This window comes from Hibiscus syriacus, unplaced genomic scaffold, assembly GCF_006381635.1.
Source record: "Hibiscus syriacus cultivar Baekdansim isolate YM2019G1 unplaced genomic scaffold, ASM638163v2 tig00112231_pilon, whole genome shotgun sequence".
In the NCBI taxonomy this organism is placed as follows: domain Eukaryota; kingdom Viridiplantae; phylum Streptophyta; class Magnoliopsida; order Malvales; family Malvaceae; genus Hibiscus; species Hibiscus syriacus.
Genome location: NW_024063276.1, coordinates 1,331,955 through 1,404,043, shown reverse-complemented (window position 1 = coordinate 1,404,043; position 72,089 = coordinate 1,331,955). Strand labels below are relative to the sequence as shown.

Genomic DNA, 72,089 nt, shown 5'->3' with positions numbered 1-72,089 from the left:
CGTTGAGGCCATATTGATAAGCACGCTTGATTAGGAGGACAATATGGAAATTGACATCATTGAGTTAATTATATCTAGGATAGACACGAGTCGGGTTGGATCGAGTTTTCGGTCAATTCGATCTCATTCGATTGAAATAATATATACTATCCATTTGAAATTTGATCCAATCCGAATTTAAGGTAATTTCACCCAATTTGAACTCAACCTGTTTTTTTGAGATGAAAGTCGAAGCCGAAACAACTTAACTTGAAACAAATATATTTATAAAAAAATATTAATTTTATTCTATAAAAATAAAGATTTAATTAAAAAATAATATAAAGAGGGATAATATTACAATTACCCCTAAATATATATTATTTCTTGGGTTGGACCAAATCAAAAATTTGTCACCCTAAATTCGAACTTAATCAACCCGAACCCTAATTCTTTTAAAAACTCGACCTTGTAAAATCCAATCGGAATTCATTAGATATGAGTACCTAATGATATCTACATTGCCAAAGTGGGATATCATCGATTCAATATTCTATTGCGACCAACGTCGCAAGTAGATTGTCTAATCGAACGGGGTTGAGTATTTATCGAGTGAGTCGATCATGTGTTAAAAAATATTTGATTTGTGCTAGCTAAAAATTGTTTGACTTAACTTGTTATTCCTTAAGCTCAATAAAATTTTATTCGGTTTGTGCTCGTTAAAAAGTTTGTTGTTTGACTCAACTTGTTGCTCATTACACGACTTGACTCGTTGCTCGTCAAACTATTAATTAGTAATTTAATATTTTTTATTATCTATTAATAAATTAATAATTATAAATTATATTTTTTAATGGAATAATTTTTAAACTAACTACTAAAAGTTAATAAAAAAATGAAGTGCTCGCAAATTTATCAAATCAAATTGAATTTTATTCGATTCAACTCATTAAATTTTTTAATCGAATTCAAATTCGAGTCAAGTCAACTCAAATTGACCGTTAGTTAAATTTTAATCAAATTAAATTCCAATAACATATAAACTACTCAACTCATTAAGCACTAGTGTTCCCAATGCTCGATCCTTTATATGGAAAACTTGTCATAATTCCATTGCCTCCACTTTCCACTATTTCCTTTAACTTATGGGTGTTGGTTTCTTTACAGATTGGTGGCTTGTGATCTATAACACAACTCCTAAGATTTGGTTCGTTCAAGGCATGGATGAAGCCAAGATAGCAGTTTAAGGAAACAAAATATGATTAATAAATTAAAATTAGAAAGTTTAATTATATATTTGTAAATATAAATTAATAAAATGTTGTGGAAAGCAGAGGCTTGAAGCTGCAGTAATGGCGATAGAGTAACGGCTTTGTTCATCATACAGTAACCTTGGCATTCCCTACAATAGTAAACACTAACTACATGTAGGAGTAAGCAAAATTTGACTCGACTCAGAAAAATTTGAGTCATAGTTTTATAAGTCGAATAATAAAATAGAATTTGAATAATTCAAAAATTTTAATAATTAATTCATCGATTTTTAAGTTTGAATCGAGTTTTTCAATGATATATGTATATCATGAGAAAAAATATAAAGAAATATATATATATATATATTGTCTATGATTGCAGAAAAAAATTATTTGCTTTTATTTTTATTTTTTTAAAGGAAGGAGATCATTTTATTACTTGAAAACAAGATACATTTTTCGGGACCTCATTAAAAAATCTCCACAACCTTAAGTGAAAGAAAAAGAATGCACCCAAATAATCACACGAACAGGAGCTGACTACAACTCACGGGACAATCTAGAATCCACCTAGGTAGAGCCAAAAACAGAAACAAACTAACGATCTAGCAAGAACCAGAATAGATCAGCAACAAAACCAAACCAAAAACCCGATATCAATCCTTAGCCGGAATAAGAACCTGAGGCCAATTTAGCCAGTGGTCTGCCACCGAATTACGACCCCTTGGGATATGTCTCATAATAAAATTTTCTCTAATAGACGGCGCAACAATCTGCCGAAGGACCAACGCCCATTCCTGGGTATTAACTCCGAGTTTCTCAACCAATTCACCTCCGCTTCGCAATCAAATTTTTCGAAACTGTCCTTAAGCTTTTTTCGGGCTATGGCGAGGAGTGATCCAACTTAAATTTGGAAAAGATGGTTTTTTAAATAAATACATAAATAAATAAATTTGGAGTCGTCATCGACCTTTGGGTAAAATAGGTTGAATACCTAAAAATATCTTTTAAAGTAATTTTAAAAGATAAAAAGTGATCTGCGTTTAACCAGAAACTCATTTTTGAAAAGGGTTCGGGAGTCAATTACACGTGTGGAAGGATTAGCAGCCCCACAGCGGCCAAAACTAGTACCTAAGCGATTATACGTCATCTAAATATTGGAATTGGCAAATTTGAATATTCACTTAAATTAAGATCCCTTTTTACATATATAAATTAAAAGGGGTGTTATCTTGTACGAATAATCCTTGAAAATACCTTACTTTTCAGTTAAGGGGCATTTTCATGGATTCTCCATACGAGACATTATTGCCCTAATTTTTAATGAATTACATACATTAAATAAATATATTAAAAAAATTAAAATGTGAAAAATATATGTATTGTTTTGTACAAAAAATTCTTGGAAACGAACACCTTGTTAGTTAAAGTACGCTTTCATAAATTCCCCGTACAACATGTTATCCCAATACAACATGCATTTACAGTAAATAGAAACCAACAAAGACTTAAACAAAATACCATGAATACAGGAAACTTAAATGCAAGTAATATGAAATTAATCGAATATGTGAATGAATACCGGAGTGAAAAGATAGGAACTTTGAGGATTAAATTGCAAAACCAAAAGAAATCATGGCCATAAACAAAAATATCACAAAAACTAGGTACTGGAATCGTAATAAAACCAACATTATCATTAAGGACTAAAATGGAAGTTATTAAAATAAGGTACTCAAATTAAAACAAGAATAAAAATAAAATAGCAAGTAGAAAGGGACTAAAACAGAATAAGGGTAACATAAAATGCTCGAAGTGAAAAGAAGTGCAACTTCATTTAGTGACTAAATCAGAAGGCTACAAATCTAAAAGGACCCGGGAAGAGGTTTGCCCACACGTCCAAAACGCAGAAATCTCCACCCCAAAATGAAGTCGTCTAGGACACGATATATATACCCAACAAACGACCAAAATGGCCAAAACCCCTCATTTGTTTCACTTTCACTCTCTCTCTAAAAGGAGAAAAAATTATCTTCCTTCTCTCTTCCTTTCCTCGTCGGGGGGAAAGCTGAAAGCCTCTGACCTTCGCTCGCAGGAGCACTTCGTCGCTGTCCACGACGGTCGGAGTAAACATAACCTACCCCAAAATAACCCTTAGCCTTCCCTAAACTAAAAAATAAACCCCTTTCGACCTAAAAACACCCCCACCATCCTGGATCTACAAAAAATTGAAGGGGTTACCTTCGAAAAATCGGTGGTGCCTCCTTTCTTCGGTGGTTGGAAGCTCGGCTTCGAGTAAGTATCTCTTTCTTCTCTTTCTCCTTTTGAAAAGTCCCAATTTTTCGTGTTGTTATGTTGTTCGAAAATACCCCCTCTTTTGTTGTTGTCTTGCTATATATCACTAAACAATTGGGGTTTTTCTCTCTCCTACCTTTTTCTTTTCAGTGTTGCATATTTCTGGTAAGGATTTGACCATCTGTCCTTTTTGTTATTTTTGTGCTAGGGATGCTGATCGAGGACGATGGTTCAACGGGGACAACACTCTATCCCGAACGGCGGTGATGCAAGAAAAGGACGGGATAAATGTTTTACCCCAAGGCCTTTTCATCATTCTCTATGGTGACCGACGGATTTCTCAGCAGCAGCTACAGTCCTTGGGAGTCACAAAATCACGGGTGAACACTTTGGTCGGGTGCGTGGTGGCGATCAGCGCGTGGAGGCAGAAGCACATTAAGGTAAAACCCTAGCTTGGGTTATTCTGGGCCGTTGGATTATATCTGATCCAACGGCTGATGTGGCTTGGTGGCATAAAGGGGAAAGGGTAAAACCCTAGTTTTCATTGAGTGTTGAGTGTGGGCTTACCTTGGACCTGCTGATTGGGTTATAATGTTGGGCCTATGATTGGACCCGATTTTGAGCCTATAACCAAAACCTGTAACAATAAATAAATAATAAATAGTAATAGTAATGATAATAATAATAATATATTAAATGATAACCTGGACAAAATAGGTATATTTAAATGCCCTTTTTTGCCCATGCTTGTGTTAACAAGAACAGGGCAAAGATAAAAGACTACACGTTTTTTGTCTGGTTCCATCTCGATAATGCCTCAAATGAGACTGACAGATAACCCGAAGGATTTAATCGTCATGCTCGAAAGACTTACTGATGGCCTGAAAGATTTATCTTGGAAATAGTTTACTAGGTAAGAAACTTTGGAAATCACTTTCTTACTTTTCAAAACATTCATTTTCTGAAAATATTAAATGAGAAACTTTGGGAATCACTTTCTCATTTTTCAAAAATCATGTGAAAACATCCTGCCCGAAGGTCTTATAGATGACATGAAGGAATTATCATCTTGCTCGAAATACTGACAGATGACTCAAATGATTTAATCATCATGCTCGAAAGACTTACTGATGGTCCGAATGACTTACTAATTTTGGAAATAGTTTACTGGGTAAGAAACTTTGGATGTTTTTTTACTTTTCAAAGATTTCATTTTCTGAAAATATTAAATGATAAACTTTGGAATTATTTTCTTATTTTTCAAAAATCATGTGAAAACATGCTGCCCGAAGGTCTTATAGATAGCCCCAAGGACTTATCATCTTGCTTGAAAGACTGACAGATGACCAGAAGGATTTAATCATCATGATTGAAAGACTTACTGATGGCCCAAAGGACTTACCAATTTTAGAAATAGTTTACTAGGTAAGAAACTTTGGAAATCGCTTTCTTACTTCTCAAAAATTTCATTTTCAGAAAAGATGAAAATGAGAAACTTTGGAAATCGCTTTCTCATTTTCAAAAACCTTAATGGTCGGATAACATGCCCCACTTCAAAGTAACGCTTCTTCTATGGACTGGGCCCCATGTTGTTCAGGTTCTACCTTTTTAAACATGATTCCCTGCATTTGAGGTTTGAATTCTAGCTTTCACTTGTTGGGATTTTGACATCATGATTCTTCTATTTTCATTGGAAGATCTATAAAAATTGTGTGTTTATGTGTGAAACATGAATGAAATTAAATGTATCAATGTAATGCATTTTATTTTATGCAAATGATGTTCTCATGAATGCATAAATGTTGATTCAATTTTCTTTTGACTCCAAAGTGGAGAACTCAGTCTTCTTCCACTTGATCACTCTTCTCTAGGGTTTACTCAGATATTAGTGTAACAACTTATAATTTCAAGCTTGCATTTTTGAAGAGCCATCTAATCATCTTAAGTCTTTCTGTCTTCTTTGCCTCTTATCTACATTAATGTCTTAGAAGAAATGTTTTGCTCTTGAATTCTTGATGCGGTCAGAAATATGACCTTGATGCCCCTTTCTGACCCTGACTTAATTGCACTATCAGAGTTGTTTTTTTAAGACTCTGCATTTAATTGATGCTCGACTGGTTTGCTCCATAAGCTCTTCTCAAATTCATGGTCTGCCTTTGACACTTTGAGTTGTGAGGCTCTTTCTCAATGTCTTTTCGGTCTGAACCTTATTATCTCAACATGATCTGGGATTTTGGTCGTGCCCCAATATGGGTATTTTCATGACTCATCCTTATTTGGGTGCCAAAATTTCATCTTTGTATGGTCTCACCTTTTCCATCATTTATCAAAAATCACAAGCCCTTTTTATTAAGGCAATTGTCTGCTTCATGATCTATTACTGATGTTGATGATGTCACAACAAAGTATAAGAAATTTTGTTCTTGAGTCTTTTGATCTTTCAAACTTTATTACTTCAAAAGAAAATGAAAAATGTCTTCATTTCTCCTATGATGTTTATTCTTTTTGCCTTGGCCCGTATTCTTTCCTCTCACTTCTTCACTTGAGGTAGAACAAATCTCATATTCTTCAAGGATCTCCTTTATTCTCGAGATATTATCCTTCTTGAGAATGTTTTTCTTCCTCTTTCAATTTTTCAAAATATGAAAACATTTGATGAAGAATTTTTGAAAACTGGTGCCCCATGCAACAACTCGCAATTGAAACGAATTATAAAACAAGAGTTCATTGAATATCAAATATTCTTTTGATTCTTCAAGCATTATAACTCTTTGACAAGTGTCAATATTAGTGATAAATTTGAGGTATGGGTTGATTCTGGAAAGGTAAGGTCTCTCATATTGGCCTTTTTATTATAGCACATTTGGTTCTTTGGTGACCACTGACTTAAGGAAGTGGTTGTTATGTTCATCTTTTAGAGATACTTATAGGTTCCAAACTCTCGGGAGCACATTTTGGATGTGGGGCGCTTCATCAAGAGATTCGTAAGACTGCCACTTATATAGTTGTTGCTCAATTTAATATTCGAGTCGCCCTTTCAGGTTTTCAACTCGAATCCTCATTTGGCTTCAAGACGTCTTTCAAAATTTTATGTCTTGAACCCCATTTTTTCATTTTCCTATCATACATTAAAGATTTTAGAAAACCTTTTTGCAAATAAAAATTAATCCTGAGAGGTTGTTGAGTTAATCGATCGATGGAATAGGGCAAGAGGGGGGTGAATTGGCAATAAAAATTTTAGTGGAAGATTTTGCAGAAAATTGAAAATATTTGCACAGCAATTTAGAGTGGTTCGACTTTCTCAACCAAAGTCTATGTACACTACATTAGCTATCCACACTAAGGATTTTCCACAAATTCACTAATTTTTCTTTCTTTTGAGGACAAAGAGTAACCTTACAACTCCCTCAAGAATTATACCCCAAATTCTTGAGAACTCTCTCTCCCAAAGAGAAATACACAAATTTGCAAACTTACAAGAAAAACCTCACAAGGTAGATTGTTTGCAATGTTCTAGAACAAAGAAAGAACACTCAAGAATGAATACAATTGAGTACAAGTAGTGTTCTTGAAAGCAAAATGAATATTGAATGAAAAATAGGCTTGAAGTACTCAAACAATGAGTTTGATTCTTTCTCTTTGATTCTCTCTTAATTCTTGATAATTGTTGTTTCTTGTTGTTGATCAATGGATCCAAAGCTTGTTTAAATACTCCTTCAATTGATTCTAAATGTTGGGGATGATTAGTGGAGTCAATAGAGTCGTTTAAGTGTGAAAACAATTAATAAAACTGCTTGGAGCGTGGGGGGAATCGATACCCCCTCATAGGGGATCGGTTCCTGCAGTGTACAATTCAAATATTTCGACCGTTATGAGATGGGGGGAATAGGTACCCATTGGGGGAATCGGTACCCTCCAAGTAATCTATTATTTCTCGGAGCCAAAACCATTCAAGGGGAATCAGTTCCCTTCTTAGGGGGAATCGGTACCCTCTGAGTAAACTGTAGGTTTCAGTTTAAGGTTTATTATAAAAACATTTTTTACTCGATTAAGGCTCGAAATACTTTGCAAAATTGTTTTAAGATTAAAACACATTTTTACACTTAAGTAAGGATTGAAATTGACATTTGAAAAACTTGGAGTAATAATTTTGATATTCGAATAATTTAATCGAATATATAATTAAAATTCAATATAAAATCTTAAAATTCATTAACACTTAATTTGTTATATCGAAACATCAAAATGTTTTCAACAATCTCCCCCTTTTTGATATAACAAAACATTTTAATAATTTTAAGATTTTATAATTGAAATTAAGTTTTGAAAAATTACTCCCTCTTACTCTAACACTTCCTTACTCTAACACTTCCTTACTCTAACACTTCTCCCCCTTTTTGTTAAATCAAAAAGACTCTAAAAACGGTTTTAAAACAAAGTTTTTGAAATTTAAGCCAATTGATATAAATAAATAAAGCGTAAGCTGCTAATATCACAATCAAGAGAAGACGTTACCCATTAGTTTCATTAACAATATTCATAATCAAATGTGAAATAGTAAAATTGGTCATATTCAACTAATTGTAAATGATGCAATAATGAATAAAATTTAATCAAACCAAATATATATAAGTTCAAACATCCATAAAACATCAAACAAATTCAAACATCCAACAACCAAAGTAAAACAATCCAAAAGCATTCAAAATGTTGAAAACAATAAGTTCTAAGTCCCATCTAAGAGAACTAAAGCACGACAAGAATCAAGCATCCGTAGGTAGATCGGGAGGAGGAAAATGAGCTCGCATTGCGGCCATCTCATGTGTGAGCGCATTAATACGTTCATTCATTGTTGCGTTGTTCACGCGCATCTCCCGGAGAATTTCTAATTGTTGAGCTCCCATAGTGGATAAATGGGATTCTATGGAAGTAAATCGTGAATCCATGAATGCATACTGGAAATCGAATGTCTCCATAAAAGATTGAAAATATGGAGGCATTTGATCTTCTTGTTGTTCTTGTTCCTCATGTTGATTCGGCTCATCGTCGGCTTCGTCATCTCCCGGAGTCTGCTCACTGGTACGAACCCATTGATCAGTTTCTTCACTTATCTTCCATCCCGGTTTTGTTAAGGAAAATGGATTGATTTAATCTTTTAGTGGAAAAAAGGTATCAAGGCCAACCCTAAGCTCGACTTTAGAAAACAGATTACTCATAATACAACCATAAACTAGAGATGAACAGAGTTTCTTATTAGGAACTAGGTTTACAGTTTCAACAATTTCGGCAAAGATAACCTGAGGTAGGTTTATTTTAAGATTATTTTGGATACAATGTAGCCACCAAATATCCAAGGCTCGAAGAGTGGATTATCTGCCTCCGGATGGTCGAAACCACCAAGAGATCATTAGATGAAGAAAACGATCATGGAGATCTAATACACTCGCACTATCCCTTCTTTTATAAAGACAACCTATCGTTTGTTTTTCATTTTCTAAGCCGTCATTATCTAATCCTAATGCATTGGTTATGTATTTCAGGTCAATATAAAAGAAATTTCCTAGAAGATAGGATCGAATTCCTATGGTTGCGATTTTAGCCCGATTTTGAATGCAACCGGCATTAGAATAGAAAATTCGAACGAGTTGATGATAAACTATTAGTTCGAGTTCAAAGAGTTTATCGAATTTCCACTCTCGTAGGGTAGGAAGATATCTAAAATTTATGTCTAACATAGTTTGAAGAGATGGGATTCTTTCTTCCCAAATTTTGTAGGATTCAAAATATTGAGAATACCTAAAGAATAGATTTTGTCTACGACCTGGATCATTAAAGCACGAATTACGAATGGTCATATTTGGATCATCGGGATTAGGATTAGGAATTTGTTGGATATGAGGTGGATTAGGAGGCGGGTTTGGTGTTTGGTTTGATCGACTAGAGGATGACCTAGGGCGTTTGTGAGACATGACTTAAGGGAATCAGAATAGAAAGAGTCACATCCAATTTTAAACACGTGTATGCAATATAATCAATCTCAAAACTCAATTGATTCTACAATATTTCAAGGTTCTTTAAACTGAATCCTAATGGGCAAAGTTTTGAAAACTATTTGAAACATTATGTTTGAAAGTCTTAATACGTATAGTTTTCATGAAAAAACAACATAATTGAATCAAAAACATCAATTAAACCATTGATTTTTGATTTTTTTTATTTCGAAATTCAAAAATATTCTTGAAAATTGAGTGTTTTTGATGAAATTGGTTGTAAAATTTAGTTTATAAATACTAAACAATCAATGCCCGATATAATGTTCATCCTAGAACTAATCAAAACTAATCCTAAGTTTAAAAATTAATAAAATAGGGGTTTTAGATATATTACCTTGGGAAATTCGGATTTTGTGAGAATGTGATGATTTTTGCACTAGTTTGATGATTCCAACAGGTTTAGGAAATGAAAAATGATTAAAATCCGATTTGTTTTTGATGATTTTGGCAAAAGTGTAGATTTAGGAGATAAGAGGAGTGAAATGGTGAGAGAGAGTAAGAGAGGGTTTTGAGAAAATAGGGTGCTTTGGGCATTTAATATCCAGACCCCGTGGGGGGTATCGATTCCCTAAAGGGGAATTTGTTCCCATTCAAAGGGGAATCGGTTCCCCTACAAGGGGTATTAATTCCTCCTGCACTAAAAATTCAAAAATATGTGTATAAACACTCAAAATGCTAAATTAATTAGCTTTAGTAGTATTGGCAACTCATTTATTGAAAGTTAATCATGTTCAATCAATCAAATCTATCTTTAAGCATTATTTGAACATATAATTAATTTTCACTAATAATCATAAACTCCCCCTAACTAATAGCAAACAATGCAATCAAAATAGTTATTATTAAAAGAATTTTTTATTTATCCTTAAAAGTGAAAAAATTAATTTAAACACTAAGTGAAGATATATCAGTTAAACCTAATTATCTCGTAAGTGTCCAAAATCTTTCTTTGTCTAAAGGTTTTGTAAAAATATCTGCTAATTGATGCAAAGTATCAACAAATTCTAGAACTACATTTTCCTTAGCGACATGGTCTCTAATGAAGTGATGTCTAATTTCAATGTGTTTAGTTCTAGAGTGTTAGATGGGATTTTTAGTGAGACAAATAGCACTAGTATTGTCACACTTGATAGGTACGCTATCTGCTTCAATTCCATAATCAAAAAGTTGTTGTTTCATCCATAAAACTTGTGCACAATAACTACCCTTTAAAATGTATTCCGCTTCAGTGTTAGATAATGCAACACAATTTTGTTTCTTTGAAAACCAAGAAATCAACATATTTCCTAGGAATTGGCAAGTACTGGAGGTGTTTTTCCTATCTATTTTGCATCCTCCATAATCTGCATCAGAGAAAGCATGCAAGCTAAAAGTAGAGTCTCTAGGATACAAAAGTCCTAAACTAGGAGTGTCCTTATGGTATCTAAAAATCCTCTTAACAGCTAGTAAATGTGATTCCTTATGGCATGATTGAAATCTAGCACATAAGCAAACACTAAACATAATGTTCGATCTACCTGCGGTTAGATAAAGCAAAGAACCAATCATTGACCTATATAATTTAATATCCACACATTTACCTCCTTCATCTATGTCAAGCTTTGTAGAAGTGCTCATTGGAGTGGCATGTGGTTTCCCATTTTCCAGTGCAAACTTCTTAAGCATATCCTTGACATATTTAGCTTGATTGATGAAGATGCCATCTTTTCTTTGCTTGATTTGGAGTCCCAAGAAATATGAGAGCTCCCCTATTATGCTCATCTCGAATTCACTCTACATTAGCTTAGAAAAATCTTGGCAAAGAACATCATTAGTAGAACCAAATATTATATCATCAACATAAATTTGTACTACTAAAAAATCTTTACCTTTATACTTTAAAAACAATGTAGTGTCAACCTTCCCTTTTGAAAAACCTTTTTCAATTAAAAAATTTGACAATATTTCATACCAAGCTCTAGGAGCTTGTTTTAAACCATAAAGAGTTTTTGTTAATTTAAAAACATGATCCAGAAATTTGAATCTTCAAAACCTGGAGGTTGTTCCACATACACTTCTTCTTTTATGAAACCATTTAAAAATGCACTTTTAACATCCATTTGATATAATTTAAATTCATTGAAACATACAAATGCTAATAGCATTCTAATTGCTTCCATCATAGCTACGGGAGCGTATGTTTCATCATAGTCTATGCCTTCTTCTTGAGTATACCCTTGACCAACAAGTCTAGCCTTGTTTCTCACTATATTACCACTTTCATCAAACTTATTCCTAAATACCCATCTAATACCTACAGTAGATTTATTACTAGGCCTTTCAACTAATGGCCATACTCTACTTCTCTCAAATTGATTTAACTCTTCTTGTATAGCCATAATCCAATTTTCATCATTTAATGCTTCTTTAATATTCTTAGGCTCTATGCATGAAATAAATGCAACATAATTACATATATTTCTAAGAGAAGATCGAGTTGTTACCCCTTTTGATGGATCACCTATAATTTCACCATCCTTAACATAGTTGTATTCCCTTGGATAAGAGACTTCCCTTTCTTCAATGGTTGGATTCTCGAAAGGATCTTGAGTTTCCTCATCTTTCGTTTCTTCCTTTGATGATGGTTCTCCAATGTCATGTCCAACGTCATTTATGTTTATAATACCTACATCATCATTCACACAAGAATCCTTCCTCGGGAGGGGATTATCATCGAAAACAACATGTATAGACTCTTCTACAACTAAAGTTCTTTTATTAAATATTCGATAAGCTTTAGAATTTAAGGAATAACCCAGAAAAATTCATTCATCACTTTTAGCATCAAATTTTCCAAGATTGTCTTTATCGTTGTTTAAAACAAAACAATGACATCCAAAAGGATGAAAATAGCTAATGTTAGGCTTTTTATTTTTAAAAAGTTCATAATGAGTTTTCTTTAAAATAGGCCTAATCATTACTCGATTAAAAACATAACAAGCAGTATTTGTGGCTTCCGCCCAAAAATATTTTAGGCAAATTGTTTTCACAAAGCATGGTTCTAGCCATTTCTTCTAAAGTTCGATTTTTCCTCTCAACAACTCTATTTTTTAGGGGTTCTAGGTGCTGAAAAATTATGGCTAATACCATTAGAATTACAAAATTCAATAAATCCAAGATTTTTCAAATTCAGTTCCATGATCACTCCTAACACTAGTAATAGAGTAACCTTTTTCATTTTGGATTACTTTTGAAAATGTGATGAATTTTTCTAATGTTTCATCTTTAGTACTTAAGAATAGAACCCAAGTATATCTAGAATAGTCATCTACCAATACAAATGCATATTGTTTTCCACCCAAGCTAGTAGTCCTAGATGGCCCAAAAAGATCTAAATGGATCAATTGTAACACTCAACTAGTGGATACGCCATTAATGGATTTAAAAGAAATTCGCTTTTGTTTTCCTTTAGCACAAGCATCACAGATTTTATCATTATCAAATTTTAGCTTTGAAAACCCTCTAACTAAGTCTCCTTGAATTAGTCATTGCAAAACACTCATACTAGCATGTCCTAGTCTCCTATGCCATAATCAACTATCATGATAATCCTTAGCAACTAGGCATAAATTAGTCATATCTATAGAATCTAAATGCACCATGTATATGTTTCATATTCTATGACCAACAAGCATAATCCGATTAGATGCAATGTCTATGACTTTACAACCATTAGTTTCAAACATGACATTGAATCCCTTATCGCATAATTGACTAATACTCAAAAGATTATGCTTTAATCCATTCAAATATAAAACATTTTTAATTTGTATGGAAGAGGTATTACCTATTGTACCTATACCTTCAATGTGACATTTTGAATTATCACCAAAAGTCACCTCTCCTCCATTTTTTGGCATTAAGCTCTATGAACCGGCTCTTGTCTCCGGTCATGTATCTTGAGCATCCGCTATCAAGGTACCATGAATTTGAATTTGTTTCTCTTGCCTTGTAGCAATGCTCTTTTTCCTACAAACATAGATTAATTTTTGATTTTTGGTACCCAAATCCTTTTGGGTCCATATTCATTAGTTTCCAAAATCCTAGTCCCCTCAGGTATCTATTTGTGTAGGATATCCTTATCTTTAGTAGTAATGACTTCTTTAGGAACCCATATACTTCTAACGATTTTTCCATTTAAAGTTTGCTGAGGACTTCTATGATTGTAGTTTCTAAAACTTTTTCTAACAAAGTTGGATTTTGAATTTTCTCCTTTTTCAAAACGTTTTGATCCAACTTTATCAAAAGAAGCTTTAAGATCATTAATTTTCTTTTGATGATCATCATTGACTCTTGAAAGTAAATTATGCAAATCAATATTTTTCTTTTCAAATTCATTTAATTTGATTTGCAATTCTTTGATCTTACTTTCAAGCTCATTGTTGGTCTTGGACATAAGACTATTTTCGTTTTTCAATTTTGAAATATCATTTTTGTATTTTGAAAATAAAGTCTTATAATCTGAAGCCAAACCATTATAATACTCTCTAATAACTCATCATAAGATAAATCATCTGAATTAAATCAGTTAGAGGTTACCTTAGAGCTATCCCCGATAGCCATCAAGCACAAGTTTGTAACTTCTTTTCCTCTTCATCGGAACCTTCCTCATCGCTCCATGTAGCCATATGAGCCTTGTGCTTCTTCTTAGATTGACCTTTTTTATTCAATTGAGGATAATCATATTTGTCATTACCCGGCTTTTTGCATTCATAGCAAATGATGGGGTCCTTCTCCTTTGGTTCAGTTTTGAAGCCTTCACTTCGTTTAAATTTTCTTCCTCGGTTGGGCCTCATTAATTTTCTAAACCGTTTGGCAAATAATTTCATTTCCTCATCATCGTCATCTTCATCCGAATCACACTCATCTTTTGTGGATTTGAGAGCAACTCCAACATTCTTCTTCTTCTCTTTCTCCTTTGGTGTCTCATCAATCTTATCGAGGTCTATCTCATCTTGAAGCATCATTTCATGAACGAGGAGTGAACCGATTAGTTCTTCAAGAGTTAAGGACTTTAAGTTCTTAGCCTCGATGATTGTCGTCTTCTTTGATTGCCACGATTTTAGAAGTGAGTAAACCAACTTCCTCACAAGCTTTTCATTTGGAATGATCTCTCCATATGATTTGAGACCATTGACAATCGTGGAAAATCTATCCGTCATAGCTTTGATATCTTCATCCGGTTTCATCCTGAAATTTTTATAGCTATGAGTTAGAAGACTAATTTTAGATTATTTTACCTCATCGGTGCCTTCATGAGTGACTTGTAGTTTGTCCCATTATTCTTTGGTGGTTGTACAAGATGAAACTCTTCCATATTCATCTGGTCCAAGAGCACAAAAAATAATATGGATGGCTTTGGAGTTGAGCTGGAACATTATTGTCTTTCCTTCACTCCATAATCTTGGGTGAGTGGAAGGTTTGATGTATCCATCTTCTATGACATTCCATGCTCACATGTCACTTGCTTGAATGAAGTACATCATTCTATTCTTCCAATAAGCATAGTTAGCTCCATTGAAGAAATGAGGCTTGTTGACGGGCATTGAATCGAGAACAAAGTCAGAGTTTGAAGCGTCGACCATTGATGACTTGAATATCGATGTAACTCTTCCCGAATCGACTCAAGAAGCGATTAAACCTTCAAATTAGTGAGGCTCTGATACTAATTGTTGAGTTAATCGATCAACAGAATAGGCTAAGAGGGGGTGAATTGGAAAAAAAATATTTGGTGGTAGTTTTTATAGAAAATTGAAAATATTTGCACAGCGATTTAGAGTTGTTCGACTTTCTCAACCAAAGTCTACGTCCACTACCTTAGCTATCCACACTAAGGATTTTCCACAAATTCACTAATTTATCTTTCTTTTGAGGACAAAGAGTAACCTTACAACTCCCTCAAGAATTATACCCCAAATTCTTGATAACACTCTCTCCCAAAGAAAATACACAAATTTGCAAACTTACAAGAAAAACCTCACAAGGTAGATTGTTTACACAGTTCTAGAACAAAGAAAGAACACTCAAGAATGAATACAATTGAGTACAAGTAGTGTTCTTGAAAGCAAAATGAATATTAAATGAAAAATAGGCTTGAAATGCTCAAACAATGAGTTTGATGCTTTCTCTTTGATTCTCTCTTGATTCTTAATAATTTTTGTTTCTTGTTGTTGATCAATGGATCCAAAGCTTATTTAAATACTCCTTCAGTTGATTCTAAACGTTAGGGGTGATTAGTGGAGTCAATAGAGCCGTTTAAGTGTGAAAACAATTAATAAAACTACTTGGAGCTTGGGGGGAATCGGTACCCCCTCATAGGGGATCGGTTCCTACAGTGTACAATTTAAATATTTCGACCGTTATGAGATGGGGGGAATCGATACCCCCTGGTGGGGAATCGGTACCCTCCAAGTAATCTGTTATTTCTCGGAGCCAAAACCATTCAGGGGGAATCGGTTCCCTCCTTGGGGGGGAATCGGTACCCTCTGAGTAAACTGTAATTTCAGTTTAAGCTTTATTATAAAAAAAAATTGGCTCGATTAATGCTCGAAATACTTTTCAAAATTGTTTAAAGATTAAAACACATTTTTACACTTAAGTAAGGATTGAAATTGACATTTGAAAAACTTGGAGTAATAATTTTGATATTCGAATAATTTAATCAAATATATAATTAAAATTCAATATAAAATCTTAAAATTCATTAATACTTAATTTGTTATATCGAAACATCGAAATGTTTTCAACAGAGGCAGAATGAAATCTGAATATAGTCTCTTTTTCTTAGAACTCCTTGTATGATTATAAGAGAATTTTTAGGCACGTAATGTAGGCTACAATTCACAGTTATGAAAGAAAGGGATAATGGGCCCAAATAAGTGTTTAAAGGCGATCAAATCAAGAATCAATCCACTCTGATGCCTTCAATCTTGTCTTATCATATTTGGATATATCTGTCATTTGTCTTTTATTTCCATTCTTTTTCTAGATCCCTATAGACTGCCCATTTTTGGGTTTTCACCCTAGAGTTCATCTCCATTGTCCTATATCTTCGGCATTTCTCGCCCTTCTTGTTGAATCTGGATCTTTGAACCATTTTTACTTGATCAACTTTGTGGCTTGAGGCTCAATGAGTCAATCTTCTTGAAGTACTTGATTTATTCTATTTCTTCTTTTCTTTTATTTTTTCTTCTCTTATTTTTATTTTTCTTTTTGTTGTTTTCTCTATTTTTTTTCTTCTATTTTTTTATTTTTATCTCTTTTTTTCTTCTCTTTTATCTTTTTTTATGAATATGAATTCGTTGGATGAGTTTAGGACTTCAATTACTTTAAGCACTTTCTTGTCCCCTTTATTTGAATAATACACTTCTATCTGAGTATAAATAGTTTTTTGTATTTGGACATCTTTTGTTGTTCTTGACCCGATTTGATCTTAACACTTTGCATTTGCTATATTGGTTGCTTGTTATTTCTCACTGGACATGAATTGATGGTCTTCATTCTTACGATCAGATTTCCTTCACCTTTGTCCCCCAGTATGGAGGGTGATCCTTGGTTATGGTTGAATAAGAAAAAAATAATTTAGGCTCAAATGGGGACAAAAATGGATATTTTTTCTCATTTTGTGAATGGGTATTGAAAGAAAGTCATTTATCATTTCATACATAGAAGTCCTTGTAAAAGATGTATCTTCAGGGGATGAATATTTGGGATTAACTTTTATTTACATGAAAACAATGTAATTAATACATGATAGAATTATTTCAATCATTTCTTTTATTACTTCTTCTTCTTGCTTTGAGTATGGTATGTTCTAATTATTTGAGTTTATCTTCAAAAAGTTTATCTATGATGCCCCTTCTCGTCTCTTCTTGCGGGAAGATTTACGGAAAAATGAAAGTTTTGCACTTAAGGCCTTCAGGTTTAGTGGCACAAAAAATGAGGGTTTTATGTCTGAGAAGACGATGATGTGACTTTATTGGCTCAAAGAGAGGTAAGGGTATGACTTTGGTGACTCAGATAAATGTAGTGTCAAAATTGGTTTTGGTAGTGACCATGAATTATTTTAAGATATAAGAAATCAAATAATTGTGTTTTTGGCTTTGAACAGGATATGAAAGGTTAATTTTACCACTTGCCAAAGATTTATAATTCTTGAAAAATTAAAAGAATATTTAATTCACTTGATACTCAAAGAACTTCAAGATTAAAACTTCTTTTATTGCTTATAACCTTAAAAGGTAGCATAAGTTCAATCGCCAAACATTTTCACAAAATATTTAGGTAAAGAAAGAAAGAAAGGAAGAAAATAAGCTCAAATAAGACAATGCAAGTGAAATTTGAAGCTTCATGATGGATGAAATGATCTCTTCATAATTAGGATGCCCTGTATTATTCAACTAATGTGGTGGCATTTGACTCATCGGATGCTACTTATCATGCTTTGATGCCCCACTTGAGTTTATCATCCATTTCTCCACCAATTCTTGTGTCAACGTTCCTTTTTCAACAAGCATTTCTATCTCTTTTAACATTGGCCTAAAATTCCATGTAGAATGCCTAGATGCCCCCAAGTGGAAATCACAAGCACTGTCTTTATCATTTACTAGTTGCATTTCCAATTAACTCCCCATTTTTCACAAGATCCTTGAAGTCATCTATTGAATTTTCCAACATTAACTCAAAAAAGGGATCTAGAAGAGAATTATGAAACATACATGATATTTATTCTTCTAACATGAGAGGTTGAACTTGTGATGCCACCCCTCTTCATCTCAGGGCATATTCTTTAAAGCTTTCAGTAGCTTTTATCCTTATTTTTTGATGATCTTGTTGTTTTGGGGCTAAGCCTTTAACATAACGATATTGCCCCACAAAGGCATCAGCTAGATCGACCCACGTTTTGATCTGCTCTCTATTTAAACGATTGTACCATACTACAGCTGGCCCAGTAAGACTATTATAGAAGTAATGAATTATCAGATTATCATCGTTTAAATACCCTTTCATATTTCTACAAAACATTTTTAGATGTATTAGGGGAAAATTTCTGTCATCATATTTCTCAAAATTAGGCATCCAAAATTCATGTAGGATGACCAAATCAAGGACCATGCTAAGTTCTCTCGCTTCTAGTTCTTTGAGGGAGGCATTAACACCTTTCATAGCTCTAATTGCTTTCTTTAACTGTTTGAATCCATCCTAAAAATTGCTTATGATTAATGAGGATATTCTTTAGCTTTGAGTGGGATGCCCCAAGGTAGGTTATCCTTCTCGATGCATTAGTCTGATAACACTGATATTCTTTAGCAACTATTTTTTCTCTATCAATAGCCTTGGTTGCCAATACCTGGATCGTTCGATTGTATTCGTCTTGAATAGAATTTGATGTTTGATTCCTCATATCTTATGGTAACCCGATCAACTGATCTTGCAACCAATCTTGTGATTCCTCATGAGATTGCTCCATCGTTTCCATTTGTTTGTGCATGATGATGAGAAAGTAGTATGAATGAATGATCTTGGTATTACTATTACATAACCCTCCATAAGTCATTTCCACATTTTCATAACTAATGCATATAAAAATGCTTAAATAAATAAATGTGATGCACATACATGTATACAAAAAGTTTCATTCCTGAGTGACCATCTTAAAACAACTTTCATTGAACAAAAAGGTTTTAGTACATCAAACAAACTTTATATATAAGGGATAATTTTCGCTCCTAACTTCTCTATCTCTCTCAAAAGCAAAGTTAACTTCCACTCATACTTAGGTGTTAAGTTGTCAATCTGCTTCAATTCTCTTGCAAAGCCAACTAAATCAACCAATTTGTGGGCCATATTGCTTGCTTGGGTAACAGTTTCTGTCATGACGTCGTCTTTTTCCTTTATCTTTTGTGTCAATTCTCGGAGCCGTAGACACTGTTGTTCATTTTTCCTTGTAAGAAAGTCTTTATTGTTACAAAGTTCTTGTACAATGTCTCCATAACCATCTATAATCTTCGACAATGTCTTGTTCTTGGCTCTTTTGGCTTCTAGCTCAACATTATTCTCACGCTTGTGGTGCTAATATGAAGCTTTCATATAGGCTATAGACATATTCAACATCTGATTTTCGGCTTGACATCTTCCCAAATCATTAGTGGTTGCATTGTGTCTTTCTTCTGCAATTTGTAAATCATAAGAGAATTTATTAGCTCAACTTTCATGCGCCTTGTAATTCATTCTCCATTGTACAACAACGTTTTTTTTAGTTTAGTGACCCCATTTGCCCACTCTTATGGGGAATTTCCTATACTAGCATTTTTAAAGGCTTGACTGATCCTTTGAAAACCATCACGCATGGCTTCCATCTCTCTATTCAATTTATCATTTTCAATCTTCAGATGATACACTTGAGCTTCATATTTTAGAAAACATTCTTCCACCTAGATGTCCCCATTGATACCTTTACCTTTAAACACTTTTGGCCCCACCTTAACAGGATAATCAACTACCAAACTAGGTCGACCTTTCATCTCAAACTCTAATATTCCATTATCAAATGGTGTTGAACTCGATGCTTAAAGGTGGTCCAATTCTCAATGGAATGTCCTTGAGCTCCAACATGATATTCACAACGAACATTGACGTCATACCAACTTGGATATGGAGTTTTCCAAGGTTTCACATAATGTGGGGCCATCTTTTGAGCTTTTAAAAGCTTATCATACAACTCTTTATATGGTATAGGGATATAATCAAAATGAGAGCCACCTTCCAGCTTGGATTGAACTGGAGTCTTCAGGTTTATTCCCCCTAACGTTGGAAGTAGACCCTCAAACACCAACGAGTTCTAATTGCATTGCTTCTTTTCAACTTTATGAACTTCTACAGTTGTCACCATTTCCTTAGTGTCTTCAAATAACTTGTTGATACGAATGATGATTGTGCATGATTTTTCAAATTGACTAGGATCAACTTGCTCTAAAGTAACCCCTTTGTATTTGACATCACATGATTATTTTCATCGAGCTCTTTCTTTTCTTTTTCAGAAGTCTCTTTTCCTTTGGCCAAAGCAGTTATTCTATCCATCATCTTGGACATTTGCTCTTTCATGTCTCTCTTATCTCATTTTGTTCTTCGTCGGACATACGATCTTTCGGTGCATAGCTCTTCACTATTCTCGGAGCTTCCTCAAGATGCCACTCCCTAGCTGTGTTATAGTCTACTTGATCATGAAATCCTTTGTCTATCATGAAAACCTTTTACTTTGATGACCACTCACAAATCAACACATATGAAAAATGTTATGATCATGTGATGCAAGCCGAAAGGAAAGCGACATAAAAACAAGTTAGTACAAATAAAATAAAAAAGTGACAAGAATTATTATAAAAGCAATAATAACAAAATAAATAAATTATTGAGCTAATGCAAAATAAGAATGCAAATGCATATGCACAAGATGTTAATTCCAAAAGTGACCACCATAGAACATTCTTCATCAGACCATGATTTCCTTACACTAGACAGACGAACTTTATTTTCTTCATTTACTGCGATTGTTGGATCTCTATACCTCCATTTTCGTGAGATTCTCCAAGAGGAAAATGACCTTGACATCTCGTGAAGGATCTTATCATTCTTGACTCAACTAGAATATGATTATTTGGTACCATCTCAATCTTCATTCATTTAATAGGAGTCGTTGAATCGACTTGGAACTCTTCTTTCATCAATCAACTTTGTTTGCAAGTAGTCGCCCTTATGGATTTGACTACCTAGTTATGAAACTCTTATGTCAATGTGAAAACCTTCTAATTTGGTCAATCACTTGTGAATTAACACCTTGTTTGGTTATGATGTGAAAATGCAAATGCAAACAAAAGACAGAGAGAAATAAGATAAAACAAAAGAAATTATTAGTTCCATTCAACCAAAAAAGTAGAAAAATATTTACGAAAAGAAAAGTTCCTACCTAACATGGAATCTACCTTGACATGCTTTTGTAACAGTTCTACCCAGACATGTTTTCTACTCTCATGCTTTGTTCAACGTATAAATCCTAACCTCATTTTTCTAATTCACAGGCTTCGTACAGAAATATAAAACCTAATCACGCACTCTTCTAGTTCTCATGCTTTTTGCAAAATACGTAAATAAATAGATAGATAGATCTAAGGAAAGATTATAATGAGTTTCCTCTTTTTGACTTTTAAAGAACCACGAACAAAATTTTGGTACAAAATAAGCAGAATTTTCGTACTACTAAAATGGTCCTCGAATTGTCCTTTGCTAGTGCCCCTTGGGCCTGTCATACCTTCGATCCTCACCCATTATAGGCTTAAACGAATCAAGTTCAATTTGAGAGGATGCATTTCCCTATGTCTATGTGAGGAAACTCAATGTTTCACTCGTAAACGCAAGGTATATGTACCCTAGAGGTTACTTGCTAAAGCCCATGCAGAGAAAAATAATTTTTCTCATGTAAGCGTTGCGTTCATCCCTACCTAACAGGACAAAGCACAGTTAGAAGGCTCTAACTATTCAAATGGTTATAGCGTGTGTGAGGGGGAACTCACAATCCTTTTCCTCGATCCAAAAACAAAAAAACTTATAAATGTCAGAAATCTGAAACGATGGAAATCACACATTAGCATAAATAATAAATAATAGTAAAAATGATGTATGACATGATGTGATGCGAACAAAATATAAATATCATTCAAATTTACCATTTTTAAATAAAAAAATGACGTATAATCGATTACAGCCTGACTCTCTAATGTCCCCAGCAAACTCGCCAAGTTGTCGGAACGATTCTTAAGCTTTTTAGGGCTATAGCGGGGAGCGATCCAACTTAAATTTGGAAAAGATTGGTTTCTTTAAATAAATACATAAATAAAAAAATTTGGAGTCGACATCAACCTTTGAATTTGGTAGGTCGAATACCTAAAAAATATATTTTAAAAGATAAAAAGTGATTTGTGTTTAACCAGAAACTCATTTTGAAAAGGGTTCGAGAGTCGATTACGCGTGGGGAAGGATTAGCACCCCCACAGCGCCCAAAATCAATTATACGTCATCTAAATATTGAAATTAACAAATTTGAATATACACTTAAATTAAGATCCCTTTTTATATATATATAAATTAAAAGGGGTATTATCTTGTACTAATAATTCTCGAAAATATCTTACTTGTCAGTTAAGGGGCATTTCAATGGATTCTCCATACAAGATAGTATTGCCCTAATTTTTAATGAATTGCATACATTAAATAAAATATTAAGAAAACATTTAAATGTAAAAAATACATGTATTGTTTTGTACGAATAATTCTTGGAAACGAACACCTTGTTAGTTAAAGTACGCTTCCATAAATTCTCCGTACAACATGTTATCACAATACAACATGCATTTACAGTAAAGAGAAGTCAACGAGGACTTAAACAAAATACCATGAATGCAGGAAACTTAAATGCAAGTAATAGGAAATTAATCGAATATGTGAATGAATACCGGAGTGAAAAGATAGTAACTTTGAGGATTAAATTGTAAAACCAACAAAAATCATGGCCATAAACAAAAATACCACGCAAACTAGATATTGGAATCGTAATAAAACCAACATTAGCATTAAGGACTAAAATGGAAGTTATTAAAATAATGTACTCAAATTAAAACAAGCATAAAAATAAAATAGCAAGTAGAAAGGGTAAAACAGAATACGAGTAACATAAAATGCTCGAAGTGAAAAGAAGTGCAACTGCATTTAGTGACTAAATCGGAAGGCTACAAATCTAGAAGGACCCGGAAAGGGGTTTGCTCATGCACCCAAAACACAAAAATCCCCTCTCCAAAACGACGTCGTCGAAGTCATGGTATATATACCCAACAAACGACCGAAAATGGCCAAAACCCCTCATTTGTTTCACTTTCAATCTCTCTTTAGAAGGAGAAAAAAATTCTACCTTCTCTCTTTCTTTCCTCGCCGAGGGGAGACCGAAAGCCTCTGGCTACCGCTTGCTGGAGGATTCCACCGCCGCCCACGGCGGCCAAAGTTCAACTAACCTACCCCAAAACAACCCTCAACCTTCCCTAAACCCAAAAATAAACCCCTTTCGACCTAAAAACACCTCCACTGTCCTAGATCTACAAAAAACCGAATGGGTTACCTTCAAAAAATCAACAATGCCTTCTTTCTCCGGTGGTTGGAAGCTCGGCTCCGAGTAAGTCTCTCTTTCTTCTCTTTCTTCTTTCAAAAAGTCCCAATTTTTCGTGTTGTTGTGTTGTTCGAAAATCCCCCTCTTTAGTTGTTGTCTTTCTATATATTACCCAAAAAATCGAGTTTTTTCTCTTTTCTACCTTTTTCTTTTCGGTGTTACATATTTGTGATAAGGGTTTGACCCTTTGATTTTTTATTCTTTTTGTGCTAGGGGCGCTGATCGAGGACGATGGTTCAGCGGGGACAACACTCTGTCCCGAACGGCAATGATGCAAGTAAAGGACGGGGTAAATGTTTTACCTCGAGGCCTTTCAGTCATTCTCTGTGGTGACTGTCGGATTTCTCGGCAGTGATTGCAGTCCTCGGGAGTCACAAAATCACGGGTGAACACTTTGATTGGGCGCGTGGTGGCAATCAACACGTGGAGACGGAAGCACATTAGGGTAAAACCCTAGCTTGGGTTAATCTAGATCGTTGGATCAGATCTGATCCAACGGCTAATGTGGCTTGACAACACAAAGGGAAAAGGGTAAAACCCTAATTTACATTGAGTGTTGAGCATGGGCTTGCCTTGAGCCTACTGATTGGGTTGTAATGTTGGGCCTATGATTGGACCCGATTTTGGGCCTGTAACCAAAACCTGTAATAATAAATAAATACTAATAGTAATAATAATAATAATAATAATATTAAATGATAACCGGACAAAACGGATATCTACAAAATTCTAATATAAGATTAGCAGAATAATCCCAGACGGAACCGATGAACAAATTAATTGCATGCTCCACTGCTAAGATCTCATCCAACAACAAGGACCCACTTCCAAAAACGTTTAAATTATAACCAAATAGTACCATAATATTAATTTACAATAAAATTTAAACAAAAACTCAAACAACTCGATTTATCTCGAATTCTAAAAACTCTACCCGACTCAAAATTTTGAGTTATAAAATAAAACTCATTAACTCGAATAACCCAAAAAATTTTAACTCGACTAGATTAGGCTCGATCAAACTTTCACCCCTATTATATGCATGGAATTCAGTTCTAGTTGAACATTCCTGAACCTTGAAACTTAGAATGGCTCAGTGAAAATGTCAAAACTTACCCATAAAAAATAACAAAATTCACATTCCCTTCAAGGGTCAATTATAAATTTTTACCCCATCATCTCATAGCTCAAATGCCAAACTTATCAATGGGCTGCCATTTCTTAAGTCTTCAATCCCCCCTCCCCCACAAAAAAACAATATTTTCCGACTTCCACTAGTATGTAGGACACGCAGTAAAAAAAGAATATAGTGAATTTACATGCATCGTGTATCATATATCAACAAATCATGTTGTATGAGCGCTGTGCGTTCTCGAAGCCCATATACCGAACACAAGAAACCAGAACACAAACAAGATTGCCCAATAGCGAGCGGGTCCGGACTTGATCCTTGTCAGCACAATCTGCAATTACCAGCCATTTTATACAAAACATCATCTCAACTAAAATGATTACAAATGAACATTGGAAGGATAAAGTTAATGCATCCAATAATCTCAAGCAAATGGACCATGTGACTAAATCCAATATATTGCAGAGATTGAGCAAAGTTAATTCAATTTTCCAATATAGCTGCTTCCGAAAATAACAAATTGGTTTACAATAACCTCAAAGGATGAAAAAAGTTTACCAAACAATAGATATGGAACTACACAAGCATAAAAATGGCATGCACATTCCGACAATACAGCAAAAGTGTAGTAAAGTTTATCAAAATAATTGTTAGTTTGTGAAGGAACAGAAACATAAACACGTCATGTATCAACTTCCTAATATATTCCACTTTTTCTCAAATCAAATGCACATAAGTTCAGAAAGCAAAAAACTAGAGATATGTCATGCAAGTTACTTACAAATCGAAATAAGACCACAACCGTTAAAGCACATATGCCTCCCAAGAGAATGTGAAGACCACTCCTAGCCGTTTTCTACAAAACAAAGAGTGGCACATAAACGTTATAATACCTGATGATCAAATGCGTTATAAGCAATAAAAAAAAACTGGAAATACCTAATATATACATAAAGACACACACACACATATATTTAACTAGATAACGTCTTGTATTCACAAGATACTCGAATTCGACTGGAAAAAATTCAAATTCGATTCAGCCATTGTCAAGCTGAGTTCAAGTATCATACTAGCCAAATCGAGTAGTTCACAAGCCTAATCAAACTTTTTGTTCATAATGTATTAAATATTTGAAAATTAAATTATGATTTACCCTTAATATATATACACACCTAAACCCCAAACCTAATTTTTTTTCCTACATTTTTTCCATACTGCTCTCCTTCCTCAATCCTAGGTTTTTCTTCATCCTCTCAAAATCAGTCTTATTTAAGCCATGCCTCTTCTTCTCTGCTTCCTCAATCCTCACCCAAGGCTTGCATTTTCATCGTCGATTTGCCACTTACCATACTGACATGATTTTCAAGTTTGTTTCTAAACTTTAATAGTCACTCACCATTTTGAAGAATTGGACAAAAGAGGTTTTTTTAATAGTCACCCTTAATAGTTCACCATTTTTAAATTGGTTTTGGTTAATCCAAATAACAAATTTTACAATACTTGATAATACCATTCCATTTTGTGAAAATAGCATGTTTGATTCTTCAAATTTCAATTTTTTGGTTTGGATTAAAAGAAACATTGCACGAAGCTGGATTTATTTTAAAATTTCATCATTTAAAAAATGTATACAAAACAAGCTTGATTTAGAGCTTGTGTATGGGAATTAGAAGGCAAGCTTAATTGAGCTCGAGTAGCTCGATTGTATCTATAGCGAGCTTGAACATAGAAACGTATGTTCGATTGAGATCAAGCCAAGTACCGAGCCCTAAGTCTTGAGTCGAGCTCAAGTAGCTCAATCATATCTCAAGCCAAGCTAGAACTTCGAAAAAAGATGTTCGATCGAGTTCGAGCTGAATATTGAACCCTGAATTTTAGTCAAGCTCAAGCTTGCCACTAGTCTTCCTTCGCTCAATTACACCTCCTAGACAAGAACACGTGATGTAAGAGCTATTACAATTATGTTATTTTATTATTAAAGTCTTATTAATTATTAGCCACGTGGATATATAGCTACTATTATAAGTTTTCTCTAGGCTTTAAATCTAGGACTACAATTAAAACTTTATTTGTAACCCTAGTATACAAGACTTTAGAAATTTTAGGCTTTTATGACACTTTGTTTTCCTTGATAAAGAAAGGATGATTAAAATATAACTGTTTTCCTCATTCAAAATTTTGGTTACCAAGAAAACACATGGATCTCTACATACAACCAGGATGATCCCAGAAATTCCTCTCATAAACTCAAAAAACTCACGAGTCGCAACACTTTTATACTTCAGTCAAGTTGAAAATAGTAACAGACCTCTGCTAAGCAACACTCAAAAGTATTCAAAGTATGGCTCCTTTTACAGAATAATTGTTCATCAATATTTTATTGGGGGATAAAGGATATATCAACTTTTCCTTGAACCACTAGGAGATAGAGGATCATAGATCAACATTCCTTTGAGCCATGATTAACAGGCCAAATTCATACCTAGTCCATATGGCTTTTACTTGAAAATGAGATAAAGAACCAATGAATAACACAATTAATATTTCCAGATTACAGCCGTACTAACAAATGAGCCATCTGAATATGTTTAGGTACCACCGATCAGTTGCCACTTGTATGAATTAGTGTGGGCCTGGACTGACATCAACATTCTCTTGGTCTAAATTACACAAATAAATTGCACTGGGCCTAATTATAAGAAATTCTTAAACTTAACAAGAAATAGAATTTTCTACGAAACCTGATTAGATGCAAATTACTTTTAAAGATATATAGATGCTTAATGATGTATATCAAACCCAGCACTCTAATTGTGGCAAATATTATTCTCACTAGAACAAGGGGATAATACAGAAATCATAAAAACGCAACATATGACATATAGTGTGAAAGAAAGATTCAACATGCATACATGTATGGTGAATGTTCATAAAGAACTCAGTATGGGATGAGATTGATGAAGTATTTAATAGTGATCTTTCCTCTCTTAACTTTTTTCTTTCTAATAAGGGCATTTTCCATCAATTAATTAGTATAATCATCTCTTCTCACATTATTTAGGAATTGGAAAAATATGAGTTTCTGTAAATTTTCATGCACAAGCATATGGTTAAAAGTTACCAATTAAGCAAGCTGATTTTCATATATTGAATTTCTTTATTGGCAGAAAAAACAAAATGGAGTAGGTTCTTAGCTTGTTAGATGAGCATTTATCAGAAAATACCTTTCCAACACGAGGAGCAATGAGCCATGCAAGCGTAACTGTAAGTAGACCAGTAGCAAGCAGAATTCCAGTACCTTCCACAGCCCACTTGGTTGCAGGATTTTCAGTGGGAGCTACTTCTTCAGTAACAGTATTTGGAGGCTGTTCAAAAACAACCTGTGAAACAGCAGAACTATTGTTGTTGTTATTATTACCATGCGGGCTGAACCACAAGAAAATCTCACTTAGTCGTTGCCTTCGAATAGCAGCAACAGCATCAGGGTCTACGCCTGAACTTGTATGAATTTGGGCAGGATTAGGATCTCCACTAGCAGTCCTCTCTCTCAATGCTTCATAATCTTTCAAAGAAACCACAACTTTATTAAAATCAGAAGTCCTGATATGTTTTGCAGGATTTCCACAGATCTCACAAACTGTAGATCCATGACTAACAAACCATTTGAGAGCACAAGCATAATGCACTAGAGCAAGATCATTTTTACAAGAACAACCTAGTTCTATCAATGCATCTTGCTGATGACATGATCCCATTTCTAAATCAGTGCTACATATGAAAACCTCTCCTCCAGGGCTTATGAACTCAACAAACCCAGATTCTCTCCTAAGACTCTTACCATGAGACTCATCACTTTCAACATCTTTCTGAACTCCTTCAATATTAGGCTTAGCTTCACCTTTGCTTTTAACTGCTTCTTCTAAGGGAGGAGAGATCCCCAAAAATGCCAAAGCAGCATCCCCTCTTTTGTCAGATTCTGAACACTGGCACACACGACAAGTGGGCAAACCTGCATCTCTGTCTAGACTATATCGTGAGTAAGTTCTTGAATAATCAATGTCAGCGTTTGAGCAACTATCATTGTTGAGACCTCCATTAACTGCTTGAGGCAGGTTTTCTTTACTCATCGTGAATCCAATAAAATTAAATAAGATCAGTTCAACCAAAGCAGAATATTATTTCTCAGCTCAGATGCATGATCTTAATCTTCCAAAGAGCCAATCACCCCATTGCAAATTTCCAAAGCATTGAAATGAAGCAACACTATCTCTATACAAAATGGACAGTTCACATCCACTTCCACTCCATCGAAAAATGGTGTTTTATTGCTTCTGCACGATCCAGGGCACTAATGCAAGATAAAAACAAGGAACAATTGCTGCAAGCAGGAAAATAGATAAAATTACCTAGAAATCAATATTCCGGTTCAGAAATAGCAAAACATCCTACCTTGTTTAATAAATATAAATTGATTATGAGAAGAATTGTAACTAAGAATAGCAGGTAGTAAATTTATTACATTCTTCACCATATAAAAGGATTTAGAAACAATCAATAAAATAACATAAAATTTAAAAATAAAATAACACGAGATTTCCACAATTTGAATAAACACTCGAATAGTCAAATATTAATTGTGAAGAAGAACCTGAAGTAGGTAATAAGAAAGAAGAAAACACATATGAATAATTAAAGGCATAGGAAAGGAACATTAATAATTAAAAAAGTCGGAAGTCAAATAGAGTCAAAACTCAAAGCGGCAATTCAAGAAAACAATATGCAGGTATGAGGAAGATGAAAAAGAATCAAGGGCAAAGCAACATAATCATAAACTTAACACGCAACTCAAAGTCTGTAGAGAAAACTGGTTAAGCTATAAAAAATGATGGAAAAAGAACAAACAAACAGGGAAACCAACGAAAACCCAGAAATCCCAGATCGATAAACTAAAGAAAACAAAACCCAACCTTTGGAAATTGGTATGGATCGGTGAAATTGTCTTGGTGTTTTACAGTCACTTTGCTTCTTCCAGAGAGTCGGCTCCTCGGAGGGTTTCCACTGCCTCCCTCTCCGTTTTACTTTCCTTTGGTATTTTTTTGCCTTATAAGTTACGTCCGTTTGTTTCGAAGAACTCAACTTTTTTTATATTAAAAAAATGGAAATTTTCGAAAATGCCTTTTTCGAAGAAGATTGAAATTGGTGGAAAATGGGAAATGTTTAGGTTGGAATAATTTAATGAAAATTGATATCCATAAAATCTAGGAATTAACCTTGTCGGTTGAAGACAACCATTTCAAAGGAATGGTCTGAATTTAAGGACGCCTGTGTTTGAAACTCCTCAGCAGTACCCGATTACCCGGTTGATTTTGTTTTTATTAATTATTAATATTTAATCTATTATTAATTAATTTAATTTAATTTTATAAAGGTCTATATAATATTGTCCTTCAACGTTACTTTATTTACAATCATGAACATCTAATATTACTTAAAGAATTTAATATCTCATCTTACTAAATTAATTAATTGTTAATCAATATTTTTTTTCTAATTCCAATTAAATGATCAAAGTAAAGGCAGACATTTTTTATATAGCTAAATGAATTACCTTTGATTGTCAAATATTCACCTGTATAATTATTGTAGACACTCGTTTTTGTTTAGGTCTACAAAAACATTTTACTATATTATATATTTATTTATTATTATTATTATTATTATTATTATTATTATATTTTTATTTTATTATTTTACAGGCCTCGCACTTAACAACCTCGATTTAGTGAGATTTAGAAAATAAACCAATGTATTTGAGTCCTATTGAAACACTAAAACCGAAGCATTTTGAGTCCAAGTAGAACTCTAAATCTGAGCTAAAAATATGTTTCTTTAGACTATAAATAGACTCATGCATCAAGAGGAAAACACAGAGAAAAACGTGGAACCAAAATCAGAGGAATAGGCAACGATTTAGAAAAACTAAGGGAAGAAAATGACAAAAAATAAGCGAGGAGAATCCAAAGCCAATATCTAAAAGCATGAGGAGTGGCATAACATTTTCATTGCAAATCCAGTTTCTCTACACGCAAAACATGGGAGATATAACAACTTTTGACTTATTCTTTTTATTTCATTTTTTATTTATTTACTTTATATATTTTTTTCATTTTCTCCTAATTTTAATATTTTTATTTCTTTTTACATTGTTTTATATATTTATTTATTTATTTTTCATTTTTTATTAATATTATTAATATTATTATATTAATATTTTTTATTATTCTTTTCTCATGTTTATTTTCATTTTTACAATCCAACACTTTTGACTTTTTAGGGATACTTTCAATCGATCAAAGATAATTAATTCGAATTGAATTTTTAAATTTCAATTTAAATTTTGATTTTCGCAACTAAAGACAACCGACAAATTAATTGGTACCGAAAGGGCGGTTCAAGGGTGCTAATCCTTCCTTGACTGTAACCGACTCCCGAATCTGATATGTTTATGGTAAAACGCAGATCATGTAAGATGGTGTCCGATCAGCCTAAATATTTTTTAAAATGATCGGTGGCGACTCCCAATCCAATTAATCCAAGTCGAAGCCCAATTCCGGGGCCCAACTGAAAGACGGTCGCGACAGCTTGATGACTCTACTGGGGACAGGTAAGTGAGTCAGGCCGAAATTAATTTTCGGTTGTCTTTTTAATGAAAATTACAAGTTTAAATTTTAATTTATTTATTTGATTCTTATTATTTATCTTTGATTATTTTTTTCAAATAAATAGTTGTGCTAACGTTTTTTAATGATTTCAGGTATTTTTTTCAAAATTTTTATCTCTAGCTCTATACCCGAGCTCCGAACCCTTTTAAGTGGGGGTGAAAGCTACACCTTCGTGGGAATTTATTCTCCGTATGGGCCTAGCAAGTAACCTTCGGGATTCATATACCTTATATTTTCGTGTGAATTTATTCTCCGTATGGGCATAAGGAAATGTATCCTCTCGAGTTTAACTTAGTCCACATAAGCTTGTGATGGGCTTAGGACTAAGGGTCTGACAAGCCCAAGGAGGCACCATCAAGGAGAACTTGAGTACCTTTTTTAGAACCTAAACCAAGAGAGTATAAGGAATTAGAGCCTACCCCAAAACCTCATTCCTAACTCTAGGCTGTTTTGTTTCCTACCTTACTTTCTATTCAAAGCATACGAACTAGACAAATATGCAGTTAGGATTTGTTTGAAATTAGCATGCGGGATAGAGATCATGTCCGGGTAGGAATTAAAGCATGTGGGGTAAACATCATGTGGGGTAGGACTTTTATTTTTCATGATTATTTTTTATTATTTTCACCTCACTAACTCTTTTCATTTTTATTTTATTTTCTTTTATTTTCATCACTTGCATCATTTAAAAGAGGTGTTGATCCACTAAAAATGTGTTTGTTAAACATGAATAATCTGCATTAATGAACAAAGGGGTTGTAATACAAGAGATGAAAATACAGAGGATAGTCTACAAGGCGACTATGTGTCGCAATCACTCCAGAAGACGTGGTGCCCACAATTGAAGAGTGTATCACTCTGTTGTATTATAAAGGACTCAGAATGAACCGGGTCTATATCAAGCACAATGAAAGTCTATCTTTGAAGAATTGATTGATAGAGGTTGCAGGGGCAAGATGAAGGTTACTGATATTAGGAGTCCCTTCAAAGACGACAATAGCAAAACGATAGCTAAAATTGGAGACCATTGCTGACGAATTTAAGAAACAGATAAATGAAATTCATATAGTTCCTATTAATTGAGGGCTCCAATGACGTATTCGTTGGGAACAGATTCAACAAAAGATAAATGCAGAGATGCAGATATTCGAGACTTCTTGGGCCAATACAAAAAGCAACTCAACATTTGCACGGTTCATCTAGAGAAGCCAGAGCGGTTCGACAGGTTATTCAACCGGTGACAGACGAAAGCAGAAGACTAGTCAACATGTCAGAAGCTGTCAGGATATTTTTGTCTCTTAAAAGATAAAACACTTTTGTCCCCAATAAGGATTATTTATAATAACAGACACATTTTTAGATCAATGCCTCGAACATTGCATGCATCATGTATTCCTGCATATTTCGTATTATTTTTCTCTTTTTCATTACATTCACATGTCTCATCAAAAAAATGAGAACATTTCTATCCTATGACATATAAGGAGCTTTACCAACAGTTGTTTGACGCACATGTGGTGTCACTATATCCAGAGAAATCCATGAAGCCCCCGTACCACAGGTAGTATGATGAGAACGCTCATTGCGAATATCATAGCGGTGTCCCAGGGCGCACTATCGAGAACTACTCCACATTCAAGAGAATCGTACAAAAAATACAAACCAAGAATTAGATCGACTTCAACAACTCGGGGGCATCCAAGTGAGGCAGATCATTTCATCATTTGAGACATTCTGTTTGAGTTTGTTTTTTCATTTTTTCTCAAGTTTTTGTAAGAACATTTGAATAAATTTATGTTACTTTAATGATGACGAGCAATGAATCACATTTGCAAACTTGCAATTCTTTGAATATCAACTGAATTAAGAAGCTCTGTAAAAGGTTCAAAGTTATGAATCCCTGACAAAGTAACATGATTTAAAATAAGGACTTTGACCTTACCTAGAATATACACTCAAACATCGTATCCTGCACTTGCAATTAACCAATATAACCTTTTCCTTTTATAAGGTGCGGATAACATGAGGCATCCTTTTGCATATGACATTAGTATATTTTTTATTTAAGACATTCAATGATGATCATTATCTTTACAGATGGAATAGTCGAGTAGGTAAATCTAGTTTAGGTCAGTTGCTTAGAAATTGAACTCTAAAAGTGAGATTCCTTTACTTTCAACAACACCTAGACTATAATAGGTTCTTCTTGACAAACTTAAGAAATTAAATCCGTAAAGCTGAGTTATTCCACTAAGGCAATTGGTTACAGAGGAAACTTGAAAGCCCTAGCCTTATGAGTAGATTACGTTTAAACCATGACATTGCTCGAGCACTTGGCAATTCGGTGTTTTCTCCACTGATATTGTCCGGCCGAAGACTTTGTGATGAGATGAACCCTTCAGTTAACTTGATTATAATGTTAAGTTGTCCCTCTAAAGCAATTGGTTAAACACCTCAGCTTTATGGATTCAACTATCCAAATAACGGCAAATTAAATCAAATTTATCTAAGTAAGCAATTTTCGGTAATGATGGACTAAGGGAGTTAAGGAACACCTGTTATAATCAACTTCACACGAGCACTCAGGAATTTCATTTTTAGACCGATATTTTTGTACTACCTCTGTTAGAGGAGCTTACGAGGCTTGAACAAATGGAAGATTTCAGAGGACCGAAATAAAAGGTCTAGTAATTGATCATGCTAGTTGCGTCATTTTTTCTGCACCCAATTAAAATGCCAAACCAAAAAAAAGCACATTGCAATAAAAAAAATGACCTTTTTATGGATGAAACCTTAGGTCAACCAAAAGCCAACTCATCCATTTGAACATTTGAACATTTGTCAAAGAGCTGTAACTCTGAAAGCATTAAAAGAGCTATTGATTTCTTTGATATACTTTGAACTCATGTTTATAATTTGATTCAATTGCGAACAATATTTTACAGATTTTTTATCATTTTCCCTCCTAAAACAAGAAAAATGAGAAAAATATTTTCAAACAGGATAGTCTCAAATATCAAAGGTCTGTAAAGCCAAAGCTTAAAATGGGGCATGGTCGATTCCAATGACAAGACCAGCAGACAAAAATAAGGCTCCATCCAAGAGATAAAACATAATTAATTCATGTTGCATGCATCTTAGACACACTTAAGAGCATCACATTTATCATTTTTAGCACACATATTTTTTTATAGCTTTTAAAGTCAAATCTCAACTTCAAGATGAAAGATGATCGATTCAAAAAGTTCATTTGGAAATTGATGGTGGTTGCTCAACTTCACAGCGAAGGGGCGACTGACGGTCAACAAACAGCTTTTCAGTTTTATTCAGAGTCAATTTCAACTTCACAACGAAGGATATTGGAATCAAGACAACACAAGCTCAACTTCACAGCGAAGGGGCGACTGACTGTCAACAAACAACTTTTCAGTTTCATTCAGAGTCAATTTCAACTTTACAGCGAAGGATATTGGACTCGGGACAACACAAGCTCAACTTCACAGCGAAGGGGCGACTGACTGTCAACAAACAACTTTTCAGTTTCATTCAGAGTCAATTTCAACTTCACAGCGAAGGATACTGGACTCGAGACAACACAAGCTCAACTTCACAGAGAAGGGGTGACTGACTGTCAACAAATAACTTTTCAGTTTCATTCAGAGTCAATTTTAATTTCAAAGCAAATGATATTGGACTCAAGACAACACAAGCTCAACTTCACAACGAATGGGCGACTGACTATCAACAAACAACTTTTCAGTTTCATTCAAAGTTAACTTCAACTTCACAGCGAATGATATTGGACTTGAGACAACATAATCTCAACTTCACAGCGAAGGGGCTACTGACTATCAACAAACAACTTTTCAGTTTCAATCAGAGTCAATTTTAATTTCACAGTGAAGAATATTGGACTCGAGATAACACAAGCTCAACTTCACAGCGAAGGGGCGACTGACTGTCAACAAACAACTTTTTAGTTTCATTCAGAGTCAATTTCAACTTCACAGCGAATGATATTGGACTCGAGACAACAAAAGCTCAACTTCACAGTGAAGGGGCGACTGACTATCAACAAACAACTTTTCAGTTTCATTAGAGTCTATTTCAACTTCACAACGAAGGATATTGGATTCGAGATAACACAAGCTCAACTTCAAAGCGAAGGGGTGGCTGGCTGTCAACAAAAACCTTTCCAGTTTCAGAGTCAATTTCAACTTCACGGCGAAGGATATTGCCCTCAAAACAACAAAAATATTTGGATTTCAACTTCACGACGAAGGATATCCAATTCGAGGCTCAACTTCACAACGAATGGGTCATCCACGGTTTCAACTTCACGACGAAGGGAATCGTGCCCACCAAAGGCATTCGAGTTTGACTACGCTCAGCTCCAAGGCACATCATTTGCAGCATAACTTAAGTCAAGAAGGGTTATCTTCCAACCGAAGACCCTCGAGTTCGATTACACTCAGCTTCGAGGGCACATCATTTACAGCATAACTCAAGGCTATAAGGGTTATCTGTGACCAAAAGACCTTCGAGTTCGACTACGCTCAGCTCCAAGGCATATCATTTACATCATAACTTAAGTCGAAAAAGGTTATCTGCCAACCAAAGTCCTTCGAGTTCGATTACGCTCAGCTCCAGGGCACATCATTTGCAGCATAGCTTAAGTCGAGAAGGGCTATCTGCCAAAGACCCTCGAGTTTGATTACACTCAGCTTCGAAAGCACATCATTTATAACATAACTCAAGGCTATAAGGGTTATCTGTGACCAAAAGACTTTCGAGTTCGACTACGCTTAGCTCCAAGGCATATAATTTGCAGCATAACTTAAGTCAAGAAGAGTTATCTGCCAACCAAAGACCTTCGAGTTCGACTATGCTCAGCTCCAAGACACATCATTTGCAGCATAGCTTAAGTCGAGAAGGGCTATCTACAAAAAACCCTCGAGTTTGATTACACTCAGCTTTGAGGGCACATCATTTACGGCATAACTCAAGGCTAGAAGGGTTATCTGTCAAAAAAGACCCTCGAGTTCGATTACACTCAGCTTCGAGGGCACATCATTTACAACATAACTCAAGGCTAGAAGGGTTATATGTGACCAAAAGACCTTTGAGTTCGACTACGCTCAGCTCCAAGACATATCATTTGCAACATAACTTAAGTCGAGAAGGGTTATATGCCAATCAAAGACCTTCGAGTTCGACTACGCTCAGCTCAAATGTACATCATTTGTAGTATAGCTCAAGTCGAGAAGGGTTATCTGCCAAAGACCCTTGAGTTCGATTACACTCAGCTTTGAGGGAACATCATTTACGGCATAACTCAAGGCTAGAAGGGTTATCTATCAACAAAGACCTTCGAGTTCGACTCAACTCAACTCAAAGTAACCATCATTTGTAGCATAGCTCAAGGCAAGAAGGGTTATCTGCCAAAACCTTCGAGTTCGATTCCATTCAGCTCGAGGGCGTATCAACTGCTTTGCATCAGCAATGAACTACTTTTCGGTCTAATTTTTACACCCAGGTCTCTAAATCGAGAAGAAGACCAAGGTCGACCAAGATTGGCAACAAAGAGTCACTTTCCGATTCCCCACGATTTCAACTTCAAGAAGAAGGATGTCGTGCCCAATGGATAGACTTAGTGTCACAACAAACACTATCAAGTTTCAAATCAAAGAGAACCGGACAAAAATTGGTTGTCTTTTTCATCTTTGCCCTATTCTTGTTAATATAAAAATGTGCGAAGAGGGGTAGCTATAGACATCCGTTTTTGTCTGGGTCTACAAAAACATTTTACTATATTATTTATTTATTTATTATTATTATTATTATTAATATATTTTTATTTTATTATTTTGTAGGCTTCACACTTAACAACCTCGATTTAGTAAGATTCAGAAAATAAACCAACGTATTTGAGTCCTATTGAAACACTAAAACTGAGGCATTTTGAGTCCAAATATAACTCTAAATCTAAAAATATGTTTCTTTAGACTATAAATAGACTCATGCATCAAGAGGAAAACACAGAGAAAAACGTGGAACCAAAATCAGAGGAAGGGGCAACGATTTAGAAAAACTAAAGGAAGAAAAGGACAAAAAATAAGCGTGGAGGATCCAAAGCCAGTATCTAAAAGCATGAGGAGTGACAGATCATTTTCATTGCAAATCCAATTTCTCTACACGCAAAACATGGGAGATGTAACAACTTTTGACTTATTCTTTTTATTTCATTTTTTATTTATTTACTTTATATATATTTTTCATTTTCTCCTAATTTTAATCTTTTTATTTCTTTTTACATTGTTATATATATATATTTATTTATTTATTTTCATTTTTTATTAATATTATTATATTAATATTTTCTATTATTCTTTTTTCATGTTTATTTTCATTTTTACAATCCAACACTTTTGACTTTTTAGGGATACTTTCAATCGATCAAAGATAATTAATTCGAATTGAATTTTTAAATTTCAATTTAAATTTTGATTTTCGCAACTAAAGATAACCGACAAATTAATTGGTACCGAAAGGGAGGTTCAAGGGTGCTAATCCTTCCTTGACCGTAACCGACTCTCGAATCCGACAAGTTTCTGGTAAAACGTAGATCAGGTAAGATGGTGTCCGATCAGCCTAAATATTTTTTAAAATGATCGGTGGCAACTCCCAATCCAATTAATCCAAGTCGAAGCCCAATTCTGGGGCTCAAACGAAAGATGGATCCGACAATTATGATTCGACATAACTGCCTAAGAAAAAATAAAATCAAATTTAAAACAAATATTATTTTATGATCACTTTAGCTCAATTAGAAAAAAAATGAAACCAATTTTTTATAGACCCTGGTTATACATATATGTTTTTATGATTGCTTGGTTTTCAAGTATTTGATTGTTTAGGCACTTTTCATATGCACAAATGACTCATAACTTTGAAACTTATAAATTCTAAATTATATTTTTCAAGACTGAAACAATTTTATTGTAGTTAATTTTGAAATTTGAGACATCGGTTAATTTGTAACAAACTTTTAATAGGATCTACGAATTTCTAAATCTTCAATCAACTGTCAGCTATATTTTTAACTCATTTTAAAACGATTCAATCGGACATCAGAAATTCAATATATGTTTATTTTAGCAAAGGTAGAGCGTGAAAAAAATTGAATACGAGTCTAATACAAAAATTTAGATTTATTACGAATTCTTAATTATTTTCTTGATTATTTATAATTAAATTTAAAAAATTTAGAATTTTTTTATTTCTTTAAAATAATTTAGAATCTTATATATTATTGTAAGACATTTTCATAGTCATAAATACATTTAATTTGAGTTTTTTTTTCAAGCTTATATAAAAAAAATGATGAGTCACTCAAAGCATTACAATCTGAAAAATAAGAGCAATAAAAGGAATTTTTTGTTTAAAGATATTCTCTTTTTATTTTCATTTTTTACTTTTTTTTTATTTTGCTTATGTGCTTGTTGTTTTAGTTGATTTTAGATTTGTTTTTGTTCAAAAAAAATTCATAGGATGAGATAAAATTGATAAACAAAGGAAAATATTTTCTAATAAATATTCATAATTATAAGCTTCCTTAGGGTTTTTTTTTATGAAAATCGACGATTTTTCAATTTATTTATTTTGCTAGTGTGCTAATTGTTTCGATTGATCTCGATCTTGTTTTTGTTCAAAAACTCTATTAGAGAATAAAAAATCAAGGAACAGGGAAATAATTTTTTGTAGATCATCCTAAATCTAGTCTTTCTTAAGATTTTTGTCTTAAAATCCAACAATTTCCTTTTTTATATTTTGTTTGTTTGCTTATTATTTTTTAATGACAATTTAATATTTGACCAGCTTAGTTTGGGCTTAATTGATTTGGGTTCATCTTGTTTTTGGGGCCTAAATTAAATGGGTAGCCCACGCAACGTATTTTATCATACATTTTCTAATTATATATTTTATTAAAAAAACTGAAAACAACATGCGCTCCCATCCTATTGTATCATTTATAACGTTTCATATATATATATATATATATTTATTTATTTATTTGATAGAAATTTTCTAGGTTTATTAAAAATAGAAAATATATAGAATTACAATGAAGATTTACGAGCATAATCGTAAACGTAAAGTAAATTATAATTAAGATATTTTTTCTATAATCATTGATATAAAAACTAGTCACATAGATCACACAAAGACCATAAAAGAAAAATGTTAAAACCTAACCAATGCTTGATCAAAATAAAGATATAAACAAATCTGGCTGCATCGTCAAATAAATCACAAAAGGCAATAGACTACCGATAAATCGCAAGCCAGAGTCAAGCGACGTGAGAAAACTATCCACGATCGTAAAATATGTATCCAAATTAATATGAGGGTCCAAAGTAGAGAATAGCAGCATGATAATAAACAAGTGTCATCTTGATCAGTCGTGCCAACCCTGAGAAAAAAAATAAACGAAAACAACGGCCAAACGACCGAAAACTACCAAAAGATTGAGAAAAACGTGTCACAAATGTAGAAATAAACGTGTCATAAAGACATAGATAAACATGTCACAATGACATAATTATTATTATTAGAAAATTAAAAAGAAAAAAAAAAACCGTCGATTAACAACCAATATTAAAATTGGTGTCGCCGCCGGCTAAACAAAATCAAAGAAAAAAAAGTTGAATTGATCTATAAAAATTAACAAAAGTTATAAAGAAAAAAGAAAGAGCGAGAAGCACTAGGGTTTTAACTTTTAAGATTATATTTATTTATTTTTAAATAGAACAACAACAACAACAATAAAACCCAATTCCCATATGTATGGGGTAAGGGGGAGGTAGGGTAGTAGGCTACCCCCAACGCCAGGTTGAGAGTAGCTTCTGTGGAAGACCTCCGGCAGTCAGAAAATTAAAAATTTAGATAAAATGCAATGCATGTATAAATAAATACATAAATACATAGCTAAACAGTATTCATATGCAGTCATTAAAATCATATGTGCGTCTGTAACGGGAATTAATCCCTGCATAATAATCCCTGCGAAAGAATCTCTGCATATAGACAGAAACATAAGATCCGCCTAAATTTAAAAGAGGAAACATGAAGAGAATGATACACAGAAGTCAACGTTAGCAAGCCCAGTTCTAATCCTTCATAAATACCAATAACAGAAACGTATTAAAAGTATAAGTCATGGAAAATACTACAAAGACATTAAAAGAAGACAGAGATGATACACCCTATAGATGTGACCCACACTACTCGACTACCCTAGTCTTTAGCCTCCATATTTTCCTATCAGAGGTCATGTCTTCGGTAAGGGCTAAATCCCTCAAATCAGATCTCAAGCAGTCTTCCCACTTTCGCCTTGGTCGTCCTTTCCTTCTGGCACCGTCGACTGTAATCGACTCTACCCTCCTTACCGCATCCGACGGTAGTCGCCTAAGGACATGCCCAAACCACCGTAGTCTTCCCTCCCTCAATTTTTCGGAAACAGACACCACCCCCAAGGACATCCTAATAGCAGAGTTTGTCGTCATATCCCTCAGAGTCCTACCACATGTCCATCGAAGCATTCTCATTTCTGCGGCCTCAATCCTCCTTACGTGATCCTTCTTGGTTGCCCAACATTCTGATCCATACAACAGCGCTGGTCTTATTGCCATTCTATAAAATTTTCCCTTAAGTTTTAGAGGGACCTTCTTGTCACACAGAACTCCAGTAGCGGCCCTCCACTTTAGCCATCCCGCCTTTATACGATGTGTAACGTCATCATCTACACTCCCATCTTTATGTATCATAGACCCTAGGTACTTGAAACAATCCTTTGAGGGGAGAACGTGTCCTTCTATGCATACTTCTACATCTTCATCGTTTTGGTTCCCATTGAAGTTTGAACATAAATACTCTGTCTTTTCAATATTGATCCTTAAACCTTTTTCTTCCAAAGCAGTCTTCCAGGTAGCCAGTCTACTATTCAACTCAGATTTTGTTTCAGCAACTAAGACAATGTCGTTAGCGAAAAGCATACACCATGGTACACCGTCTGGTGTCGCACAATAGATGTCGTCCATAATCAAGGCGAAGATGTAAGGGCTAAGAGCCGACCCCTGGTGGAGTCCGATTTCCACCGGGAATGCCTCGGTGTCGCCAACTGTAGTCCTGACGTAAGTAGTAGATCTACAGTACATATCACGAATCGCCCGGATATAAGCAGTTGGGATCCGTCTCGTTTCCAAAGTCTTCCAGATCGTATCGCGGGGAACACTATCATAAGCCTTCTCAAGGTCAATGAACGCCATGTGAAGATCTCTAGACTTTTCCCTATATTTCTCCATAAGCCGTCGAAGTAGATGAATCGCCTCCGTGGTAGACCTGCCTGGCATAAAGCCAAATTGGTTTTCCGAAACCCTAGTAACTTGTCTCAACCTAGCCTCTATCACCCTTTCCCATAGCTTCATGGTATGGCTGAGGAGTTTAATACCTCTGTAGTTACCACAACGTTAGGGATCTCCTTTATTTTTATAGATTGGTATCACCGTAGACTCTCTCCACTCCTCTGGCATCTTGGCAGTCTCTAAAATAATATTAAAGATGTTGGTCAACCACTTAACTCCCTCTTCTCCTAGGGCCAACCACACAGTGATAGGAATTTGATCAGGACCGACAGCTTTGTCCCTTCCCATCTTTCTAAGAGCCATTTTGACTTCCTCAAACCCAATCCTACTTGTAGGGCAGTCATTGGCCGTAGTATGATAGTCGGCTAACCCATCAACGATACTATCTCTACATGGAGAGGCACCGTCATTAAATAAGCCAAAGAAGTAACTACCCCAAACCCTCTTAATATCGTGATCTTTCGCTAAAAGAACACCATTGTTTTCCTTAATAAACCTAATGTTACCTAGATCCTTTTTCCTAATCTCCCTAGATTTTGCAAGTCTGAAGATGCCATTTTGTCCTTCCTTGGTGTCTAATCTCTTGTACATTTCCTCGTATGCCTTATCCTTTGCTTTAGCTACTGTTTTCTTGGCTTCCCACTTTGCCTCCTGGTATCTTTGTTTAGCTCTCGACCTTTCTTCGTCGTCATTGCATTGTAGAAACTCCTTGAAGTAAGTTTGTTTTGTCTTCACCTTAGTTTGGACTTCGTCGTTCCACCACCACGATTCTTTATGTTCCTTGGCCTTCCCCGTCGACAACCCAAGGGTATTTTTGCCAACATCTCTGATGGAATTTGCCATATTTTTCCATAACATATCTGCATTTTTTGAGTTTGTAGTTTCAAAACTTGTATTAGACAAAACCTTACTCCTAAAGTCATCAGTTGTCGCTCCATGTAAGTTCTTCCAGAGGATCTTAGGTTTACCAAGTTTAGCCCTCCTATGAGTGCTCCGCCCGTGGGGTACGCGGTACACCAAAACCAACAATTTGTGTTGTGATGCACATGCCTCTTCAGGGAACACCTTACAGTCAATGCAAGCCCATCGTTCCTGATTTCTAATCAAGATGTAGTCGATTTGGGTACAATGTCCCCCGCTATGAAACGTAATCAAGTTCGCATCTCTCATATTAAAGAAGGAGTTAGTGATCACCAATGCGTGAGCAGTAGCAAAATCAAGCAACGTACGCCCCCCATCGTTCCTGCTACCATAACCGAAACCCCCATGAACACCGTCATACCCGTCGGTTGCACTTCCTATATGGCCATTGAAGTCTCCCCCTATGAAAACTCTTTGGTCCTCCGGAATGCTCCTAAGTATATCATCTAACTGATCCCAGAAGCAACGTTTCTCCCCCTCCCCTAGGCCAACGTGTGGGACGTACACTGAAAGGACATTCACTACTTCCTCTTCTATAATAATCTTAATCATCATGATCCTATCCCGGTATCTGCAAACTTCAACTACATTTTCCTTGAGCCTAGAGGATGCCAAGATACCCACCCCATTTCTAGCGTTATCTACGCCTGAATACCACAACTTGTACCCATTACACTCTCTGGCGCGAGACCCTTTCCACCTAGTCTCCTGAATACATGAAAAATCTATTTTTCTATCATTAAGTACGTCGGTCAGCTCCAGCAGCCTAGCATTTAATGTGCCTACATTCAGCGAGCAAACTCTTAATCTAGTCTCCTTGTCACCACTCTGTCGAGCCCTCCCCCTATACGCCCCATGAGATCTAAAAGAATGACATGACCTCAAGTAATCATCTGTAACTGAAGCTATGAGGAACTATGAAAAAAGAATCCAAATAAGACAGAAGATGCACTAATAAAACGCTAGAGAATTGAGGAGTACTAAAAATCCTAGTTGGTTACTTAATAGGATTTTAAGAAAAAATAATACTATCTTATTTAACTATAGGCCAATATCTAGAAACTATAATTTAAAATGTTCAATAAATATCCGAGCCAAGCAAAAAAGGATTAAAATTGTAACACGAGATATAAGAGTAATGAAATCCTACTCAACTAATTGAAAAACATCAAACCCAAAGCTGGTAAAAAAAGATCAGTATAAAAACAAGAGAAAAAACAGCAAGAAGCTAAGTCAAAGAAAGCAGATCCAACAACAACAAGATTAAGAAATATTAAGTACAAAAATATGCAAGGGATATGCAAAACAACGACAGAGCTAAAAGGGATATATCAAAATTCGTGGATGCGAAATTAACAATCTTTGTTCAGATAAAAATCTGATAAAAACCGTGCTATAACACAAAATCAAACCTTTACCTATCAAGAAATTAGCATGCAAAATCTTATGAAATTAGAAGAAAAAGAGAAAACCCAGAATTTTTGTTCAGAAATTAAACCGCTGACGAAGGCGATCGTTGCTCTACGAGGAAGGTGGTCCGATCGAACTGCAAGGCGGAAGAAATTGAGCCTGGAAAGTTCGTTCGGAAGTGCGAGAAAACTGAGCTGAAGTTTCGGTACTTAAATCAAACGAGGGATTAAACCAAGCAGAAGAAGAAATTATCCACGGATCTGTTCAAACTGACTTAGTACTGGAAATGGAATTTGGAAAAACAAATGGGTTAATGGAAGGGGCCACTTCGTTTTCGAAGAAATGATTTGAAAAGGAAAAAATGGTTTGAGGGGGACGGGTTAATCAATCTTTATATTATTTTATAATCCATAAAGATTGATTTTTGAGTTCATTAATATTCTACTAATAAATAATAATGTCATATTCAATGTAGTCCTTTCATAAGCAGAATTTAAATGGTAACGTGTTTCTTAAAACTGTACGTGAATAGGGACATGAGACATATATCATGATTAGATGTTGTCGAAAAAATAAATTGTTGAAAATGAATTATTAGCATTGATTAACAAAAATAATTCAAACGAAAATCAAATTATAGTTATCGTGAAAAAAATCAATGTATTAAAAGTAAATTTATCTTGATTGGTGTAACTGTTGAAATGAAAGTCGTTTCTCGAGATTAACACATCTCTTCAATATTTTGTATACCTGAATATTGAAATAAAAATACGAGAATTGATTGGAAATATTTCACCTGATACAATCCAACGATTGGAAAAATAATATTTCAGAGAAAAAAAAAAGGAAGGAATTTGTAATAACCGTTAATCGGTATAACTGTTATATTTAACAAATTAATTAATCGAATTGTTAATATTCAACGGTTTCGTTAATCAAACCGCTAAAAATAATTGTTAATGGTTAAGGTTAAGGTTACGCTTACGAATTTTGATAAATGGTTAACCGTTAATAAATTAAGTTTATAATTATATTTCTAATTTATTATATTTATACATAAATAATTTAATATAAGTTTCTATTATTTAAATTTTTTATATATATTTAATAAAATTTGTATACAATTAACTTAATATATATATATATATATATATATTATTTTTAATATTTTTTTCTTTGAAAATATAGAAACATACTAATACTAATATGATTATATGTTTATTGTTAGGTACTAAGATATTGGGAGATGTACATACTTACATCGGTATAAGTATGTGTTAAGTGCTACATCTTTTTATTTTATTTACTTGCACCGTTGTAAGTATGTGTTAAGTGCTACACTTTTTTTATTTTATTCACTTATACCGGTGTAGTATGTGTTAAGTGCTACACTTATTTGTTTTATACACTTACATCGGTGTAAGTATGTGTTAAGTATTACACTTGTTTATTTTATTAACTTACACCGATATAAATATGTGTTAAATGTTATATTTTTTTGTAGTATAAATTATAAAATAAAATTGATAAATAATTACAATAGTTTAACTGTAGATTAACATGTAACTAAGCCGTTAATAACAATTAACTATTAGCTATTAATAGTTTCTTAATGAGTAAATTTTCCCTGCATGTGATCTCAAGGAAAGTTCTAGGTTGGCTAGGTATAACAACCGACGAAGAAGGGCTGTTTTTAAATTTATTTAATTTTCTTTTTCTTTTCTTTTTTACTCTGGAAAGTTGCGCTGTGAATTTACCAAACCTCTATTTTAGTTGAAAGAGTCGCACAGTGGTGTGTTTGACTTTAATTCCTAGCTTTGTCTACATGGATTTTCTTTTTTTTTTGGTAATGCTGTAATTTTTTTTTTGTCTCCAGCATGTTTTTAGAATTAGATCGGTTAAAAATTATCGAACCGGTTAACAAATCGATCATGCTACCAGTTCACTGGTTCAACCGATCGAACCGGTCTGACCAATAGGAAGAACCAGACGACATCATAATTATTTAAAAAATTAAATAAAAATATCAAAAATATTTAATAAAAAATAATTTTTTATATCACAAGTCATATTCAAAGCAAATCATAACATATACAAGTTAAAAACCATAAAATCAAGTGAGACAAAATAATTCAAATTAACTACAACATAATATTTTAGGCTTCAATCGAGCTTCTAAATTTTTTTTGAGTTCAAGTTTCAATATTATATTTCGAGTTTGAGTTGAACTTGATAATTTTTAGCTTGTGAGTTTGAGTCGAGCTTACTTTTAAAGTTTTCAAGTTCGAGTCGAGCTCAGTAATACCCGAGTTTGACTTGGCTCGTTTAACAAACGACGTCGTTTGGTTTAATTTTTTTATAAAAAAAAAAACAAAATTGGCGGTTTTTTTCGTTTTTCAGTTTTCAGCCGATCCGGTTCGAACGATTCAACGGTTCTAGCCGATTCACTAGTAGCGGTTCAACCAGTGTAGATTGAATCGGACTAGACAACGGTTCCCAATTAAACCGACCGATCCGGTACAGTTTTCAAAACACTGGACTCTCCAGAGTCCAGTTTTTCTACCTTTATTAATCTAATTTGGCCATCGATTTTTCTACCTTTATGGTGCAATTATAATATTATAAAGAATTTTATTAAAAAAATTCTTCCACAATTTTAATTGATTTTTATATTACATACCATTAAATAAATAAATAAAATATATGATAATATATTAACAAATATTATTAATATATTATATATAATATAATTATACATTTTGTAATTACAAAAAAAGTAAAACATGTGAAGGAAAAAATTATTAGAAGGATCTAAGGCCCAACTAATAATATTTTTCCATCTTATTTTTTCCAATGTGAATTTCCGCATATTTTATGTGTGTAAATAAAGAGTGGATAATTATTTGGAAGTTGTTTTAAAATTAATAGATGTAATTTACTAGGATCATAAATGACGTGATCAACTTAAACCATGAAATAATTTCTCCTATTTACTTGTTCCAAGCCATCTAGCTTTATGAAAGTGGCAAACTATAATATAATATAGTATATATATTTAGTATGGTCCTTCAAAAATATTGAATGCGGCCCCTCAATTAATTTCATGCATTATATGGTTAGGTAATTCACAAACAAACTTTTAATCTTGCGAGTCCCCACTATCTTTGAATATTTTTCCTATTCATTTTTTATTGCTTATATAATAAATAAGTCGCCCTTAAATAACTAATCAAACTACCATTCAAATGACTTCTTGTTTACTGACACTGATTTTTCTTAATTTTAATGTTCATACTTTATTGAAAAAGACTAATAGAGACGGTCATCCTTTAAAAATTTTAAATTTTAATATAATTTAAGTATTTTTATTAATAATATATTTTTATCTTTTAAAATTTTATAAGTTTGTCTCTAGTATAATCGTAGGTCTGTCCGTGATTATTGACTATAGAGATGCCATTTAATGAATTGTGATGATGTATTAAACTTTTAAGCAGCTGTAACTTGTTGCCATCTCCGCCATATATAATATTGTCTCACTATCCATTCTATATTACCCATGTACCTAAGATATATATAATTGTATTGGTTGAACGTTGTTGCTTTCTTGTTCAACCTCTGCTTTGTTGCATACTTGCATTTTCCCTAACCACCACCACAACCACCACTTCACAAGTCTTCTCCGGCGAAATGGGATTGTTCGGGGCTGCCGGAGTCGTTTACAAGCCGGTTGAATCCATTGATCTTGGTCCTGCAAGCAATGAGTTTTATCTCAAAGCCAATGTTAAAGGTTTCAAATATACATCAGCTTCCTCATTCATACTAGCTTTTTTTTTCTCAAGATTTCAACTTTTCTTTCAAATTTACACAGATGCGAAATTGTTTCAACTAAGTAATAATATGCAGATTGCTTCAGAAGCCAACAACCTCATTGAATTGTTTAGTACTATTACCCGAAACTGAATCGACACTTCCTGAAAAATTTGCAGATACCTTTTGTTACTTAAAACAGCAGTTGTTGACTTTGAGGTTTAAATATTCCCAATTTATTTCAAGCATGCAGCTGGAGTCTAAAGTACACTCCGAAAGCCATGGTTTAGTTGCATAATCATATAATTTGCCTCATGAACACTCATTGTTACCTAGAGTAATTTTACCATATACTTTGTGTGCTTGCTGTAAAGCTCCTCGCATGGCTGGATTTCTGGTTAAGATATTTGCTTGGTTCCTGGAGTCAAGGATCATTGGGACGTTGTTGTTATACATATTGAAAAGGAACAACCTCATTCACAAGGTACACACTTTTAAGTTTTTTTTTCCTTTCAAAACCTTTAATTTTTACCATTATTTTCTGTTAAAAAGTCCTATATTACAAATTAAGCTGTAAAGTAAAGAGGCGCCTAACATTTTCCTAGTACTTTGTTGTCAAGGGACAATATCTTAAACTGTGTCAGTGGTCACATCTTTTACTGACACCCATGTGAAGGTCATTTGGTCACTATTTCTTATGGGGCATTCATTCCATAGGAAGAATAGTACAATGAATTATTGGCCAATAGTTGAGATCTCAGAATGAATATTACACGGAAACGTTTACGTGCGGCGTCTTAGTATCCGATTAAAATAACAAAATCGGTAAAAAATGACTGAAAACATCATTATTTTGATCGGTTTTAATTATTTATATAGGAAAAATTCGGTAGAAAAAATCCGGTCAAAATAATGTTTTAGGTAGCATTTACCAAAAACATCTTTTTTGACCAGATTTTTTTATCCTGTTTTCCTATATAGGTAATTAGAATCGGTCAAAATAATGATGTTTTCGGTTATTTTTTACCGGTTTTGCCGGTTCTATTATTTAAAATAATAACAAAACCGGTAGCGTCTTATTTTAACCGTATACTAAGGCGCCGCACTGCAGAACTGCACATATTACACAAGAAAAAAAAATCTAGCAATCTTGTTTGTTACCATTTTACATCTTGTTCTTTCACTTTACTTTGAACCAAGCAGTTGATTGGAAACCAGACATTGATGCTTTGATTGATGTACTTGTTAGGCTCTCTGCTAGGAACAGGACATTCATTTATCATGACATCTTTGGAACGTGCAAGCTTTATGTTTGCTCGCAAAAACAAATGATGCTTATTATGGAGTATGGACCATGACATTGTTGCTTCCTGTTTGCTGTTATTGTTTCTTACTGTGTATGTCTTCTTCCCCTTTGAGCAGCTTGTTTCAAATGCGACGCTCGAGGAGTCACCGATGTTTGTTCCTTTGCATCCTTTTGTTGGTATGTATGTGCTGCATACTTTCCAAAACGTACTTCTTTTCTTGACTCTAATTTCATTGCATCAACACAGACCTTAATGAACAACAAGTCGAACACATAGACTCTGATGCATCTCCATCAGAACGGGTTCAATGGGCAATAAATTGCCTTCCTTTAACCTCAAATAAGTCACCGGATGATTTAAAATCCAGCAGCTTTCGACGCTGGACAATAACGGATTATTCAAGAGCCTACAGCTCTGCAGAAATAACTCCACTGAGGGTATCATTCTTGGCATTTTTAGTGTACGCCATATTGTTTGTTTCCCATTTAAATGAGTGATTACAGTATCAACTGAAAAATTCAAGATGTTCTAGCTATTTCGTACCAATGACTTTTACTCTACCATGGTCACGGAATTCGATTTTCGATTATAAGGTTGCGGAGCAGTTTATAAACGCCTTGCGCGAATCTTCCACTAGTGCTTTGCCAATGTCCTTTTTCATTAACTATGACGCTGAAGATATCCTAAGGCAAGCTACAGAGTCAACTCTTCGGTACAAAAGAGGTAAACCATTTAGTCTAACCAAATCACATTTTCCTGAAACATTAGAACATAAGCATTCTCCATGGTACTCCAAACTTACCAAAAGTGAAACATTTTCATGTATATTAATCAATACCATCTGTATGTTTATATTGGTCTGATCGTTCTCTCCAGGGGATCAGAAATCGGCTCTAGATGGAGTCCCAATAGCTATCAAGGATGAAATAGATTGTTCTCCTTATCCAACAACAGGTCTCATGATTTCTCCACTTGCCTTCCTTTACTTGTGTCGGTTTTCATTCTTAATTCGTCATTATCTTACTCTCGATTCTTCTAGGAGGTACAAAGTGGCTGCACAAGGTGAGACATTGCACCGGCGACGCATGCTGTGTTATGCGCCTCAGATCCTGTGGTGCTATAATTGTCGGAAAGACTAATATGCATGAGCTTGGAGCTGGGACCAGTGGGATAAATCCCACTATGGGTGAGAATTTTCTAGTGTTTTTCCCTTTTGTCCATAAAAAAAAAAAACACAACGTTATCATGTAGACAACCAAGTTCACTAATTTTAACACTTTGCTCAATCTTACCAAGTTCTTTCCATTAAAGATGGTGGCATGTTCATTTTTTAACGCTGCAGGACTACTAGAAATCCGTATGATCCCAACAAAATCGCCGGCGGTTCCTCTAGTGGATCTGCTGCCGTCGTATCCGCAGGATTATGCCCTGTTGCCCTTGGTGTTGATGGGGGAGGTAAATTTGTCTTATTTCAAAGAAAAAAGAAACACCAAATATGTAACCCCTAGACCCGGCCTTGAATTTATGCCTAAATCTAGGCGGTTACATATCTTATTCAGAAATTTATTTTCATATTTAAAATAATGTTCAAATCCATATACAATATAATATGAAATTAGTCATAAGAAAAATTCATATGATAAACGTCCATATATCAATATATATATGTATCAGAAAAATCGTATAAAACATATACATAGCAAAATACCGGTAATCCAGATATATCGAGATAAAAGCAAAAACAAGTGTCACCAAAGTATAACAAAAATGTATATAGAGATATGCAGTGGTACAAAAATAGGGGTAGTCGGTCCTCCTGATGCTAAGTCTACTAGCCTAAAGGTCTGTTGTTATCTAAAATGTTTGAAATTTACAGAATGAGCTTAAAAGTCCAGTGTGCTACTTACGATGTATAAAAACATACAAATACAATACTTCAGTAAAATTAGTTTATCAAACATGTTTTAAAAATATGAACACTACTCCCATCCGATCACCAGAATGTGTAGGTTTCTCAGAATCATACATCCACCTATACACTCGGTAAGGGCCTTATACACATAGCATAAGGACATGCGGTAAGGACTTACCTTGAGCACAAAGTCGAGAAGCCTGCGGTAAGGACTTACCCTGAGCATAAAGCCGAGGAGCCTGCGGTAAGGTTTTACAAGTCATAGACTAGGCCTGATATACTTCATCCAGTAATACCCCCAATGACAGTAATAAAAAGATATGTATTAGAGTGAAAATGGTAGTTTAATCCAATAAAACATGAAAATATTAAAGACTCAGAAATCATATACAAAATACAGAAATTAGAGATCATGTAAAAATGTACAGTAAATCATATATATGATAAACAATATTCAGAAAATCGGGTATTGTCTCGTAAAAATATTTAGTATCCTCAGAAATCTAAAACTATTCATATAGATAGTTTAAAATAGTAATGTAACACTATCATGAAAAACACATGAATCGGTCTAACTAATATGATAGGAAAGCCTACTAATGTCTGCCAATCACGATCAGTGGCAGTGCTAGATCATATGAATTGGAAAATCTATATCAAAATCCTAATATAAATAATAATAACCTTTATTTAAACAATTTACATACACCCACGAGTAACTATCGAGGAATGCAGATCGTGCGGATCTAACATACGGGAAACACCGGATCTAACAGAAACTCGATCAGGTGAAACACGAGTATCTTCATAAAAATATCTTATTAGATCAATTCCATAACCAAATCTCAAATAAATAAGCAAAAATTCTAAAAATACTAAGCATTTTAGGGTTAATGAGCTCGATTCGAGGCTTTCAGGTCAGAATTTGGCAAAACGAATTACTGAATCGGACTCAGGATGTCGAAAAACATAAAATATGATTTTTTTAAAATTTTGACTTTTTGGTCAAAGTTAACGGTCGGACCGGGTCGGCAGGTCATGTCGGATCGGCCCATTTCCAAGCAGTCCACCAGACGGTGGACTTTTCCCACGCGTAGGGGCGGCACATGCGGGGTTATAGGGGGTCAAAAAAAATTCTAAAACAATTTCCTAATTGCATTTTAAGGGGTTTTGAGATACTTACCAAGCTCGGTTCACAACAGTGAACGGCGGAGAGCTCGATTTTCAAATGTCAAAAACATAATCTTTTTCATCCCTTCACACGCTGGTGGCAATGGAGACAAAGTGTACACCAGATGACTCATGACGAAACAAGGAACACAATGGTGTGGGAGGTGTCGAAAGCGAAGAAACGATTGGCGACGAATCGACGATCAAAAGTTTCCTTCTATAAGAGGAAATGTTTGAAAAAAGAGAAAATTTAGTTTCTAAACGGAAACTTTCTATATTTGGGGTTATATAAACCCTAAAAAGAGAATGGAAAAATCATGTCATAGGTCCTCCAGTTTTTGATAATTTCTAAATTTGGATCCAAATTTAATCAAAATTTTACTTTGGTCCCCAAATTTAATTTAGTCAAAAAAAAATTAAGAAAATTTTAGGCCCTAATTTAGGGTGTGACAACTCTCTCCCCTTAAAAGAAATTTCGTCATCGAAATTTACCTGATGCAAACAAATGAGGAAACTGAGCCTCCATCGACTTCAATGTCTCCCAAGTAGCTTCGGAGGGTCAACTGTTACTCCATTGAACTTTGACCATATGAATATGCCTATTCCGAAGAACTCTCTCATCCTAATCTAAAATCTGAATGGGCTCCTCCTCATAAGAAAAATCATGTCTCAACTTTACCTCCTCAATCTAATTGATGTGACCTGTATCTGGATGATATAGCCTCAACATGGATATATGAAAAACATCATGAATGCGACTGAGCTGGAGAGGCAACTCAGGCTGATAAACAACATGTCCGACTTTCTTCATAATACAATGCGTCCCAATAAATCTTGGACTCAACTTACCCTTACATCTAATTCTCAACACTTTCTTCCATGGAGATACGTTCAGAAAAACTTGATCCCTAACCTCAAACTCGATATCCTTTCATTGTTGATCTGCATATGACATCTGCCTATCGAATGCCTCTCTTAGACGATCATGGATCAATCTGACAGTATCCTCAGTCTCTCGAACTAACTCTGGACCCAAAGTCTTCCTATCATAAAATTCGGTCAAACAGATAGGAATACGACAATGACGTCCATATAGAGCCTCATATGGTTGCCATGTGAATACTTGCCTGGTAACTATTATTGTAAACGAACTCAGCTAAAGGCAAGAAATCTTCCCAACTACCACGAAAGTTAATCACAGAACCCCGTTGCATATCCTCCAGCACTTGAATCACTCGTTCAGACTGACCATCAGTCTGCGGGTGAAAAGTTGTACTGAAATTCAAATGACTACTAGAGTCTCGTGCAAAGCTTTCCAGAACCTAGAAGTAAACTTTGGATCTCAGTCAGAGATGATGGACAATATAACACCATAGAGTCTAACAATCTCAGGAATATACAATTTAGCCAACTTGTCCAAAGAATAATTATCCCGAACATGAATAAAATGAGCTGACTTGGTGAGTCGATCCACAATCACCCAAACAGAATCCTTTTTGGAAGGAGTCAGGGGAAGACCGATAACGAAGTCCATCGTAATAAACTCCCACTTCCACTCAGAAATCTTAATACAACAACAATAACAATAAAACCCTATTCCCATATGTAATGGGGTACGGGGGAGGTAGTGTAGTAGGCTGCTCCCAATGCCAGGTTGAGAGCAGCTTCTGTGGAAGACCTCCGACAGTCAAGTAAATTAAAAATAAAGATAAAATACAATGCATGTATAAATAAATAAATAAATACATAGTTGAACAGTCTTCATATGCAGTCTTCATATGCGCGTCTGTAATGGGAAGTAATCCCTGCGTAATAATCTCTGCATATAGACAGAAATGTAAACCCCGACTAAATTTAAAAAGAAGAAACATGAAGGGAAGGAATACACAGTAGTCAGCGATAACAACCTACTAGAAGGAATAAAGTCAAATGGGTTACCACCTAAACTAAGGCAACACTACTCCGCTACTCTAGTTCTGGGCCTTCATAGATTCCAATGACAGAAACGTATAGAAGTAGAAGTCATGGAAATTACTACAGAGGCATTAAAAAGAAGATAGAGATGCTACACCCCAAGGCTGTGACCCACACTACTCGGCTACCCTGGTCTTAAGTCTCCATACTTTCCTGTCAGAGGTCATGTCCTTAGTAAATGCTAAATCCTTCAAATCAGATCTCAAGCAGTTTACCCACTTCCTCCTTGGTTGTCCTCTCCTTCTGGAACTTTCGACTGTAATCGAATCTACCCTTCTGACCGCATCCGACGATTATCGCCTAATGACATGCCTAAACCACCGTAGTCTTCCCTCCCTCAATTTTTCGGATACAGGCACCACCCCCAAGGATATCATAATTACAGAGTTTGGTGTCATGTCCCACAGAGTCTTACGACATGTCCAACGAAGCATTCTCATTTCTGTGGCCTCCATTCTCCTTACGTGATCCTTCTTGATTGCCCAACATTCTGATCCATACATCAACGCTGGTCTTATTGCCATTCTATAAAACTTTCCCTTAAGTTTTAGAGGCACCTTCTTGTGACACAAAACTCCAGTAGCAGCCCTCCACTTTAGCCATCCCCCCTTTATACGGTGTGTAACGTCATCATCTACACCCCCATCTTTATGTATCATAGACCCTAGGTACTTGAAACATTCTTTTGAGGGGAGAACGTGTCCATCAATGCATGCTTCTACATCTTCATCGTTTTGGTTCCCACTAAAATTTGAACATAAATACTCTGTCTTTTCAATATTGATCCTTAAACCTTTTTCTTCCAAAACAGTCTTCCAGGTAGCCAGTCTACTATTCAGCTCATTTTTTGTTTCAGCAACTAGGACAATGTCGTCAGCGAAAAGCATACACCATGGAACACCGTCTGGTGTTGCACAATAGATGTCATCCATAATCAAGGCAAAGATGTAAGGGCTAAGAGCCTACCCCTGGTGGAGTCCGATTTCCACCGGGAAAGCCTCGGTGTCGCCAATTGTAGTCCTGACGTATGTAGTAGATCTACAGTACATATCACGAATCGCCCGGATATAAGTAGTTAGGGTCCATCTCTTTTTCAAGGTCTTCCAGATTGTATCTCAGGGCACGTTATCATACGCCTTCTCAAGGTCAATGAACACCATGTGAAGATCTTTATTCTTTTCCCTATATTTCTCCATAAGCCGTCGAAGTAGATGAATCGCCTCTGTAGTAGACCTTCCTGGCATAAAACCAAATTGGTTTTCCGAAACCCTAGTAACCTGTCTCAACCTAGCCTCTAACACCCTTTCCCATAGCTTCATGGTATGACTGAGTAGTTTAATACCTCTGTAGTTACCACAACGTTGGGGATCTCCTTTATTCTTGTAGATTGGTATCACCGTAGACTCTCTCCACTCCTCTGGCATCTTGGCAGTCTCTAAAATAATATTAAAGATGTTGGTCAACCACTTAACTCCCTCTTCTCCTAGGGTCAACCACATAGTGATAGAAATTTGATCTAGATCGACAGCTTTGTCCCTCCCCATCTTTCTAAGGCCATTTTGACTTCCTCAATCCCAATCCTACTTGTAGGACAGTCATTAGCCGTAGTATGATGGTCGACTGACCCATCAATGTTACTATCTCTACAGGTAAAGGCACCGTTATTAAATAAGCCCAAGAAGTAACTACCTAAACCCTCTTAATATCATGATCTTTCACTAAAATAACACAATTGTTAACCTTAATAAACCTAATGCTACCTAGATCCTTTTTCCTATTCTCCCTGGATTTTGCAAGCCTAAAGATGCCATTTTGTCCTTCATTTGTGTCTAATCTCTTGTACATTTCCTCGTATGCCTTATCCTTTGCTTTAGCCACTGTTTTCTTTACATCCAGCTTTGCCTCCTTGTATCTTTGTTTAGCTCTCGATCTTTCTTCGTTGTCATTGCATTGTAGCAACTCCTTGAAGCAAGTTTGCTTAGTCTTCACCTTAGTTTGGACTTCGTCGTTCTACCACCACGAATCTTTATGTTCCTTGACCTTCCCTGTCGACAACCCAAGGGTGTTTTTGCCCACCTCTCGGATTGAATTTGCCATATTTTCCATAACATATCAGCATTATTTGAGTTTGTAGTTCCAAAACATGTATGAGATAAAACCTTACTCCTAAAGTCATCAGCTGTCGCTCCATATAAGTTCTTCCAAAGGATCCTAGGTTTACCTAGTTTAGCCCTCCTAAGAGTGCTTTTCCCGTGGCGTACGCGGAACACAAAAACCAACAATCTGTGTATTGATGCACATGCCTCTTCAGGGAACACCTTACAGTTAATGCAAGCCCATCGATCCTGATTTCGAACCATTATGTAGTCGATTTGGGTACAATGTCCCCCCGCTATGGAACGTAATCAAGTTCACATCTCTCTTGTTAAAGAAGGAGTTAGTGACCACCATATCGTGTGCAGTAGCAAAATCAAGCAACATACGCCCCGCCTCATTCCTACTATCAAAGCCGAAACCCCTATGAGCACCGTCATACCCATCGATTTCACTACCTATATGGCCATTGAAGTCTCCCCCTATGAAAACTCTTTGGTCCTCCAGAATACTCCTAAGTACATCATCCAACGAATCCCAGAAGTAGCGTTTTTCCCCTTCCCCTAGACCAACGTGTGGGGCGTACACTGAAAGGACATTCACCACTTCCGCTTCTATAATAACCTTAATCATCATGATCCTATCCCGGTATCTACAAACTTCAACTTCATTTTCCTTGAGCCTAGCGGATACAAGATACCCACCCTATTTCTAGCGTTATCTACTCTTGAATACCACAACTTGTAACCGTTATACTCTCTGGCGCGAGCCCCTTTCCACCTAGTCTCTTGAATACATGCCAAATCTATTTTCCTATTACTTAGTACGTCGGTCAGCTCCAGCAGCCTAGCATTTAATGTGCCTACATTTAACGTACAAACTCTAAGTCTAGTCTCTTTGACACCACTCTGTCGAGCTCGCCCCCTATACGCCCTATGGGATCTAAAAGAAGGACATGACATCAAGTAATCATCTATAGTTGAAGCTATAAGGAACTATGAAAAAGGAATCCAAAGAAGACAGAAGATGCACCAAAAAAATGCTAGAGAATTGAGGGGTACTAAGAAGCCTAGTTGGTTACTAAATAGGATTTTAATTTATATAATACTATTTTTATTTTTATTGCTAAAAGCCTAGTATTGAAAGGGGGAAAAAGATAAAACGCTTGGAGTTTAATTAAACTAAGTATATAGTCACTAAAACATGTGCACATGACATCAAAAACTTTGCTCCAAAATTAGATAAAAACCACAGAGATTAAAGTTTGCCAACTCACTAGAAAAAGGATCTCATGTATAAAAACTCATATAAAACCACAAAAAACAGATCTAAAAGCTTCAAGACAAGTTAATATTAACTTACTTATACTTAGGTCTACAACTACAAACAAATGATTACCCCCTCTGTTACTGGGACTTATAACTTAGTATCCAAATCCCAATATGTCAATCTAAGTAATATAACACTCAAGATCTATAAATTTAACAACCCCAACATGTAAGATTTAATAAATTCCTATCATAAACAGACATAAAAAATATAATTCAAGAGAATTTGACCAAATTCTAAATCTATCCGATAGAACTCACTAGGATAACACAAAATCGTTAATAATTCAAAAACAAGAAACCAAGTTAAAAATCGAACACTAATTAAAAAGTTAAAAATCAACTGAAATTGTTGGATATATATATATATATGAATAGAATGAGTGATCAATGCTTACACTTCACAACAAATATTAGCAAGGAGAAAAACAACAAAAATAAATTTTATTCTGAAAATGAAAAGTGAAAATAGTAATCGTGTTTAATCACAGAAATGAAAACCCAGAAAAAAAATCAACAAGTATAGTTTAAAGGTTTACACTTGCAAGTAAATCTTAATCAAAGAAACACAAGACTTTGTCTAGTTTCTGAAAAAAAAATGGAAAGTACAAATCTTAATAATGAAAACCCACAAAGAAAACCAGTAGGCAGAGTATAAATACTGACACTTACAGGTAGATCTGGGTGAAAAAAAGAAAAATCAAAGTTGAACTTAAGAGAAGTTAATAAATAGGATGATAAGCAAAGAAAAAAAAGAAAAAGAAATACAAAACCGATGATGCCCTATTGCTGCTACAAATAAAGATACCCCGGAGGAGTCCTGAACAAAAGGATTGTGGCAGCAGCTTGAAGAGGTGGTTCTGGGTGGAGATCGACGGTGGAGAGGGGGATGAAGATGATGGAACAAAAAGGAAAATACCGTTACAGATACTACTGTACTCAGGAATCTTAATAGACTGCAACAATCCCGATGGATGTTGGTGCTGTTCCTTCATCTGTTGATAAGTTAGACACCTCGCCACAAAATCTTAAATATCCTTCTTCATGCCACTAAAAAAATACCGTTCCTTGAGATTCTTGTACATTTTGTCCCTATCAGGATGCATGACATAAGGACTACTATAAGCCTCCTGAAGAATAACCTATCTTAACTCATCTTCTTTAGGGACACAGTAACGACCATGAAATCACATAATGTCATCCTGATCAAAAGTATACTCTGAACTTGTTCCATGCTCAACCTTCCCAATCATGGGAAGTAAGGAGCTATCTAGGAGTTGTTTAGACTTAATCTCTTTGGCCAAAGTGGGCTTAACTTGTAACTATACTAACAGGCTTCCATCATCAAACAAACTCAAACTGGAAAACAAGGCTCTCAGATCGGATATCAACTTACAACACAAGGCGTCGACCACCATATTAACATTCTCTGGATGATACTCTATCTCACAATCATAGTCCTTTAGAAGCTCCAACCAGCTACACTTTCTCAAATTCAACTATTTCTGAGTAAGAAGATACTCCATACTCTTATGATCGGTATATATATAACACTTTTCTCTGTAGAGATAGTGTCACAAGATCTTCAAAGTAAAAAACCACGACAGCTAACTCCATATCATGAGTGAGATAGTTGCACTCATGTAGCTTTAACTTACGTGACGCATAAACGACAACCTTCCTATCTTGCATCAAAACACATTCTAATCCAGAGTGAGAAGCATCATTGTAGACAAGAAAATCCTTCCCCGACTAGGTTGAATCAGCACCGAGCTTGAGTCAGATCAGTCTTCAATTTCTCAAAGCTAGCTTGTTGGTCCATAGACAGACAAATGGAACATCTTTCCTTAACAGTTTCGTCAGAGGAGATGTAATAATGGAGAACCCCTTAACAAAACGATGATAATAACAACTAAGCCCAAGAAACTACAAATTTCTGAGACGTTCTTGGGTTGCTTCAAGTTCATAATAGCCTCCACTTTACTCGGATCCACCAGGATACCCTCAATATAAACAAGATGCCTAAGAAAAGCCATTTCCCTAAGCCATAACTCACACTTGATCAACTTGGCGTATAACTTATTTTCTCTCAGAGTCTGCAAAACAATCCTTAAATGCTCATCATGTTCTGCTTCAGTTTGAGAATGCACCAGTATGTCATCGATGAACACAACTACAAATTGGTCCAAGTAAGGTCGAAACAAACGATTCATCAGATCCATAAAAGCATCAGGGGCATTAGTTAAGCTGAATGACATTACTAAAAACTCTTAATGCCCATAGCGAGTACGAATAACAATTTTTGGGACATCAGAATCTTTCACCTTGAGTTGGTAATAAACATACCTCAAGTTTATCTTTGAAAAGATAGAGGCCCCTTAAAATTGGTCAAACAGATCATCGATCTGGGCAGAGGATATTTGTTTTTAACCGTGAGCTTGTTCAATTTCCTGTAATCAATACAGAGTTTTAATGTCACATCTTTCTTATTGACAAAGAGAATTGGGGCTCCCCACGGTGAAACACTTGGTCGAATGAATCCCCTATCCAACAACTCTTGGAGTTGGAATTTTAGTTCCTTAAGCTCCTTTGGGGCCATACGGTAAGAAGCCATCGAAACCGGGGTGGAACTAGAATAGACTTCAATCTGAAAATCAATTTCTCCATATGGCGGCAATCCATGCAACTCTTCAGAAAAAACATTGGGAAATTCCTTAACAATCTGGATGTCTTCAATGTCAAATCGAGAACTCCTAGTATCCATAATATAAGCAAGAAACACCTCAGAACCCTTTTCATGATCATTCTCTCAGCTACCAAAGCAGACACAACATTCATCAAGAATCCACGACGTTCCATGATCATAACAATCTTCCGGTTATCCAAATTATTCAGAAAAACTCTCTTGGTCTTACAATTGAGATTAACTCGATGCTTGCTCAACCAATCCATGCCAAGAATAAAGTCAAACTCCTTCAAAGGTAACTCCATCAAGTCGGTTAGAAAGATATCCCCATGGATCTCTATGGGACACCATCTAAAAATACGATCTAACTCTATGGCTGACCTATGACCTCTAGTAGCACTCATCGTATAAATAAACAAGGCTCTACAGAAAGATTTTGAACCTAGGTTAGACTAGCATCATGAATCTCAAATATATTTAAACTCATAAAATAAGGTGACACAGTTTTTTAAAATATCAAAAATATCTTGAAAATCCAGATTTTAGAACTCATCCACAGTCCGAGTGTTTAAAACTGAAAGCTCTGATACCACCAAATGTAACCCCCTAGACCCAGCCTGGACGTTATGCCCAAATCTAGGTGGTTACATATCTTATTCAAAAATTTCTTTTCATATTTAAAATAATGTTCAAATTCATATACAATATAATATGAAATTAGTCATAATAAAAGTTCATATGATAAACGTCTATATATCAATATATATGTATAAGAAAAATCGTATAAAACATATACATAGCAAAATACTGATAGTACATATATATCGAGATGGAAGCAAAACCAAGTGTCACCAAAGTATAACAAAAACATATATACAGATATACAGTGGTACAAAAATAAGAGTAGTCAGTCCTCCTGATACTAAGTCTGCTAGCCTAAAGGTCTGCTGCTATCTCAAAGGTTTAAAATTTACAGAATGAGCTAAAAAGCCCAGTGTGCTCCTCACGGTGTATAAAAACATACATATAAAATACTTCAGTGAAATCAATATATCAAACACGTTTTAAAAATATGAACACTACCGCCATCCGATCACCAGAATGTATAGATTCCCCAGAATCATACACCTACCTATACACCCGGTAAGGGCCTTATACACATAGCATAAGGAACTACGGTAAGGATTTACCCTGAGCATAAAAGATGAGGAGTCTGCGGTAAGGACTTACCCTGAGCATAAACATGTATGTATTCGAGTGAAAATAGTAGTTTAATCCAGTAAAACATGAAAATATTCCAGACTTAGAAATTATATACAAATACAGAAATCAGAGATAATGTCAGATATGTACAATAAATCAGATATAAGATAAATAGTATTAAGAAAATCGGGTATAGTCTCGTAAAAATATTTATTATCCTCAAATCGGGTATAGTCTCGTAAAAATATTTATTATCCTCATAAATCTAAAACAATTCAGATAGGTAGTTTAAAATAGTAATGTACCACCATCAGGAAACACACATGTACCGGTCTAAGTAATATGATAGGAAAACCTACTATTGAGTCTAACAATCACAATTAGTGGCAGTGTTAGATCCTATGAATCGGAAAATCTATATCAAAATCCTAATATGAATAATAATAATCTCTATTTAAACAATTTACATACACCGACAAGTAACTCTCGAGGAACACGGATCGTGCAGATCTGACGGATGGGAAACACTAGATCTAACTAACCCTCGATCAGGTGAAACACAATTACCTTCATAAAAATATCTTATTGGATCAATTCCATAACCAAATCTCAAATAAATAGGCAAAAATGCTAAAACTACTAAGCATTTTCGGGTTAACGAGCTCGATTTGGGGCTTTCAGGTCAGTATTTGGCAAAATGAATCGCGAAATCGAACTCAGGACGTCGAAAAACATAAAATATGACTTTTCAAAAAATTTGACTTTTTGGTCAAAGTCAACGGTCGAATTGGCCCATTTCCAAGCAGTCCACCAGGTGGTGGACATTCCCCATGCGCAGGGGCAGCGCGTGGGGGCACGTGCGAGGCCGTAGGGGGTCAAATAAATTCAAATAAATTTCCTAATTGCGTTTTAAGGGATTTTGATACTTTTACCGAGCTCGATTCACAACGGTAAACGGCGGGGAGCTCGATTTTGAAACGTCAGAAACTTAATCTTTTCACTCCTTCACACGCCGGTGGCTACTAAGACAAAGTGGACACCGGAGGACTCAGGACGACGCAAGAAACACGATGGTGCGTGAGGTGTCGAAAATAGAGTAACAGTCGGCGACGAATCGACGATCGAAGGTTTCCTTCTATAAGAGAAAATGTTTGAAAAGAGAGAAAATTTAGTTTCCAAGTGGAAACTTTCCAGATTTGGGGTTATATAAGCCCTAAAAAAATGCCAAAATCATGCCATAGGTCATCTAGTTTTTGATAATTTTTGAATTTGGATCCGAATTTAATCAAAATTTTACTTTGGTTCCTGAATTTAATTAAAAATTCAATTTAGTCCTCAGAAAAATTTTAAAAAAAAATTTAGGCCCTAATTTGAGGTGTGACAAAATACCATGTTAATAAGTTTAAAAGACTGTTGCCCTTCATATTCTATTGTTTTGTTGTAGGTTCTGTGCGGATGCCTGCATCTCTTTGCGGCGTTGTAGGGCTCAAACCGACTTTTGGACGCATACCTCATTCAGGGTGCGAAGTTAGTTTATGGAAAATAATTCCATTGAGTCCCATTGGATATAAGATTTAGACAATATATCAACAAATGCATATGTTGTTTTCAGTGTTCTTCCTTTGAACTGGACAGTGGGGATGGTTGGAATACTAGCAGGCACCTTAGAGGATGCATTAGTTGTGTAAGAATTCTCTCAGTTTCTATTACCAATTCATTTCCTTGACTTTTAAATGTTATTTTGGTAGTTCTAGATATTACTTAGATTAGTTTTCTGTTTTCAGCTATGCTGCTATTAGTGGCCAACTTCAATCATGTGAGCACACAACTTTACCCGTAAGTGCCAGCTCTACAAGATAACTCCGATTTTCGGATATTTTTCGCTGTTCTAAATCCTGATCATACTCTTTTAAGAGAAAGTTGATTGTGATACTAAATTCTGAATCTACCAGTCCAAATTACATGTTCCACTGCTGAACTCGGCAAATCCGATATCAGACATCAAGTTTGCAAGATATGGGGAGGTTAGTGGTGTAATGATAGGATCAATTAGTTTAGGTTCAGTTTTATCATCGATTACAGCTTTAGAAGAAGAGATTCCTAATCCTACAATTCTATTTCTGAACCACTATATGTCTCAATTAGTGGTTCAATGACTCTAGCGATGAGATCAGATTATGCTGCTCCAATGCTCTGCACTTGCTTTGCGAGCTCTACGAGTGGAAGGTATTAATATCGGAAAACTAGCATATCTAAAAAGTTATCAACATAACATTATTGACTGCTCGCTAATCTGCATAAGGTTTGTTATTCACAAGACTGTAGAGGTTACTATACCGGAGATAGAGGCGATGAGGCTGGCACATTATCTGACCATCGGCTCTGAATGCACTGCTTCACTTAGTTCTTATCTGAAAAATTTGTATGTTATGTTCTGGAATCAAGCTCAAATTATCTTCTTATGCTCACTCGAATGCTGACAATATACACTATTAAATAGGGATTTTTCAGAATTAGGATGGGATGCAAGAGTAGCACTCAGGGTATACGGTGCTTTTGACAGCAACGAGTATATAAAGGCTCAAAAAATAAGGTAAGTTGTCAATATTTACTTGTTAATTATTTTCTTGAAGTTTTCACTCATTTGTGAAATGCAACCATTTCAAGAATTAAAAGGTGAATATCAATTATGATTTTAGATTCTGCAAACTTGCTATAACATATGCAGGAACCGCCAGATGGAGATTCATAAGAACATATTTGCCAAGGCAGATGTCATAGTTGCTCCGACAACAGGGTAGGCTCTTTTTAACTGCAACATCTTGCATCTTTTTCAGTGACCCTTTTTCTCCAAGAATGTCCAAGAGAGTTTCTTTTTTCTTCTCTTGAAACAGTGTGACTGCATACACAATATTCGACGATGCTTTAAAGAGCGGTGAGCTCGATTACATAAACGGAGGTACGAGTTTTGACAGAATTTTCAGCATGCATTTGTTAAACACTGAAGCTTTTATCAGTAGGATAAGTCAATGAACAGGTGCTACAGCATAATGGAAGTTAACCATTTCGCCACGTTGCGTTTTGCCAATTGGCCTTCAATTCATAGGGAAGCCATGGTCTGAACCAACTTTAATGCACATAGCATTTGCAATGCAGGTAAGCCACCAATTTGAGTTTTTATGTTCATTGCTAGTGAGCTAATACTTGGAACACATTTATGGTTTCAGGACTTGTGCATCTCACATTATAGAAAGCCTAAAGTTTTCTACAATCTACTGAGTAAGAATTGAGTGGGGAGCCACCGTGATCATCTGGAGGCCGGAGGGTAACCCGTCGTTGAGATCACTCCGATTAGTATAGCTTCTTTTTCTTCTTCTCTTGATGAACAACTGACTTGATCACTTAGCATGGAATATTCCAGTACTCGGTATTGCTTAATCATTTGGGAGCGTCTTTGTTGAGATTGATGTGTCAATAATCATTAGAAGCAAAAATTGTGCATAAAGTCAATCATACTTTTAGATTCAGATAATACATATGCATGTATGCATGCATGCATACATACATTACTTCTTTTATGGTTATAATTAGAAAAGCTCTTCTTTTGAAAAGTAGCTAACGCATAATATCTGTGAAGGTGGAGATGGATAGCTAGGATCAGGTGCAACTTTTTTACGCATATTGAATTTAGGATAAATTACTATTTAATCATTAAATTGGAATGAATTATATTACGATTATTGAACAAAAATGTCATCAATTAGGTCTTAACATTTCGTGTTGGTTTCTGTCAAGTTAATTACTGTTAAAAATTATTAATACTTATATGTACTTAAATGAAAAAGATAATATGCTTTAAGTATCTATTTTAACCAAAAAATACTTTAAATACTTATTTTGACGGAAATGATAACTTTATTTATTTATTTTGGTCAAAAAATATTTTAAATACCTAAATAAAAAAGACAATGCACTTTAAATACTTATTTATGATACAAACCAATTAGATATTAATATTTTTGTTAATGTATCACATCATCAGTTTAATTTAACAAGAGCTGACAAAGGAACAAATCGCTATAAATAGATAATATAAAATAGGGTAAATTACATAAATGATCACTAATGTTTGAGTAAGGTTTTTTTATTTTATTGAAGTTTCAAAAGTAACAAATTGACCACTAACGTTCTCGATTTATAACAAATTGATCACTCGCTGTTAACAACCATTGTAAAAGTAATGGAATGTTGACATGGAGCGTTAAACGTTTTGACCATGCAGGAACCTAGGACACCTTTGACTCTTCTTCTTCTTCTTCTTCTTCTTCTTCTTCTTTTTCCTCCTCCTCCATCAACCCTCACTTCAATCAAAATTGAATCTCCTTTGTATCTTCCCTCCAAACTAAATATTCTCTCGACCATAAAACTAAATATTCAAACCATCAACAATAAATCTGCAGCACCTCTTTTTATCCCCAAATTGAAAATCCTAAAATATGGGAAAAATTGTTCAAACCCCTAAATCAAATTCAGTGACCAAATTGTAAAAAATGTAAAAGTTGTAGCCCATCCGATAAATATTAGAATGTTTAAGAACCAACTGTGCGATTTGCCTATTTTTATTAAAACACAAACCCTACCTCCTACATTATAACATCGCGCGGCCGCTCCCTGCAACTAGGATGGCCATGAGTCGGATTTTTGGTCCACCTGACTCGACTCGAGAATAAGGAATCTTTCACCTGAGACCCGATTTAACCCGACTAAAACAAGATTTCACCGACCCGAACCCAACCCAATATATAACTTAAAAGTCCGACCCGACCCGAAATAATAAAAATATAATTTTTATTCAATAAAAATATTATTTTGTTTCAATAAAATAGTGACTTAATTGAAAAAAATAATATAGAGGAGTATTATTATAATTATTTATAAATATATGGTAAAATTATTTTTTTGGTCGGGTCAAATCGGATATTTTTCACCCTAAATCAGAACCCGACCCGACCATCACATTTAAAAAATCTGACCCAATCATCACATTTAAAAAACCCGACCCGAACCTGATTTATTTTATAGAAATCCAACCCAATTGAATCGGGTCGGATCGGAGCCCATCAAGTTCATGTCCTATGCCCACCCCTAGATAGGATCGTTGAGCCCGTTGTCGGTTCCCTCGATCAAATTAAGGATTTATTTAATTGTGTTATTTATCGGTAATTAGTTTATTGGCATTTCGAAGCGAATGACGTGATTTTTGTAGGTGATATCGAACCGAGATCGAATTTATTGTCCCCTCCACCGTTACCCACTAATTTTGAACCTACCCGTGTTACAAGGACTGATCGTGAGTGTTGGCGGAATGTTGATTTTAGATTTAGTTTGACATTGAATTAGATAATTTAATTAATATTAAATTATTCAGTAGGATTTGATTCGGATCGATCCATTGTTCAAGTTGACAGTGAGAAATGTTACAATCATTGTTAGAGTTATTTTGTCGTGGTATATCTCTACCGGATGTTATATTTTGCTTGTGAATTATCTTATTGACTGATATTTTCTCTGTTGATTGCGAGCATGATTGCAATGTGACATTTCTTAACTAATATGTGCTTCGAATAATGTTTTTGTGATATATATTACTATGTCAAATTTCAGAAAATGCTATATGATGTTTATTGAATTATCGTACCCGAAATTTATGCTAGGCATTCAGGCTTTGAAAATTATGAAAATATTTTTACATCTGAATATGTAAATAATAATGTCATGTCATTCTGGGTTGGGTTTGATTGGTGAAGTTCAGTGCATTCACACGACGGGGTGAATGTCACTCCTGATTTAATGGTTTCTACCTTTGTGGCTGAACCCACTCCGGATGGTGTGATTGTAGTTAGAGTGGTTCTAGGAACCTAATCTTCGGATGGTGTGACAGGTATATGAGTGCATTTACATTTGTGTTTCATTTCGGACCATGAATATTATGACTCTGTGAATATTTTTGAATTTTGAACTTGTTTTTTTATTACACTTTAGAGACACACAAAGTTTAATAGCTTGCACCCTTCTGGTTTCTCTTTCAGATTCTTGAGTTTAAGTGAACTGGTAATTGAAGATTTACATCGTTATTTCAGATTTCATTATTAATTCATTTTATGAAATTTACTTAAAATTTTTATTTTAGATTTTATTAGTGTTTTTATTCAGGTACTATTTATTACTCATAATTATTTTGGGTCATTAGACATTTTATTTATTTTGACATTGGACAATGAATTTTGGTTTTGATATTCAGTTTTTTTTAATTATATTATTATTAAATTTATTTCGGATACATCAAATTTTTGAAATCAATATAAGCGAAGGAAAATTTCAATAATATTTTTGGGTTGGATTTTGGGAGACAAGTTAATGGGCCTTCAAATTTTGTTTTTTTCTAGGTCGGATAAAAGGGGTTACAAAATCCAACCTAGTAAAATTAACAAATTAATCTTCAAGTAACTCTTAGCACTGCTTATAATTTGAGGGCCAATATAGAAAATAAAATAAATTTTTGAAGTAATTACAAAAATGATAATAGAAAATAATTCAATAGACAAAAAAACTTTTTTTTTACTCGGCAAAATTTGTCACACCCTAACTTAGGGCCTAAAATTTTGTTAATTTTTTTTCGATAACTAAATTCAAATTTTAACTAAATTCGGAGACCAAAGTGAAATTTTGATTAAATTCAGATCCAAATTCAAAAAATATAAAAAATTAGAGGACCTATAGTGTAATTTTGCCAATTTTATTTTTAGGAAATATATAACTCCAAATCTAGAAAGTATTCTCTTTTGGAAACTCCATTCTCTCTCTCTCTCTCTCCAAGCTTTCATTTTTTAGTAGGAAATCTTTAATCGACGTTTTGTCGCCGACTGTTGTTCCGTTTTCGACACCTCCCACACCATGTTGTTCCTTGCAAAGTCTTGAGTCCACTAGTGTTCATCTTGTCTCCGTTGCCGCCGGCGTATGAGGGGGTGAGGAAGATCAAGTTTCTAACAATGCAAAATTGAGCTCCCGGTCGTTCACCGTTGTGAACCGAGCTCGGTAAATGTCTTAAAACCACTTAAAAAGCATATAGAAAATTTTCCTCTATTTTTTGGACCCCAGATAGACCCGCACACACCCCTATGCACCGTCGCTATGCGTGGGAAAGTTCTACCGCCTGGTGGGTTTCTAGAAAAGGGCCGACCCGATCTGACCCGCCTGTCCGACCCGACTCGATCCAATCTGAACCGGACCGATTAACCGTTGACCGACGTTGACTTTTTTTAAAACCTCCATCTTGACATTTTTGACGTCCTGAGTCCCATTTTGTGATCCGTTTTGCCAAATCCTAATCCAAAAACCCTAAATCGAACCCGTTAATTAAAAAATGCTTAGTATTTTTAACATTTTTTCTTATTTATTTGAGATTTGGTTATGAAATTGATTCGAGAAAATATTTTTATGAAGGTACTCGTGGCTCACTCGACTGAGGGTCGGTTAGATATGATATTATTTATTCTTCATATCCACTCGATTCACGTTCTTCCAGAGTTACTCTTAGGTTTCTGTAAATTGTTTAAATATATGTTATTATTATTCATATTAAGATTTCGATATGGATTTTCCAATTCTTAGGATCTAGCGCTGCCGCTGATCGTGATCGAAAGACTCATTAGTAGGCTTTCTTATCAAACTACTCAGACCGGTACATGTGTTTTTCCTGATGGTGTTACATTACTATTTTAAACTATTCATATGAACTGTTTTAGATTTCTGATGATATTGAATATTTTACGACACAATACTTGATTTGTTGAATACTGTTTATCTAATATATGATTTACTGTATATTTATAATGTAATATCTTATCACTATATTTATGTATCTGATTTTTTAGTCTGAAATATTTTCATGTTTTAATGGATTAAACTACCATTTTCACTCGAATTCATACATGTTTATTACTGTCATTGGGGTATTATTGGAGAAAGTATATCATGCTTAGTTTATGACTTGTAATACCTTATTGCAGGCTCCTCTACTTTGTACTCAGGGTAAGTCCTTACCACAGGTCCTTATACTATATGTATAAGGCCTTTACCGGGTGTACATGTGGGTGTATAGTTATGGGGAACCTACACATTCTGGTGATCGGTAGGGGGCAATGTTCATATTTTTAAAACATGTTTGATGATCTGATTTTTACTGAAGTATTTTATATGTATGATTTTATATATCGTAAGGAGCACACTGAGATTTTTAGCTCATTTTGTAAATTTTAACCTTTTCAGATAGTAGAAGACCATAGACTAGCATACTTGGCATCAAGAGGACCGAGTACTCTTATTTTTGTACCACTGTATATCTCTATTTTTGGCATCAGGAGCATACATATTTGCTACTGTTTCGATATATTTGTATTACGAGTATTTTGTTATGTATATATTTTATATGGCTTTCTGATATATATATATATATGTTTATCAAATGAACCTTTCTTACAACTAATTTCATATTATAATGTTATATGGAATTTAACGTTGTTTTAAATATGAAAAGAATTTATGAATACGATATGTAATCACCTAGATTTGGGTACAACGTCCAGGCCGGGTATAGGGGGTTACACTTGGTTGTATCAGAGCCATTGGTTTTAAACACTCGGTCTGTGGATGAGTCCTAAACTATGGATTTTTTTAGATATTTTTGATATTTTCAAAAATCGTGTCACCTTATTTTATGAGTTTAAATATATTTGAGATTCATGTTGCTAGTCTAACTTAGGTTCAAATTCTTTCTGTAGAGTCTTATAGATTTATCTGATGAGTAGTGCTAGAAGTCGTAGGCCAGGCCGTGGCCATAGTCAAGGGTGAGCGACTCGGCCTTCTGTTACTATAGAAGATTCGATGTCATCTCGAGATCCTCCTGCTTCGTATATAGATCCGTCTATTTCCAGAGATGATCCGATTACACCTGCGAGAGACCCTCCCGTCACTAAGGACAATTAGACTGATATGGATGAGGATGCCATAATATAGATTCTTTCATATGTTCAGAAGAGTTGCTAGATTCACTGGTAATATGTTTGCGGTCTAGATTTCGAAGTCTTTGTTAGTTGCTGGAGTCGTTCCATTCAAGGGGATTGCCGGTGGACCTCCGATTGATGCTGAGTATTGGTTGGAGGATACATAGAGGATTTTTGATAAGATGGATTTGACACATGAGCATAAGTTAAAGGGAGCTCTAGTTATGGTGAAGACGGAGAGTTTTATATGGTGGAAATCAATTTTCGATAGTATTCAGGGAATCAATTGACTTGAGATCTTTTTCAAGGCACGTTTTCTAAGTCACTACATCAGAGAAAGATACTTGTAGGAGCGACGCTAGGAGTTTCAGAAATCAGAGCAGGGTGATATCTCTGTTGTGGATTAAGAGATTGAATTTATCATATTGAGCCGCTATACTACTGTACTTGTTGACACTAAATTGGATAGGTGCTTGAGGTTCAAGAATAGAGTCAGATATGAGATCAGGAGTCGAGTTTCTACCATCGAGAGAGGAATTTTGATGCCTTGGTTGAGATAGCCAAGACCGCTGAGGAGATAGAGCGAATAGATATGGAGCGTAGGAGAAATAGAGACAGAGATCGAGACTGATTTATGAGGCCTTCTGGTTCTGTTAACTCTTCTGCATACCTCAACAAGAGAGGTAGGGGTGAGTGTTTTCAGAGATGTGGTGCGACTGCCAAGCTTGTTGCATCGGGTTTGTCAGCTGTGATGTATTCTATTCAGGATGGTTCTTTTGGATCGTTGCCTTTGCCGTCATATGAGCACTGTGAGAGATGTCATTTTGGTGAATGTGGGAAGAAGTTGGTTACCTATTTTAGATGTGGTTCCAATGATCATCTCCTAAGGGATTGTCCAAAGTCAGCTCCTACAGTACAGACACCAACTCGTACTCCTGCTCATACTCAAAGTACAGTTTAGACTCTAGCAAGGGGTCGTAGTCATGAGAGAGTATCGATATCAGCTGGTAGAGGTTGAGCTTCTCATAATAGGGTCCAGCCAGATCTGAGGCCTGAAAGTTTACGTTGGTTTATGCTACTAAACGTCGACAGGACCACAA

General features: G+C 34.9%; 2 protein-coding genes and 2 long non-coding RNA genes across 4 annotated transcripts; 3 read left to right on the top strand and 1 right to left on the bottom strand.

Annotated features, from left to right (window-relative positions):
• Positions 1 to 24,855: 24,855 nt before the first annotated feature.
• LOC120176266 lies at positions 24,856 to 30,105 on the bottom strand. The gene is made up of 4 exons (XM_039182717.1): positions 29,934 to 30,105; positions 28,191 to 29,344; positions 25,745 to 25,819; positions 24,856 to 25,294 (listed from the first exon to the last, which is right to left on the bottom strand). The coding sequence occupies exons 2-4, from the start codon at positions 29,091 to 29,093 to the stop codon at positions 25,178 to 25,180; spliced, it is 1,095 nt and encodes a 364-aa protein (XP_039038648.1). The 5' UTR covers positions 29,094 to 29,344; positions 29,934 to 30,105; the 3' UTR covers positions 24,856 to 25,177.
• Positions 30,106 to 48,106: 18,001 nt separating this feature from the next.
• LOC120176211 (fatty acid amide hydrolase-like) lies at positions 48,107 to 51,476 on the top strand. The gene is made up of 9 exons (XM_039182677.1): positions 48,107 to 48,233; positions 48,628 to 48,737; positions 49,676 to 49,736; positions 49,807 to 49,997; positions 50,154 to 50,283; positions 50,437 to 50,514; positions 50,600 to 50,746; positions 50,903 to 51,101; positions 51,437 to 51,476. The coding sequence occupies exons 1-9, from the start codon at positions 48,134 to 48,136 to the stop codon at positions 51,474 to 51,476; spliced, it is 1,056 nt and encodes a 351-aa protein (XP_039038608.1). The 5' UTR covers positions 48,107 to 48,133.
• An 11,883-nt stretch (positions 51,477 to 63,359) lies between these two features.
• LOC120176255 lies at positions 63,360 to 63,762 on the top strand. The gene is made up of 3 exons (XR_005521303.1): positions 63,360 to 63,447; positions 63,540 to 63,611; positions 63,712 to 63,762. It is a non-coding gene; the product is annotated as an uncharacterized LOC120176255 (long non-coding RNA).
• Positions 63,763 to 64,432: 670 nt separating this feature from the next.
• Positions 64,433 to 64,896, top strand: LOC120176258. The gene is made up of 3 exons (XR_005521304.1): positions 64,433 to 64,520; positions 64,656 to 64,724; positions 64,822 to 64,896. It is a non-coding gene; the product is annotated as an uncharacterized LOC120176258 (long non-coding RNA).
• Positions 64,897 to 72,089: the final 7,193 nt, after the last annotated feature.

Bases quoted from the DNA above. Each gene is read 5' to 3' on its own strand.
- LOC120176211 (XM_039182677.1), top strand. From the start codon at position 48,134: ATGGGATTGTTCGGGGCTGCCGGAGTCGTTTACAAGCCGGTTGAATCC. The intron at 48,738-49,675 runs GTACACACTTTT...CCCTTTGAGCAG, and splicing joins GGAACAACCTCATTCACAAG to CTTGTTTCAAATGCGACGCT. The intron at 51,102-51,436 runs GTTACATATCTT...TGAAATTTACAG, and splicing joins TTTATGCCTAAATCTAGGCG to AATGAGCTTAAAAGTCCAGT.
- LOC120176266 (XM_039182717.1), bottom strand. From the start codon at position 29,093: ATGAGTAAAGAAAACCTGCCTCAAGCAGTTAATGGAGGTCTCAACAAT. The intron at 25,820-28,190 runs GTATTTTCTGAT...TTTGTTTTGTAG, and splicing joins TTGCTCCTCGTGTTGGAAAG to AAAACGGCTAGGAGTGGTCT. The intron at 25,295-25,744 runs GTAAGTAACTTG...TGGTAATTGCAG, and splicing joins TTGTGGTCTTATTTCGATTT to ATTGTGCTGACAAGGATCAA.